Genomic DNA, 72,089 nt, shown 5'->3' on the forward strand with positions numbered 1-72,089 from the left:
TAAGTCCCTAAAGGTGTTGTTCCAACCCCTAAAAGAACAAGGTCAACTGATTACAGCATCTCCCAGAAGTTCTCCATGAAAAACTACTCAGAACTGGTCAAAATTGGACCATTTCACATGCTCCATAGGCAAAGTGCATTGCATCCCACCTAAATACACACAGTAGGTGCGTTGCATTTCAAAAATCCCTTCTATGGGGTGCGACGGGCGAGAAGGGACAAATGGCGGGGTGATTTCGCAAGGTGGAGAAGCATGGAATATTCCAGAAACTTCTCCAGTGACACTTGCCTATCTGAATTCGACCAGGGATGAGTAAGAGATCATCAATCTCCAAGTGGAATCAAGAACTATCAGAGGGAAGAAACTAATCAAATCACAAGCTGACTCATCTCCCTTGCAGACATCTATATATGGATCCCTCATCCCAGAGATCCAGAGGTTGGAATTTTGCATCTTGTAAGGAATTGCTGTTGGTTTCTTGAGGCAACATCATAGTGTTGGGTGATCTAAGCTTTTCATGAGGTGAAGAAGGGCTTACTTGCTGAGAGGATGATGCTGGGTCAGAACAATTGGTTGTAATTCTCTTGGCTCTTTCTTGATTATCAATAAAACTATTCTAGTTTTCCTCCATACACTTGTGTGATTGATGTTTTATGCATTTGTGTGGTTAATATACATCTGATCCTATATTGCTTATGATAATAGATCCATGTTCTCGTATAGTGTTATGCTGCTTTGATTCTACAGGTACTCTGTGAAGCTGGGTATACAAGAAAGCAAGTAGCAAAGGACTATCAGAAGAGAGAGGAATCGAACAAAGAACCAAGCGCAAGACAGAGGTTGGTCTCTTTTATTCTTCTCTCATCTATCTTTCATAAAGGAAAACGAAAGTAGTTTTACTTTGTTTGTTTCTAAGGTAGCTACCAGCCTTAGTGGGATTAGCAGTTCTGCATAGACACTATTCCTGGTAACAAAATGGCGACTCCGCTGGGGAGCGAGTAGATTGTTTGTTCATCTACATTTGTTTACTTTATAAACTTACAGACGGAGCCTGAAGTCAAGCCAGCTAGCCTTCGAACTGCATTTGCTATGCAAGTGAAAAGTAGATCAACGTTGCTTCAGTCAATCTCTGGGTTTTGTTTATGATTTAAACAACTGATTTACAAGCTCTCTAATTGCCCTTGTGGTGGCTCTAGTAACCTCCTTAGATCTACCCCTGTGATTGATTTACTGATTACCACTTGCTCGGCCAAAATCCCTGAACTGAACTGCAAACTGTGACCCGGAACCCAATCAAAGTCTCGTCCCTAGTCCAGCGCACTGTCTGTTCTGTGAATCTCAAATTCAGCGCACTTCCCGAGTGTAGTAGGTGCGTTGCATTTCAGTTTCACTGTGTTATAGGTGCGCTGATCAGACTAGGCATTGTTCCTAAATTTTGGTTTCTGTGTTCACTCTTTTCAGATCTATTCAAGAGTTTTGCTGCCTGTAGTCAGCACACCTCTGTTTGAAACCCCTTTCCTTGTTGTTATTCCGCCTCCATTGTGCAAAGAATTGTAAATGTTTTTATGTTTTTTTTGAGTCATTTTCAGTTCTCCTTTATAAAGAAGTAACATAATTGTACTGTCGTTTCTTGATTTGAGAGCGTCGCAAGTGTCATTTTCAGTCATAGAAGAGAGTCTGATTGCTCTTGATAGTTGATTACCCTGTTACTATTGTATTTGATCTGAATTTGTAGTTTTTCTAGTGTCGAAAGCAAGTTTTCAATTCCAAATCGCAAAGTGTTGTCATTGTCCTCATTTTGTTTTGAAAAGAAACTTATTAGTAATTGTCATTTTGAAAATAATTCAGATTTGCGCATTAGCTTTCTTTTTATCATTTACACATTAAGAAGGCTAAAAACAAATACATGCATGTGCATTTGCATTTAGACTGTTTGTTGGTTTGATTTAGGACAGTGCATATAGTGTGTGCTCTTTGCTCTTTGTTGAAAGAACACCATCTCTCTTTCCTTAGTAGCTAGGATTTTCATTGCACAAAGAAGATAAAACGATTGTTTATCATCTTAGATTTCATTTTAGGAATTGTACATCTACATCACGCGGTGAACCTGAAAGGCAAATTTCTTAAGCAAGATCAACTATAAAATAAATTTAATGAATCTAACAACGCTTTGGAACCTAACGCACAACATCTAGAAGTCTAGGCTAGAGACGTATTCTGACGTCGTAAAGCCTGGTAACTGTTGTTTTCACTGTTGGTTGGGTGATTCCTCCACTTTGAGACGATAAGTGCCAGTACAGACTTGTGCTCCCATGTACCGTCGAGTATATTTTGGGATACCACAATAGGCTTAATCCTTTATCCATAGGAAGCTGTGTCTACCGCCCTATCGATCGCAATGCACTGAACACAACATTCGGGAAGATTGACTGCCGTACCGTAAAAAGTATTCTGCAGTTTTGCGATTGGTTTGGTAATCCCTCTGCCTATATTTCCAGAGCAGTCCCTTTCGTTCCTTTTCAGACTCCTTAACGGAAAAGGTCCATCTGAGCACTTGTCACTTCAGGCTCATTAAAAATCGAAGGCAACTAGAGTCATATTTTGTTTTTTCTCGACTCTTTAAAATTGAAAAAACAAGTTGTGTCAAAGCATCTAAAATTTATTTTAAACGGAATAATTATCACCTTTCCTACGTTGGTCTTAGGTTGAAGAAAAATGGAGTCCACCAACCAAGGAGTTCCCCTTGGAGGAAATCCTAGTCCCTTCTCCTCTTGGGGAGATGTTGGTGCGCCCCATATGGCCACATTGTCTCTTCTAGGATTGACAATAGGCTTGCCCGTATGGCTTTTCTCAACCTCTGTCGTTCAGAACATCGGGATTCCTGAACAATCGAGTCAGCAACTAAACGATTCCAGAGTTACCCCACAACCCTCTACTTCGTCCAATTCTTCCTCTCCTCCTTCCTCTTCGCTTGATGAAGCTGGTAAAGCCAAAAATCAGGTACCTGAGAAGAAGAAGGAAAAGAAGAAGAAAGAGAAGAAGAAGAAGGAGCCAAAGGCGAAAAGGGGCAACCAAGTGTTGTCTAGCGAAAATCCACACACTGCACTGACCAGGCCTAAATCGCCATGTGTCATTTGCAAATGAGACCACTATCATAGAGATTGTCCTTGCATCCCTCGGATCTTAAGGGATTGGTATCCTCGTTTGCACAACCCGGTGTCGTCAACCTCTGATGATCATGTTGAAAATACACCGTCAACTAGTGAAAGTGAAGCCCCTAGACAAAAAGGAAAATGCAAATTTCCTTGTAAACTGTGTGAAGGCGATCACGCTGTCCACCGTTGTCCCTTCTTAGACGAGGCTAAAAGAGATTTGGACGACCGTCCGGTTTCACCGTTATGGCTCCCTCCTAGATATAAGAAACTCTTCCCAAGTCCATCACTAGTTGAAAATCCGGCTGACACGCACTTGCGGTCGGCCGAAGTATCTATCACTGAAGAAAAACCATCTGAATCCACGCCAGACGAAAGTCAAAAGGTCGAGGCGGCAATTGACCCGGTCTTGCCTTCAGAGGTTCCACCTTCAGATGATACAGTCACCGAAGAGAACAAGGATGACACCGTCCAAATTCTTTTCGTAAGCACAGACTCCGATGAACATGGGGGCAGTTTACCCATTCCTTTACCGCAGGAAGGAAGTTCGTCAGAGTCGTACCCGGCCGTCTATTCGGTCCCACCTCCAAGCAACCTAGTTGTTTCCTTTGACTGGAATCTACTAGGCAGACCCCGCTTACCGGCTAGTGTACCATTCCGAATCATTGCTCAAATATATAGAATGGTTATGGCTGGTACCATCATAGATGAAGGGGCTTCTGTGAGTATCCTTTCCTCGACTGCTTGGAAAGCACTTGGTTCGCCATCGCTTTTGCCTGAGATGAGGAATCTAACAGGCTTTGACAAAGGAACCAGTCGACCGTTAGGGATCCTTCCCAATGTGCCCATAACATTGAGAGGGAAAATCGTTCACATGAACGTAATGGTAGTCCAAGGACCCCTGGATTATAATCTACTCCTTGGGCGACACTATATTTATTGCATGGAGGCCATTGTCTCCTCACTCTTTAGAGTAATGTGTTTTCCGCATGAAGGAAGAGTGGTCAAGCTCGTAGACCAGCTTTCATTCCTCGGTTCACGCATAGAAAATAGTCATATGCCATCCCTGAATGGTCTTTTCACGCAAGGAATGTCTCATCAATCCCCAGTCCATCCGCCTGATGAGCGCGAGTGATTCGGGGGACATGACTGAAACCCAGGGGGCATGCACCCTGGTCTGCTTTGGCAGGAAAACTTCAGGTATAGGATAGGTTTCCGCGAAGGATATCTGACTAGTCTGACACTCTCGTCCATCTAGGAAAAGGGGGTTAGACTGGAATAAGATTCCCTCGTCAAAGTTATGTGAGTGGAGGCGTCTGCACCACTCGCCTTTGTTTATTTCGGTAGACATCGCCGAAGAAGTGTTTTGTTTGCGGTGCGAATAGAACAATCTTTGGTAACCTGAAAGAGGTAGGCCTTTCCCGATAAAACAAATGTTTTGTCTGCAAATTGCGGGGTAACCTTGAAACTCTATGTCTCTATACCTGGGGGCATGCAAACCTTTTGGCATGCAAGCGAAGAGCGACTATTTTTTTTTTTTTTTTTTAAATTTGTAGGTCCTCTAACCCTTTAAACTCGTAGGATTGGTCATTTCCTAACTTGCATAAAGAAAGAACGTTGGGGAAAAGCTTTGAAAAAATGCCGTTTTTAGATGAGACATTCTTATTATACGACTGGATTAATCGAGCTGTTTTAACGCGGACTTCATGCTCGTTAAAAAATAAACATAAGCAATGAGCAAATGTTTCCCCCAGCGTTTAAGCTCATTAAAAAATGAACCAATTTCCGGTAAATAACCATCATGAATGTAGTACTTCAGCCTTTGAAGCCTTGGTCGTGTTCTCATCATCACCTCCACTCTGTATTGGCCGATCATTCACCTCCACTTGATTGTTTACCCCTTTTGAGGAACAGCTGCGAAGAGTGATCTTGTTAGCCATCCTTGTGACACTGCCGTGATTGGAAAATTCCAAACCTTACCTGGAATCAACTGCTACCCGAATTTATCACTCGTTCCTCAAAGACAAGTCTCCTTTAAGCTCTTTTCAACTGACTCGTAAAATATGAAAAGATTACCGAGCCATTGGCCTCTCCAGCTCGTTAAAGTGACCGAAAGTGCTATCCCTCCTTTAGATTTTAATCTTTTTGGACCCGAGGGATTATTACACAAAAAGATCGAGCGCTTGTTTTGTTCAGCTCATTAAAAGTACCGAAAATTCATCCCTTCTGTTTTGTTTTATACTTTTTCAGACCTAAGGGATTAGATGACGAAAAAGGATTTTTGGAGTTTCCTTTACGTCCCTTTTCAGACTCTCTAAAATTGAAAAGGACCGAGTCATCTTTGTCGTTAAACTCATTAAAACCTAATAGCGACAAGCTTGTCCATAACAGACAAGAACGAGTTTCACTATCGCTAGGCTCGTTAAAACATAGCGATGGGTTTGCCCGAAGGGAAAATTATAGAACAAGCATATGTTATCCTCCTCAAGCTTGAAAAAAATAAAGAGGTACTGGTCAGCAATGACTGGGGAAAAATTGGGAAGAAAACTTGAAAAACTTTGTTGGTAGCAAGTCGCTCTTGAACATGGCACTTTCACTCCACATCCAAGTCGGGTTGGGTTGTTTCATTCACTGGTCACATCGCCATGGTTCCATCACACCATCCATATTTGGGGTTAATGATACCGATCCATCATGTCAGTGTCGCCGATATGTTCAAGAGAAGTCACTCAGAGAATTCACCTGTGTCTCACCCATTGCAATACATTTACGCTTCATTCTTTCATGACCGCCACCCTGAACCTTATATCCCCAGATCGTTTTCACCTCCATTAAAATCATTTGCTCCGTTCCGTGTCATTGATGTGGGATTCATTAATGCCCTCCTATGATGGATCGCTTCTTGTCGACATCAGCTCATTATCCAAGAAGGCGATCTAGGAACAACCCTTTCAGTACTTTGAAGCTTGCATGCCTCAATGGCGAGTTTCTCACTTCCGGCGACAGGTTTACATCAATGGCCTTCCACTGAAAGATTTTACGTGGTGTTCGACGCCAAGTCCCTTATTCACACCACGTGAATTGTACTGCAGTACCTTGAGGATCATTATCATTATCGGTGATTCCTCTCACGCCTGTTAACAACTTACATCATTGGTTGGTAATCAGGCGATGTCTTTCCATGTTCGACTCCAGAACATCTCTCACATGGATCGACTTGTACTTTGAGTGAAGATTGAACGAGATTGAAGACCCCAGATCTAGTTTCATCCATCCGGGCTGCGATATATATTCAGGAAAATAAAGACATCAAATGTACATCATTGCTGCACAGATAATCGTCCAATCTAAGGGATGATGGCTCTACCAAAATCATCAGTCTACACTCAGACGATTGTCTGTCTCATGTACATGAAAAATGAATTTATAAAGCTGAGCATGGGGATGCCTGCCTCAGCTAGATCATGAAAGAATTATGAAGATAATGTATTGTATTGTATCTTATTACAGGTCTCCTTCCAGATTGAAAGAACTTCGGATCCTCATGATAAAGCATTTCACCCAACATCAAAAGATTAACGACCTCATGCTTTAGGGGGCAACTGTTATAGACATTTTTGGGCACTGCAACCCCAAGCATAAAATGTCCATAAACCAAGGGCTCCTAAGTTGCTAAAGGTGTTGTTCCAACCCCTAAAAGAACAAGGTCAACTGATTACAGCATCTCCCAGAAGTTCTGCATGAAAAACTACTCAGAACTGGTCAAAACTGGACCATTTCACCTGCTCCATAGGCAAAGTGCGTTGCATCCCACCTAAATACACACAGTAGGTGCATTGCATTTCAAAAAGCCCTTCTATGGGGTGCGATGGGCGAGAAGGGACAAATGGCAGGGTCAATCCGCAAGGTGGAGAAGCATGGAATCTTCCAGAAACTTCTCCAGTGACACTTGCCTATCTGAATTCGACCAGGGATGAGTAAGAGATCACCAATCTGCAAGTGGAATCAAGAACTATAAGAGGGAAGACACTAATCAAATCACAAGCTGACTCATCTCCCTTGCAGACATCTATATATGGATCCCTCATCCCAGAGATCCAGAGGCTGGAATTTTTCATCTTGTAAGGAATTTCTGTTGGTTTCTTGAGGCAACATCATAGTGTTGGGTGATCTAAGCTTTTCATGAGGTGAAGAAGGGTTTACTTGCTGAGAGGATGATGCTGGGTCAGAACAATTGGTTGTAATTCTCTTGGCTCTTTCTTGACTATCAATAAAACTATTCTAGTTTTCCTCCATACACTTGTGTGATTGATGTTTTATGCATGTGTGGTTAATATACATCTGATCCTATATTGCTTATGATAATAGATCCATGTTCTCGTATAGTGTTATGCTGCTTTGATTCTACAGGTACTCTGTGAAGCTGGGTATACAAGAAAGCAAGTAGCAAAGGACTTGTTAGCGCTTGAAATTTCACCTCAGGCTGAGAAAGGTAAACTTCAAGGCAACATCAAACCATTTAGCCTTGTAGCTAGCCCTACGGGGCAGGAGAAGGCTCTCTCCGGTCTATCTCGTAAAATATTCAATAGATGAGATGACCAATAAGGTAACACTGATATTAGGCTAGTAAACTGATCAAAGAGTTTGGTTTTGGTTTTTTGGGGTTTTTGGTGGCAAATTGAGGAATTGCAATTTTGGGTGCGAGGATTTGACACAGTTTCTGCAGGGGGTTCTTTGGGGCGAGGTAGGAGACCGTATTGATGCCTTTGATTGAGGTGAGTGGATGGAAAAGACCAGTGAGGAGCTAAGGAGAGCAAATAATACTTTGAATTCTCCTTAAACAGTAGAAAACATAGAAATTAAACAAATTTAAAAGTAGAGCATGGCAAGCATGAATTCTTACTTTAACACTTCATTTGTTTAATGTGCAGCAGTAAAGGAAAGGAAATGATTCACATAAACACACTTACAAGAACTTTGAGAAACACACCATCAAGACATGTAACCACAAGAATCCCAAAGAGGACTGCAAAACCCTGGTCTTCCTTAGCCAAAAATTGCAGAGATACAGTGAATAATACAATGATAGCTTCTCCCTCAAGAGTCCAACCTTCCAACCCTTGAAAATGATTAAGAAAATACATAATATAGGCAAGCCAACCTCTTCCCTTGCCTCTAGGGGTCGAGCTCATCCTTCTAGGAGCTGTTTCAACTAATTCTAAACTGAGCACTAAAATCTAGGCAGTCAAAACAACTTGCCTCTATAAGCTAGGAAACCAATTCATTCATTTAATTTTCACCTTTTTCATGAATGAATCTTCTAGAAGAGGTACATAAGTGTAAAAGTGTCATAAAAGTACATTAATTACATCAAAGAGCATAATAATCCACCCCAAAAAGTCAAATAGGGTCAAACTGCGTTTTTCTGAGCTGTACAGTGAAATTTGGAGAAATTTGCCTGACGGGTCGCGTGCCTCTGCCTGACGGGTCGCGCGCCTTTGGGACCACTTTTGGGGCACTTCCAGGTGTCCAAATTGAGCAAGAGTAGGCTTGTTGGAAAGGTCTGTGAGTCTACTTTCCAACCCAACTAGAATTTCTGAATTTGGTGGTCATTTGCCCTGTCAAGAATCAAATCTCCCAAGACTGCTTTCTGCAGTTCAAAAAAGTGGCAGAAAGTCAATTTTTGCTAGTTTTTTGACTTTCTGGAGGCCCAAAACTTCACCAAATCTCAAGTCCATCCATGAGCATGTGTAACTTTGCATGAAAAATCTGGAAATGCTGAGTTTTTGCCAAATGGAGTTGCCATGATGAAGGGTCGCGCGGGGGGTGAGACCCGTTAATGGGAAAAACCTGCAAATTGCCTGAAAAAACCAAAATTTACCCAAAATACTCAAAATTTCTTGGGATTTGTGCTGTGACTGAGCTATTTAGTGCCATGCTTAGTCAAATAGGCTTTGGCCAAAATTTGGAGTGGATCGGGCCTTTTCCGTCGTTTTAGTGCCTTGGCCAACCTCCTTGGATCCGGCGATTGTAATTTTGACATTTCTCTAAAACCATGACACCTGTACAAAAAGTGAAGGAGGTTTTTCTTATTTGGCATGTTATGGACAAAAACCTCTCTCAGTTTTCCAAAATTCATCTTTTATTGCTCTGGAACATCATTTGAGTGCGACTTGTCCCGATGTGTGAAACAAGGAATTTTGTCGAAATGGAGCGAAATGAAGGGGATAGGGGGCTTCTAAATTCTTGAGGAAATTTAGGGGAGTAGGGAGGGATGTTAGGAAGTAGGGGAAAGTGGAATCTCAGAGATTGAGTGAGGGGAAGGGGTCCAAAAGGGCAAAACACAGGCCCAACCTAGAAAATTGCCAGGTTGTAGCTAGAAACTAGGGTTTGTGCAAAAATGAGGATTTTGGGGGATCTCGGCAAGGGGACCAGGGTTTCATGATGTCTGCTGCAGTCTTTTGAAATTTCATCACTTTTTACAAAAATTTAAAAAAAAATGACCTTGGCTTTAAAAACAAAGTTTTTAAATCCAAGGTGAAAATTCACTGTACAAGATAAAAATATCGAAGAAACATGTTTACAATCCTCCCTCTGGCTTGCTGAGCACTCATGGACTTTCAGAGACATGACCTTGCAGAGATAAATGACCAAAACCCTAGACCTAGGACTTTGATCTCAAGACAAAACAAGACAAGCTTGAAAGAGCTTAATGACTGATATGACCTAATCCAGCAAAGCCAAGAGGGGTATAAATAGACCAGCTCCTCCATCAGGGTTATGGCATGCCTAACGGGATGCAAAACTTGACACTGATGAGACACCTACCTATGCAAATGCAAAGAGCTTTGATCGCTGATGGAGGGCTTCAAGACCGACACTAACAGGACTATCAGAAGAGAGAGGAATCGAACAAAGAACCAAGCGCAAGACAGAGGTTGGTCTCTTTTATTCTTCTCTCATCTATCTTTCATAAAGGAAAACGAAAGTAGTTTTACTTTGTTTGTTTCTAAGGTAGCTACCAGCCTTAGTGGGAATAACAGTTCTGCATAGACACTATTCCCGGTAACACCAAGGTTAGAATATTCTTTGTGGGCAAGTCCTTTTCCAAGTCTACTTCTACACAGATTTTGGCACATGCAAATTGAGAGCCTTTAGGTTTAGATTTGTCAAGATATTTTCCTAACCCATTACCAATAGCTCTGAAGCAATCATCACTCCAACAAGAGATGGGGATCCGAGGGAGCTTGAACCACACTGGAATAGCAGTGGGAATATCCTCGTCTGGATTGAAATCTAAAGTATATTTGTTCAAGTACATACCTCTAGAACCAAAGAAATAAGGCCCATTTCGAAACACTACATCTCGATCTTCTTTTATTTCGAATAAGAAAATGAAGAATCCATTGCCCACAACAGACAAAGGAATCTCCCCTTTCATCATGGGCTTCCAAGTCTTTCCTATCCATATTTCCATCGACCTTGGAGAGGGCCACATCCCAGTGAACTTCCCAATCAGAGCACGCTCTGCATAGGCAATAGAGGTTCGACGTGCTCCATCAGGCAGGGAGACATTGTTAACTTCTTCATTTCTCTTCACAAACTTTGACGGAGCCTCAGACGGACATGAGCGCTTGGGAAGGGAAGCCACCAGGGCTTGAAAGGCATCGTCAACAGAGTAGTCAGTGAGAGGTGGAAGGGGAGAAGCCCACTCTGTAGGGGCCATTGGAAGGGAGTAGAAAATGCAGAATGCAAAGGTGACAACATCAAAGCAACAACACACAACTATATATATATATATATAGATATAGATAAATTTTAAAATAATATTTATAATGTTTTTTTATACTATTTTATATGTAAGAAATATTAATTTATGTTGAAACTTGTACTTAAAAATTATTATTTTTTAATTATATTCTCATTAAAAAGTAAGCAAAATGTTACATACCATTAAAAAAAAAAGGAGAAGAAGGCTAGGAAAATAATCATTACATATTTTCAAATCATGTCTAAAAATTATTGCACGTAAGATATTAGAAAAAAAACACTAATCTCAAGATGATGATGATGATGATGATGATAGTGGTTACCATCCACTGAGACCAAATTGGTCTATCAGACCTATAATATTTTTAGTTTTTAATTGTTTGGCTCCTCGTCTTTCTTGGCGAGATTGGTGTTGTAGCTTTCTTTTTTTTCTCTACGGTCTTCCAACTTCCCTTATCTTGCATCTCCTTCATCTCTTCTGGTTCTTGGGACATTGGTGTCTTAGCTTCGCGATCTATTGTGTTCTTCCTTTTGAAGATAGTCAGAGAAGAAGTTTGGTCTAGGAGATCTGCTTTGCTGTTAAATGAAGATTTATTTTGTACGGTATTCGAATCCTCATAACTGTTGATGCTTGAGGGGTTGTCGAGTGCACTTTTTTGTTGTTGGGCAGGGCTTTCTCCATGCTTGTATTGAGAGTTGTTTATGTCTTGCGCAATTTCTTGTGATTCAGAGTTTTCTCTAGAGTATTCTTCTTTGATGATAGTGTAGTGTTATTTTTGTGCTCCTTCCCACCAAGTAGATCTGTGGTGGTTTTTTCTACCAGGATTTGGGAGGCTTTTGGGCAATTTTTGGCTAGATGGCCTGTCTCAAAGCAGGATCGACATTGGAAGAGGACACTTTCATAATCGAGTTTCTGGTTCCACACATAATCTTTACTTGTTAGGTTTATTTCCACTGGGAATCCGACACTGAAGTCCATTTCCACACAAATGCGCGAATAGGTGGTTCTGGCATATTCCTCTGTTTCTGGGCACCTGTAGTAAAATTTCCAATTGCATTTCCAATGGCTTTTAGTGAGGAGAGATTCCAGAGATGCAAGGGTAGGCTTGGCAATCTCACCCAAACTGGTGTTGAGGTTATCACTGCTGTTGAGGGATCGAATGATGGGTTCCATGGCTTCATGAATAGGCCTGATTTTTCCCAAAACCAAGGGCCGGAATCTAGAATACATTGTCTGCTTTCAGGATTTTCAAAATCTACTATAAAGAAACCCCTAGCACAGGGGTAGATATTAATTTCATCAGAAATGACAGGCTTCCATACCTCCGAGATCCAATTGTGGAGAGCTGTTAGCTGCGGCCAAAAACCATTGAACCGACAAATTAGGGCACTTTCAGAAAACTTCAAAGCCTCATCAAGTGAGGCCTGGACCACCTGGACAGTGGGCGCTGGGGCTTCACTGACGATATGGGCAGGAGATTGCCCTCCAGAAGCGGACGACACTGTTTCATTATGAATTGCTTTTCGAAATTCAATAGAAAATGCAATACATAATTCTAAGCCAAAAACTAATTACTTTGTAATTACTGTTCTAGCTATTTTAAACCGATGACTAATTACCTTGAGATGAATATTATAGCTATTTTAAAATTTAAATATAAAATACTACAAAACCCCATAACCACTTCACATTCTCTATAATCCTCTGTATTTTAAAATACTGCAAAAATTGCAAAACCCCGTGACTACTTCACATTATTTATAATCCTATGTTGTGATGACAATTGCAAGAAAGATGAATTCTTTTATGTGATGGATCCAGACAACAAATATATAAATACTTTTGGATGTTTATGTCTAAGTGATGGATTATGAATCCTTCATAAATATGAATGTTGGGGCATCCTATGAAATCTACTATGAGAAAAAAATATCACTTTTAGAAGAGCATAAAAAGTCAAAAGTTTTGACATGAATGATGTTTAGAGACATGAATGATATTTAGAGAAAAAATAAAGACGTAAAGGTTGCAATTTTGTTTTCTTAAAAAAAAAAGATTTTACAAAATATTCCAATTGCTAAGATATTTGAGAAGGTTCATGTAGTTAAATAAAATGAGATGGGATATGAAAATCTTGAAGTGTTGACAACCGCCAGCAAAAAATTAAAATAAAAGTATGAACACCCAATGAGAAACAAAAGAAAATCAAAACTCAAGGGTATTGCTAGAAGAAGGGGTCCCAATTCTGTGAACTTAAGGAATTTATGATAAACTCACAATTGCTAACACATTGATTAGAACCATGAATATTTCTATGTTAATTATTGAATTGGTAAGGAGCTTTGAGAGGAGCAGTGATAATTCCCTTTGTGCAAGTATTTGTATCTCAGCAGTTAGTCCCAACAAGAAATTGCCTAGGTTTGGAAATATTGCCTAGGTTCGAAGAAAGGATTAAGAACAATGTTGGTGCAAAAGGTAGAGTAATAGGTTATGCATCCAGAAAGTTGAAGGAACATGAAGAATTGTATGCTAGACGTGACTTGGAACTAGTAGCAATAATGCTAGCTTTGAAATTGTGTAGACACTACCTTGTCAAGAGAAGCCTTGAGTTAAGAATGGATCATGAGAGCCTGAAGCACCTCTTCATTAGGAGAGATATGAATGTTAGGAAAAGGTGATGGAGTGAATTCATGAATGAGTATGATTTTTAGATTTCTACATTATGGGAAAGGATAATTTGGTGGGAAATGCACCAAGCAAGAGGTCATTGACCTTCTCCCTAGTACCCTGGAGGGTCAATTCGAGGGAGTGTGTGTTGGAGAAACTCTTTGAAGATAATTGGTATCTAAAGGTTACATTAGTGTTCCCGAGTGGGAAGTAGGTAGAACCAAAGTTTGAGGGTTATATCCTTGAACCGGATGGACTATTGAGCTTTCAAGGGAGAATGTACATCCAAAAGGAAGGGAGTGTATGAAGAATCATTCTTGAAGATTCACATAGAGCACTCTACTGTGCACTTCCTAGCATAAAGAAGATGTATGCAAACATGAAAGAACTCTTATATTAGGAAGGAATGAAGTGCGAAATCATCTAGTTTGATGCCAAGTGTCTTCAATGTTAATGAGTGAAGGCTAATCATCGACACCCAGTAGGACTCCTGCAACTGCATAACATCCTTTTGTCTAAATGGGAGGTCATTTCTATGGATTTTTTTCTCGATTTTCCATTCACTTCACAAAGGCACAATGCCATATTGTTTTAGTTTATAAATTAACCAAAAGTGCCGATTTTATCCTAGTGAGAAACACTTACGATGTTACTAATGTGGCACGAGTTTTTATAAGAAAAGTTATTCGACTACATGGGTTACCCACAAAAATAATTTTTGATAGAGACTCTGACTTTACTTCTAGATTTCGAACAAGTTTGTGGTCAATGATGGGTACTCAATTGAACCTGAGCACTGCATATCATCCAAAAATAGATGGGTAGATCGAATGAGTAAATCAGGTTATGGAGATATGCTTAGAATGTATGTTATGGATAATCAAGCTTAGTGGGAAATGTACTTACCATTGATAGAGTTTGCCATAATCACAATTACAATAGTTCAATTAGGATGCCTCCTTCTCAACCTATATATGGGAGCCTATGCAGGATGCCACTGAGTTGGGAAAAGTTGGACGACAAATTAATAGTCGGGCCGAAATTGGTTCAAGAAATGGAGGAACATGTAAGAAATATTCAACAAAGGTTGAAGGAATCACAAGATATGCATAAGGGTTATGTTGATGCACATAGGACTGATCAAATTTATAAAGTTGGAGACTAAGTTTTTATTCATATCCAACCCAATAAAAGCACCATTTAGTTTGGGAAAAGGATAAAGTTATCACTTCGATTTATAGGACCTTTTAGAATCAAAGAGAAAATTGGACCAATTGCTTATCATCTTGTCTTTCCACCCCATTTGAACAAAACTCATGATATTTTTCATGTATATGTTCTATGACACTATGTTTATGACAAATATCACAAACTCGATTGGAGGGAATTGTAGGTCTTAGACATAGGAACTATAATGGTTGAATGGTTACACATATTGGACTATAGAGTTTGGCAATTCCAACGTCACATGGTGGACAAAGTTAAGGTCTAGTGGGACAAGTATAGCCTAGGATCTACTACCTAGGAGGATGTGGAGACTATACGTTGTGACTACCCCCCACTTTTTGAGCATTTTTTATGCCCATTTTGACTTATATAGTTACCTATGCCAAGGATCTATTTGTAGTTTCATGTTGTTTTATTTATGAACACCATATAATATTGATGCATTTCATTTGGACAAATGAAACTACTTATAAAACCATTTGATGGGTTAGGTATTGTTGATTAAAATATTTGATGTATGATTTATCTGCTGTAATATTTAATTCTAGTATACTGATATTAATTACAAAATGGGTACGTCGATACTAGACTTAATAAAAAGATGATTATGATCACTTTTCTATATATATTTTGTTGCATGGATGAGAACTAACCTGCATATTGGAAAGAACCATATGATAACCAAGATCTACGCTTGTGATTGGGGAATGTTGAGACATCCAATGAGGAATGGTATGATGTACATTGTTCTATTACTATTGTCACATGGGTAAAGTGTAAATAGCAGGTGACATGAATGTCTAACTAGATTATTCGATGATAAGTATCCAACCAGTGCCATAGTACAATCTGTATGGTCTGAATGAATGAGTTGAAGTCGAACATCACACAAAATATTCTGGTCAAAGGGCAATGATTAAATCTTTTTCCGAGACTGAGGAAAATTTCCATTGATGTATGCAAGCCCGAAGGTACTGAAGGGAGTTTCTAAGTCAACTTCCTAGATAATGAACCGATGTCAACAAGAAGCAAGCCATCATAGGAGGACCTTGATGTACCCCCCATCAACGACACGAAATGGGTATCAATATTTGAGACAGAATGATGCTGGAGTGGAACTGGTTCAAGGAAAACAAACATGAATGAAGGATTAAGAGTATTGTAGCAAATAATAATTAAAGGACTTCTCTTGAACATATCGGCGACACTTTATGGAGTTGGCAACATTGACCCAAAACCGGATGCGGAGGCTTTTGATATGATGTGATGAACCAAAGAGGCATGAAGATTTCCCAACCTAACAATCACAGACAGGAAGTGAAAGAGTGTCATGTTCAAGAGCGACTCACTGCCATTAATTGGTCGAATAGCCTATTTTCCAAATTTCCCCAACCATTTCTAGTCAATGCCTCTTTATTTTTGACAAGCTTGAGGAGGATAACATATGCTTGATTTGTAAGTTTATCCTTCAGATGAATCCCACTAAGAATTTTTAACGAACCCTGAGAAGGAGTGGTTTGGTCCCATCATGTTCAACGAGTCCATTGTTGTTTAACGTTTTTATGAGTCCAGTGAAAGTGTAACTCGACTCCTTTTTCATGTTTAGAGAATTTGAAAAAGAGGCAAAAAAGAAAACTCCAGAGGTTCCTTTTCGTAAATTCGTCTCCTGAGTTCAAAAAGGTAGAAAACGATACTAGGAGAACCTCTTAGCCATGCTCGACAAAGGTATTACTTTTTCATAAATAGTCTATCCTAGTCCAGAAAAGGGTTAAACTTATACCGAGTAGATGTCTTTTCATTTATTTTAATGAGTTCAAAAAGACAAGTTATTTGCAATCCTTTCATGTTTAGGGAGTCTATAAAGATGTAACATCCCTGGTGAAAATTCCATGTAAAAATATATAAATACGATGGATGATGGGACACATATTCCAAGTTGAATGTTGGGTAAGACATCCTAGGGGGTGTTCATTTGGTTGTTTATGGCTAAGGAAATTGGCAAAGGCAACAACAAAGGCATTAAAGAGGCAAAAAGGCATTTTCAGCACATTTATTTATGAAAATAAAGGAAATTAGGAGAAACGTAAGGTGAAAGGTCACAGGTTGCATGTGAGGAGGAAAATGAAGAAAAAATAGAGCCCTCATTCATAAAAAGGCTTCTGAGGATAAGTGGAAAAAGCTTGGTCAGTTTAGATTAGGAGCTCTTTCAATATTCTCTCTCTCTCTCATACTATTGGACACCTAGATTTTTTCTTGGAGCACTTTGGCATTGGAGAAAGAAAGGAAAAAAAAGAAAGAGGAAGCAAAGATCAAGCATGGAAAGGCAGGATCAAGTAGCTATAACAGGCTTCATTGCAGGTATCAACTTGCATTGGTATTTTCCTTGCTAGATTTGGAATGCATGGGATTGCATGTGTTTCTTCTCTACCATGGCATGGGTTTTGCCAGGTGTGACAATATTTTTAGCCTATCCTTTCCATTTCCCAATAGCTTTGATGAGATGGGTTCTCTCATTCGGTTTGTGTGGGATGGCTGGATTGGATTTGAAGTTGAGTGGGGTGGATATCTGGATTTACAAACACATGGTGTAGTGGTCCCTGAACCAGACTAAGGATGCACGAAGCCACTGGCCTAGTAACCCATGAACCAAACTGTGGGTTACAGTAAAGCTAGATTGTGTGCCTCGGTGGGTCTAGGAATCCTTGCCGGTGAATGGCAGGATATAGGGTAAAGCCAAGAGGTGGATTTTCTCTCCGTTGGGCCTAGTGATTTTGGGATGGAATGCACGGTAAAGAAAAAAGAGTATGTTTCGATGTAGGTGCTAGTGATTCTAGGATGGAATGCACGGTAAAGCCAAAAGAGTATGTTTCAGTGTAGGTCCTAGTGATTCTGGGATGGAATACACGGTAAAGCCTGAAGAGTATGTTTTAGTGCAGGTCCTATTGATCCCTGTATCGGACTGCGGATGAATGGTAAAGCCTGAAGAGTATGTTTTAGTGTAGGCCCTAGTGATCCCTGTATCGAACTGCGGATACATGGTAAATCCTGAGAGACTAGGAGGCACTCAAATTCATCACGGTGTAGGCAGAGAAATCCGGTGGCATCCACATTGACTGGTGTCTTTGATGTGTTCTATGAGTCCCACATTCATGCTTGGAATATGGCACAAGGGTGATTGGATGAAGAGAGACTTGGCTCAACCAATCTATGGTCGGGTGGAACGTGGTAGTCCCATCACCAGTTGGTTCATTGCATTGATTAATGAGAAATTCATTCCATTGATTTTCATGTGTAAATGTACTGGTGTATATATGGATTTTGATTGTTGATATGTTTATTGTATTTATGTTCCTATTATGTTGGTTATATGTACATTTTATGCCAACAACTATGTTTGGCTCTTAGCATGTTTTTACTTGTATTTGAATGGATATTGTGTCTATGACCTAATAAATGATAAGGCAATAAAAGACATGGGGAAACAATGGTTCATGGTGATTCTGAGATAAGTATGGGATCCCTACATTTAATTATGTTGTTTACACCTGTAAGTTACATGTTGATGATATGTTTGACGAAATGCCTATCATGACTAATAGGGGTTTGGTTAAGGTCTTGATCAACTATTTACTTTTGCATCATTGCTTCCCTATACTTTACTTAATTTTGAGCTTTCATTCCATTTTGGGTAGTGGCCCGGGCTCTGGGCCTGAAAAAGTGTTTTAATTCTCGGGTTCGTTGGCACAAAACTGGCAAGTATGGTCCATAGTCGCTGGAAAATAGGCCTGTGAGAGCGAATTTAGGTCTCTAGTCACCCTCTTGCCCATAGCATGAGAGCGACTATGGCCTTAGAGGTCCAGAACAATAGTGGGACCCAGAGATAGGTTATTTGAGTGAATGACTTGTTTCCTGAGGTTTGTGCTGATGATGTTGGATGACTATGTGTGATGTTCTGTCGATTCCACTTCCTCAAGGTCACATAGAAGGTTGAATCTGATCATAGTAGCCTCTCGTCTCATGTTTACCCTGGTTGGTATAATTACTTGGGTGGATGTGGGAGGAGGGTGTTACAGAGTGGTATCAGAGCATGGTTCAACTCTCAGACTAGATGGGTTGAATGTGTTAGTCATGCATGCATGTCAGTTTCATGTGTGTCTCCTATGCTTGCATTTCATGTGATTTTTGCATTTGCTTGATGATTTATTAGGGTTGTAGTATGGTTATCATGGAGAATTTGATATTGATTTCGTGAAATGTATTTGTCATGAGTACGTGACTGGTTGCATATGGTTATATGTCGCTTATATGTTGATTTTATGTCGCCTACTTACATCCTTGTATGTTAGGTTACATTCTTGAATATTTTGATTACATGTATCAATCTTGTAGGTTGATTACAAGAATTGATCGCTTATGTTTGACTACATGCGTCTATGCATATGTGTGGTTGATTTGGCATTGCTTATGCACACTGTTGGTTGCATGTGGCAATGTGTACAATGGAGTAATGGTTGTTGTCATGCATGAGGTCATGGTTTGTGTACTTGATATGGTCACGCATTGATGACTGGACTCTAGCTAGAATGATGTGTGTATGGTTTGGTACTCATTTGTTATATGTCTATATACAGTTGTTATGCATGTATAGTTTTGGTTATAGTTATGCATGAATAGTAGGTCAAACATGCCTTGTAAAGTCACGATATGCAATTTAGGTCATCATGGTGCTATTGGTTGTTATGATGCTAATGTGTTAGCCGAGATAGGGCAGGAGATGCAGATCATCATAATGAGGTTGTAGCATTAGACTTTGGGGTAAGTGCAGATCGTCATACAAGTATTGTATGTTTGGCATGCAGGTATGTAAGTTAAGGTTATATGCATTAGGTTTATGTACATGTCTTTTGATGTTATGGTTACGTACATGATAGATGATAGTTGATTAGTATAGTCATAATCACATGTGTCAGGTAGTCACGAATGATAGTAACCTGTGGATGTATACATTGCTATTTTTGTTTTATGTTAGATAACTTGATGATTAGGTTATATGTTGTTGATGAGCATGATATATAGCTTATTGTTGTTATATATTATTAACTTGATGATTGGATTTATTTCATCGAGATATTGATGTTGTAATTTGGATTGGTCATATGTGTGATGGTTATGGACATTGCATTAAAGATATTCATGTTATATGTATTATGTTAACCTGGTTTGACCTATGCGGATGGTTATGGTTGCGATATTTAGGTATGAGCCGACATATTTGTGATATGGTGTCATACTAATCTAGACTGATCGTACATATGTGATTACTATGCATAAATGATGATTGTTTATGAGTTAGGACGTGAACATGTTAGTTAGTGATTGTTATGGATATCATGATCTTATTTATGTTATGCTGACGTGTTGAGAAGTTATATCGTGCTAACTAGCTTGATTGTGCAAACAAGATAGCCTCCCTTGAGATACATTAAGGTATGAGCTTCTTACGTCGTATATTTGGTGCTTGAATATTTGATTAGGTCATCTATTTGGTGTTTGAGTGTTTGGTGTCCGTTATGCTGTCTAGTTGATTTATCTAACATGGTACGTGTATAGTTGATGCATGTTTGATTTATTGCATGATATGAGTATGAGTCTATAGGATTGCATGAAGAAATGATTTTTGTTTTAAGATGGTTTTACTAACATATACGTGTTGAGACAATTGATATGTACTTGAGTGTAATAGGTGATAGTTGGAGCATTATGTATAATGACTATGAGTTGACTATGGATTATGACATGATTGTTTGTAATAGTTGATCTCAAATTGATAGATATGATTGTCTTAATATTTGGAACATGTGGTTGACATGTGTGAGCAGTTGCAGGAAACATGCTTGGTATTAGCGTGACGAGGTAATAATTGATGTGTTTATATAACTAACAGTTGGGTGATGTGACAATATATAGTAAGACTTAGTTGTAGCAGGGTAAAGGTAAAAGAAAGGAATCAGACAAGAATTCCTTTGGCTATGTTTGGAAACCATAATTCCAAACGAATGAGTGCTTTGCATACATGAAGTCTTCTTAACCTTGATTTTGTCTGACATTATGTGGATATGTGCTAGATTCATGAATATGTACTTGACAGGTATATTAGCTACTCTCTAGTTATAGGTGGATCTATCAAGATAATTGGAGTCCCTTGAGAGATGGCGTGGACGTGTTCAGTTCCAAGGCAGTAAGCTTGGCACAACAAGATAAGGTAACAGATGTATTGTTATGTTTGTTTATGCATTGGCATTATGTGTTTATGGCAGTATAATGCGGGGAGTTGCATGACAAGAGAGATTTCCTTGAATCCTTAAGAAGGCTCAGGTTGAGATTTCCTTTGGAAGCACTATGGATTAAGTGATGGTGTCTGTTGTTAGTCTTGTGCTTTTGGTATTTTGCGATTGTTGTGCTTGATTTGTGATTTTGCGTGTGTCTAGTGCATAGCTATGCCACTTTGTTGCGGTGTCGTATTGTTGTAATTCACTGTCTAACAGGGTTGTCAGGGAACGTTCTTGCGGAGGAATGATTGCTTATACAATTGAAAGGCATGAAGAGATTCCTGATTCATGAGAAATTGAGTGGGAAGAGTAGTCACGACAAATATACGAGGTTAGTATCATGTTGATATGAATTGATATTGTATACTTGTATTATGCCTATGTTTATGACAAGTAATGTGGAAGGATACATCAACGAAATGAAAGTAGTGTGGTTTGTGACATGCTAGGACAAGCATGGATAAGACACTGGAAGCAAGGTTGCTTGGTAAAGATAGCATGGTTTTGGGGACGTGTGGTACTATTGTTGTGCATATGTCGTATATGTTGTACTTTTTGCACCTGTGATGTTGGATATGTACTGCTATGTACATATTGGATATGAAATTCTATGTACAAGTGGTGTTGCATGCATGTTGTACATGTGGTGCTATGTACATATGGTGTGGTGTGCATGATTGTACAAGTGGTGCTATGTTCATGTGGTGTTGTGTACATGTTGTACAAGTGGCACTATGTGTAGGTGGTGTTGTGTACCTGTGGTGTCGTGTACATGTCATGCATGTAGTACTGTGTACATGTGGTATTGTGTACATGTAGTATAGTGGTGCAATGTACATATGGTGTTGTGTACACGTTGTGCAGGTGGTTCCGTGTACATGTGATGCTATGCAAACTTTGTGTAGGTGGTGCTTGGTACATGTGGTATTGGTGTACGTGTGGGATTGAGTGCATGTCGTACATGCTATGTTGCGAGCATGCAATATTATGTATGTGCATTGTGTAGTCATGGTATCGTGACATATGCATTCATTGTGTTGCACTCTAGGAAAATATTTTTGTTGTGTTGTACATCAGGTATAAGTGTATGAGTTGTGTTGTATACCGGGTGTACGGGTATGCATTTTGTGGTGTCACACGTTGTGTGCATATGAATGTCTTATGATGTAAATTGTGTAGGGATACGTACGTACACTTGGTGTAGGTGTATGTGTTGTATGTCAGGTATAGGTGCATGTGTTGCATGGTGTTGTATGGCGTGTGTGGTTGTATGTGTGTGATGCACACTATGCATATGTGCACTTGGTGGAGGAGAAGGCACTAGGTGTTTGTTGGTTGTGGAAACTGATCCACTGTGTGTACAAAAGAGCAAAGGCATAAGTAAGGATTGATGAAAGGATAAGTATCAATATTTTATTGCAGTTTTATTATGCATGTGATTTATGAGTATGGTTTATGATGATTGTATGTGATATATGATTCTGGTTTATGATGATTATATGTCATCTATGGTTTTGGTTTATGATGGTTACATTTGATTTATGATTTTGATGGTTATTTTTTGTGCTAAACTAATGTGATATTTTTATACATGTTGATTTGGTCAAATATGCTAGTTTGAATTGTTGTGACAGAAAGCAAACATGATTGCAAATGTACCTTATTGATGAGCTACCAATGAGGTATGATGTGAATTTATTTCAATTTATTTTAAATCTAATGGAAGTTATGTGCTTGGTATAGGAATGCATGAACATGCCCAGTTGGGTGGTTGAAATCAACTGCAAGAACCAATAACAATAGTAAAAAGAATTGGAATATGCAGCGGTATGTTGGTAAAGCACTTCAAGAATAGGCCCATTGTGGGACACTGGTACCCAATTGTGTCCATTGATTTCCATGAGCATGCTATGAATGGTATGATGCTTTTAAGGTATGGATATGCCTTGGTTTTTGTATATTGCGATGCAAGGAAGCCTTGCCAAGGGATCGAATTCCCGGGATGGGGGTGCTAGTGAAAATTGGAAGGTGAGTGATTGCATGGAAGGGTTGACCGGATTGCCCGAGGGATTGTGTAACAAAGAAGGGAAGACCAAGGATGGATTTGTTTTGGTCATAAGCATTGCCAGATGGGACCAAATGCACATTGTGGGTGCACCCTGGAAAAATGATCCGATAACTATTCACTGAGATGACAAGTGGCAAGGGATTGCATCACTAGACATTAGATGCATCTTTGACTGTGGCAGTGGATTTTGGACTTCCTGGGAAGGAGGTGAATCCTGGTATTACTTTGAGGGTGGAGGTGTGAGCCTCTAGATTCCCTTGTTGTGGATGCAGGCATCATATTCTTTTATTTGCTGGCCAAGAAAATGTGCATATGTGTATATGTGGTTATTGTAAATATCATAATGAGATGTGTTATAAATCTCCACTATGCAGTATGTTGTCATGATGTTTTGTTTTAGCATATTGTCATTGTAAATACTACAACGAGCTATGTTATAAAGCTCCATGGGCGGTATGTTTTGTTTTCAACAGTCTTGTTGGTTACAAGTGTCATTTAACACCGAGGACGGTGTTCCCCCAAGGGAGAGGGTTTTGTAACAACCCTGGTGAAAATTCCATGTAAAAATATATAAATACCACAGATGATGGGACACGTATTCCAAGCTAAATGTTGGGCAAGACATCTTAGGGGGTGTTCATTTGGTTGTTTATGGCTAAGGAAATTGCCAAAGGTAATGGCTAAGGCATTAAAGAGGCAAAAATGCATTTTTGGCACATTTATTTATGGAAATAAAGGAAATTAGGAGAAAAGTAAGGTGAATGGTCACAGGTTGCATGTGGGGAGGAAAATGAAGAAAATAGAGGCCTCATTCATAAAAAGGATTATGAGGATCAATAGGAAAAGCTTGGTCAGTGTAACCTTTTGTCAGTTTAGTTTTGGGGCTCTTTCATTATTCTCTCTCTCTCTCATACTCTTGGGCACCTAGAGTTTTTCTTGGAGTAGTTTGGAATTGGAGCAAGAAAGGGAAAGAAGGCCAGAGGAAGCAAAGATCAAGTAGGGAAAGGCAGGATCAAGCAGCTATAACAGGCTTGATTGCAGGTATTGACTTGCATGTGTATTTTCCTTGCTAGATTTGGCATGCATGGGATTGAATGTGTTTCTTGTCTACCGTGGCATGGGTTTTTCCAGGTGTGACAATATTTTCAGCCTAGCCTTTCCATTTCCTAGTAGCTTTGATGAGATGGGTTCTCTCAATCGATTTGTGTGGGATGGCCAGATTGGATTTGAAGCTAAGTGGGGTGGATCTCTGAATTGACAAACACATGGTGTAGTGGTCCCTGAACCGGACTGAGGATGCACGAAGCCACTGGCCTAGTAACCCATGAATCAGACAGTGGGTTGCAGTAAAGCCATATTGTGTGCCTCGGTGGGCCTAGGAATTGTTGTTGGTGAATGAAGGGATATAAGGTAAAGCAAAGAGGTGGATTTTCTATCCGTTGGGCCTAGTGATTCGGGGATGGAATGCACGGTAAAGATTGGAGAGTATGTCTTGGTGTAGGGCCTAGTGATCCCTGGGTCAGACTATGGATGCACAATAAAGCCTAAGAGACTAGGAGGCACTCAAATTCTTCACGGTGTAAACAGAGAAGTCTGATGGCATCCACATTGATTGGTGTTTTTGATGTGTTATATGAGTCCCACATTCATGCTTGGAATATGGCACGGGGGTGATTGGCTAAAGAGAGACATGGCTCAGCCAATCTATGGTCGGGTGGAACATGGTAGTCCCATCACCGGTTGGTTTATTGCATTGATTAATGATAATTTCATTCCATTTATTTTCATGTGTAAATCTGCTAGTGTATATATGGATTTTGATGGCTAGTATGTTTATTTTATTTCTGTTTCTATTATGCTAGTTATATGTACATTTTATGGTAGTAGCTATGTTTGGCTCTCAACATGTTTTTACTTGTGTTCGAATGGATATTGTATCTAAGACCTAATAAGTGATAAGTTAGCAAAAGACATGAAGAAACAATGGTTCATGGTGATTCTCAGATAAGTATGGGATCCCTACATTTAATTTTGTTGTTTACACCTGTATGTTACATGTTAATGATATGTTTGACGAAATGCATGTCATGGCTAGTAGGGGTCTGGTTAAGGTCTTGATAAACTATTTGCTTTTGCATCATTGTTTCCCTGTACTTCACTTAATTTTGAGCTTTGATTCCATTTTGGGCAGTCGCCTGGGCTTTGGGCCTGAAAAGGTGGCTTAATTTCCAGGGTCATTGGCACAAAACTGGCAAGTTTGGTCCATATTCGCTGGTAGGTAGGCCTATGAGAGTGACTTTAGGTCTCTAGTCACCCTCTTGCCCATAGCATGAGAGCGACTATGGCCTTAGCGGTCCAGAACAACAGTGGGACCCAGGGATAGGCTGTGAGTGGCTGACTTGTCTCCTGAGGGTTTTGGTGATGATGTTGGATGAATGTGTGATGTTACTTCGATTCCACTTCCTTAAGGTCACATAGGAGGTTGAATCTGATCATAGTATCCTATCGTCTCATGTTTACCTCAGTTGGTATAGTTACTTGGATGGATGTGGGAGGAGGGTGTCACAAAAGAGTGTAAAGAGGACTCCTCCTAGAGGAACAGGTGGTATAAAGGGTTGAAATTGGTTCCAGTCATGATGGAACTACTAAAAACATGTAGACGTCAAGAGGGTAGATAATAAGACCACTCATCGTAGCAGTTCCTTAAGAAAGGGTAAAAAAACCAAGTGAAAGCATATAATCAACCAAGCAGATGGTGATGATGGAATGAGAAAACCAAGGCTTATATGGCAGAAACATGATGATAAAAATGGAAATCACAAAGGATAGGATGAGAACGTTTCATTTTTACAAAATCTTAAAACTTGGGAAACTATGCTTGAGCTTGGTTTCATTTTACACAAGCTTGAAACAAGGAAAAACTATGCTTTAAAGTGGTTTCATTTTTACACAAACTTGAAACAAAGGAAAACTATGCTTGATATAAGTTTCCACCCCAAAGCTAATTATCCTCAAACATTTAATGATTTCTGGCCTATCTCACTCTGCAACTACATATACAAGATTATAACTAAGATCATTGCAAATCGCCTTAAGCCCATCTTATCTGAGTTCATATCTCCGGAACAATTTGCTTTTCTTGACCACAGGCAGATCCATGAAGCAGTTGGCACTGCACAGGAGGTCCTTCACTCCATCAAAACAAAGAGGCTTAAAGGTATGATCCTCAAGATTGATCTAGCTAAGACATTTGACCGCACTAGTTGGCTTTATTTGAGGATGATATTAACTCATCTATGCTTTCCTTTCCCATTCATTCAATGGATTATGTGTTGTATTACTAATGTCTCGTACAATGTTCTTATCAATGGATCTACATCATCCTTCTTCCATGCTGAGAGAGGCCTCAGACAAGGTTGTCCACTCTCACCTCTCCTCTTCTTTCTTGTCATGGAAGGGCAAACTGATGGGTATCAAGATCACAAATAATTGCATCCTTACCCACCTCCTATTTGTTGATGATATTCTCATATTTCTAAATGGATCGATTGGGGATATTACTGCTTTCTCCTCTGTTTTCTGATCATTCTGTTTTGTCACAAGCATGGAATGCAATCACCTCAAATCTACATTGACTACTACGGGATGCACACAAAATGAAATCCTCTCTGCTCAACAACGTTTCCCATACACCTTTCTCCCCTTTGATGAAGGGCTCAAATATTTGGGATTTTGGCTAAAGCCTCCAATACACAAGATTTCAAATTGGTTTTGGCTTGTGGCTAATATTGAAAGGTGACTAAATAATTAGCACCATAGATGTCTTTCTAGGGCGGGCATACTTGTCCTCATCAAATCTATTTTGGAAGCTACTTCGGTATACTGGATGTCACTTGCTTGGATTCTGAAAGGTGTCCTTCGTAGAATACAATAGTTGTGTTGTAGATTCATATGGAAGGGAAAACAAGAAGGGCATATATTTGCTTGGGCTAGATGGGATAATCTTGCTCTCCCCAAAAAATGGGGTGGATGGGGCATGAAAAATCTAGATGTATTTTCAATTTCTCTAGCAGCCAAATTGGGATGGAATGTACTTACCTCCAGGAATATTTGGGAAGAGGTGGTCTCCTAGAAGTATATATCCCCACTCCATCCCCTTGATTGGATTCAAAAACCTAATTGGGACAAATCAATCATTTCAATGATTTGGAGGGTGATCCTTAACTCGCTTGCATATATCAGGGATGGACTGACATGGAAGATTGGCAATGGAAATCTTGTACGAATTGGGTTGGACCCATGGACTAGATGCGAGAACGCTCATCAACTACCCCAAGATCTGCTACACTATCTCTCAAATGCATGATTTACTATACTTTCCCATATTGCTGATCAGGGCAACACTTCTATCTTTAGACAAGACTGAAAATATTTTGGCGTATTGGGCATCCCTCCCATTTGGCATACCATCTGGAAATCTTATACAAATTCTCTTTTGGAATCCCATGTTTGGATCACTAAGGGGGGAGGATGAGCTTATATGGGCTCACTCACTTAATGGAAAATACTCCCCAAAGTATGGATATCTTCATATCTTTTCAGATCACAAGCCTCCTATCCCTGTTTGGTGGTGGAATGTTCTCTGGAAATTGAAGGCACCACCCAGAGAAAAAATATTCATGTGGTGCATTCTCTGGAATACGGTTCCTATTGGGGATAATCTACAAAAGCAATCCTATCATGGTCCATCTTGGTTTTTGCTTTGCAAACATGACTTGGAAACTGTTGATCATCTATTTCTTACATGCCCTATAACCATTGCTATCTGGCAAGAAGTACTTACACTTCTTCATCTTCAATCTAGATGGCAAGGGGTGGACATCCTGGAGGCATGGAAACCGTGGTGGTCGACTACACATACACACAGGATCTAGAATCTACCCATTCTGATCTGCTGAAGTATTTGGCTTCAAAGGAATAAAATCATTTTCAATGGCACCATTCCTCGATGGCCGCATGTCACTGCACACCTTATCTCTATATATCATTGCATCCCAGAGGAAGACCGAGCCCCCACAATTCACATCATCACTGCTGAGATTATTGACAAGAATACTCCATGGGAATAATTTGATGGCTCGGCTCAACATCATGGTCGTGGTGGGGGCATCCTTTTACACATCACTAGTAATCACTACTATAAGATTCAGATGGGTCTGGGGGATGGGATAAACAATTTTGCTGAACTTATTTCTCTTCGCCATTTATTATTTTTTGCACTTGAGAAAAGATGGCACTGCTTACAGATCTTTGGTGACTCTAAACTAATCATAAACTAGTTTAATCATCAAACTACATGTCACATTCACACACTTCGACATATTTTGGATGAAACTATGATGTTGAAAACTCATTTTGACTATATCTCTTGTCATCATATATACATGGAAAGCAATCAAATTTCTGATCAACTATCCAAAGAGGCATCGCACCAGCCATGGGGGATCTGGTTGTAAAGGAACAGTCTAATCAAGAATTATACAACTACTACCATCGACCATATGAGGAACAACAACAAAATGGGGCCAACAAGCCTTGATTATATTGTCATGTCTGGGATTTTTGATGTATTTAATCTTTTTGTCTCTGTACATTTTATGTTTATATATTTACAAGAACATATCATATGTAATTATTTAATAGTCTCCCAAGCTTGGGATAGATATATTTTTGGATAGAACATCATAGTCAGTGGCTTTTACCACTCATACAACATATGCTTCTTGCATCTACAACATGTAATTTTCAACAAATCAATGAAAATTACGATTTTTCCTTGGGGAAAAAAGTTTCCATACCCCCACAATAATAATGTGATTCTAGGGACATGCCCCCCAAGCTTTGTTTAATTCATCTAAATAGATACTAGTTACTAACAGGTGGATGGAATGAAGGTTCATTTACGAGATCAAGTGAAAGACTCGACTGTGAATTTACGAGATTCAATCAAAGACTCAAATTGGAAGGGGATATGTTTCATTTTTTAACGAGCTTGATATAAGAAAAGAAATATGCTCATAGGACCTTATTTCATTTTTTAACGAGCTTGACACAAGAAAATGAACTTTTCTCATACACCTTGTTTCATTTTTTAACAAGCTTGACACAAGAAAAGAAACTCTGCTCCGAACACCTTATTTCATTTTTGAAGGAGCTTGACATTAGAAAAGGAAATCCACTTTGGAATCCTTGGTTATATTAATCATGGTTCCCTAGAGACCATGGTTTCCAAGAAGATATCATCATATGGGATAACAATGCTCTAGAAGGGATCAAGGGATCCAATGGAAAGATCAGACTCCAATGCCCCCAGTAAATGTTTTACCATATCACGTGCTGGATCTAGGTCAAAAGAAGTTACACAAACAATGAAAAGCTCCTTTTCAATAGTAGCTAAGGTCATGGGATAGGTTTCCACATAATTAATTTGTGGCAGGGGAGATACCACTTTCATATAAGGACCATTTAGGGAAGTTGGTTGATTGGGATTCAAATTCAGACCAATGAATGAAAGCTAGTCAATGGTCACGATTATTCCTTCATGCGGGAAACACATCACACAAAAGGGAGAAGAGACAAGAGATCCCATTTCATAAACATAGTCATTCCTAAGGAGTAAATTAAAATCCAAAAGGCCTTGGACTACCATCAAATTAATATAGATATTCTTTCCTCCCAAAGTAATAGGCAACAAAGGATCCCTAACGGTTGACTGGTTCCTTTGTTAAAAGCCAACACATTCTAGGTAACGAGCATAAGCTGCAGAGAACCAAAAGCTTTCCAAGCAGTTGAGGACAAAATACTAACAAATACACCTTTGTCTATGGCTATGCCATATACAGGCACATTATAAGCCTGCACTATGATTTGGAAGGGCACATAGAGGAAGGCGATATCTTGCCAATTGACTCCAATCAAAGGAAGTGACGATCCTACTTGGAGGGGATGTCGTGGGAACGAGATAACTGCCACTTGTGCCATGGTAATGGGAGAACTGCTACCCTATGCCATAAAAATAGGAGGATGGCCCCCCTGTGTCGTTGGAATGAGAGGATTACCCCCCAGTTCATTGGAACCTGAAAAAGAAAGAAGAACTTGAGCGGTATGAGACTCACTCTCTACGAGAAAGGTACGATCAAATGAAGGCAGAATCGAGTCAACCATTTTCTCAACCAATGGTTAGTCAAGAACAGACTCATGGGATTCATATTCAGAGAGAGTGGGATTGACTAGAGATAGATAATGATCAATCACTTCATGAACTAGTGGAGGATTGGGAGAAATATTTCGATAATTAATCAGAAGATGAGGCTGAGAAGTTGTAAAGTTTTCCAACACTTTTGAGGCTTCATCCATATAAGTACAAAGGTGAATAAGATGATTCCATTCACATAACCTATATGGAAACTTAATTTTAACCTTCTTTCCATGAACCTTATGATCATAAGTTGATGGTTTGTCACTAGCATGATCTCTAGAAGCTGATGAAAAAGGACGATGTGAGCTTGTGGACCACACTTCTAGCACCTTGGGAATACCAGGACAATATCTAAGAAAGTGGTCACCCTTACATAACTTTGCAAGGGAATTTAACTTTGTGGGGCTAATTGAAAGGTTCCTCCATACTAGTTTCAAGTGTAGCAAGGGTTGCTTGGTTGCCCCCTGCTTATTTTGCTTCTTCTTCATCATCATTTTCTGTTGCTTGTTAGCTTCCTAATTAATAGAATCAAGAATTTCGCCAAGCGAGGAGGAATATAGGGATGAAGAAACAACAGGTGAAGAAGGAAAAGGGTCAAATTTAGGATCAACTTGAGGTTGATGTTTTTCAGGTGGAGGAGAACTTGGTTGAGAAGCAGTTTGGACATTCAGAACCCTATGGGTTGAAGACAACCAAACTAGAAAACTAATGGTAAATTTGGGAAGGGAAAACATTTCCATATCAAGTGCACCAATATTTCCAAAAGAAGGAAAGGGAACAAGATTCCCATCGGAGGGGTTTCCTTGATTGGTAGACTCGGGAACTATCACCATTAGTATCAACCTAAGATCTACTAAGGAGTTATTCCATGGTGGGGATGTTGTTCCACAATTAATTAATTGATTTTAGAAATTAAAGACACAAAATAAAAATAAAAGGGGTATACTAGGCAAAAAGGTTTACCAGGCCACTGTGAACTACAATACACCACTTTAATAAACCAAGGATTTACATAATTGTAGGAAATCTCCTCGAATGTTGTGTTCGATGTATCACAATGTACATGGTAGCAAACTCAGTTACCTATGGTGGGATAACAACCTATAGGGGACTTCCAAAATATACCTGGAGGTACGTGGAAGCGCAGTCCATAGTAATGTTGTCTAATGCATAACCATTCGATGAGAGCGTTCCCATATACTTATCGTGTGTGGAGCGCCATCCGATATACCCAAAGGTACTTGGAGAACGATTCTATACACTTATGTACGTGGAACATAATATCACCCCTGAAATGTAACGCTGACAAAGAACGACAACTCCTACGTTTAAAGACGCCAGAACATGTCTCTAGCCTAGACCTCTATGTGTGTCGTCAAGTTTCAAATGCTCCATAGATTAATTGAGTGAATTTTAGAGTTGATCTTGAATTATGTTTCGATTTCAAGGCTCAAAACTCAATGTCACCTAAACACACCTATGATGTAACTAATATGACAAAAAGAACTATTTTCATTTTCCTTTTAACAATGAAGTTCCTAACTAAGTAGGGGAAGAAAAAATCAATCAATCAATGCAACAAACAAGTGATGTAACAATCAATCTTCTCAACTTTACTATTCCAATAAAACTCAAAGCCCTAGATGCAATGCAAATAATTGTTTTTCTTTTCTTTTAATGTTTCAAATGCAAAGAAACATATAAATGTAACTTGATCGCTAACAAAAAGAAACCACGCAAACTTTAACTGTAATGTAAAAGTTACTTTTCAAATTCAATAATCAATCTATGCATACAGAGTAGAATTGAAAAGAAGAAAGAAATAATGAAACAAAATCTTATAAAAAAGGTGATCACACTCAAAGGTGATTAACACTCATACACAATTCAACCCCACCCCTGACGATTGAGGGGGTTTTTGTTGTTGTTGCAAAAATAAAAGTAAAAACACTAAAAAATTGTTAAGAAACTGAAGTAAACCTCTGAGAAATGAGCAAAGGAAAATTCACTCAATTTCATGAAAAATCAAGCGTTGTATTGGATTCAAAGAGACAATGGCACACTTAGAGTCGCAAGGAAAACTTGTTAGACCAAGGAAAATCAAAGAGCAAGGCAAAGTAATGTAATTTTTTGCATATGATAGGAATCGACGCAGGTGCAAAACGGACACTAGTGCACTTCAACACAAGTATAGAGAATGAGGAAGTGTGCTAAAGTGCTCTACCTCCAGACCAAGGGGTGTGTTGAGGCAGATTCAACCAAAACATGACACAAAAAACCAAATAAATCTCAAGGAAGGTGTTTTCCTAAGGTATTTCAATGTCTGAGTGAATCAATCAAGGAAACTTTAAGAGGTGAAAAGGGTGCTAAGGTCAAGGAAACCACTTCGGGAAGAATCGATCCCCAGTATGGTCACCAATTTTTCATGCATAATTACAATTGTGGACAAATGTGAATTCCCTAGACCTAGTCAACTGGTCTAGAAAAATAAAATACAAAGAATATATAGTTTTCCTTAGAGAAATTAGAGAATGGGTAAGAGGCCCTATGATCTGAATTGGATCCATAGAAAGACTGTCGAGAACCATGACTGAATTAGGTCAAACAAATCTCTAAGGAAATCCAAAACAGTATCAAAAACACCCTGAACCAGTGGCCATGGCAGCCAACGTGGAACGACGAGGACCTCGGTCAAAGCACGCTGACCGAGGCCCATGGAGACCACGCAGGAGGCCAAAGTAGCCCTTAATCACACATCGCTAGGCGAATAGGGCCCTGAAGAGGGAGACCAAGCACTCGGTCACATCGGGAGCCAGGAAACCGCGGGCGAAAAAAGCTAACGTACGAAGGCGGGACCCGCGCGTTGGAAAACCGACGGTATTGATCCGGGTGCCCTTAAACAGTAAGAGGTTTTGGACAAGAGCGGAGCGATTCCATACATCGATCGACGCATGGCAGGCAGAGGTGAGAGAAAACCGTTGTTGATCACGCGCTATCGGTCGAGCAAGTCAATCACGCGAAACGTGCGTATGGCATCGGATCTAGAGGGCCCAGATCGGACGGTTGAGATTGCATCCGATAGAAAGAAGTGGAATCGACAGGGAATTAAGCCGCGTTCTAAAGGGATTTGGAATCCGTTTGATCGCCACAGTGGAGGAAGAACACATCCATGGCGTAACTAAAGAAAAGAACCGACGAAGCATGCTGGCGCCATTTAGAGGAGGACAAGTGGCCACTCCCTAAGTGTTCATGATGACGCCGAACGCAGGGAACTCCAAGCGCAACTGCAGAAGGTGAATCGACAAAGGTGGAAGAGGAACAGAACAGGCATAGGGATCGAATGGCTAAAGCCATGAATAGAGACATTTGAATCAGTTAGAGTTGATTTTGGAATTAGAATTGAGAAGAGTCTAAGCGACTAAGAGAGACAGTGAACAATGAACCCTGAGAGGAGGACTAAACACAAAGAACAGTAAAGCTAAGTAGAAGAGGCAGAGGGTCGAGCTAACCAGAGGCAACATCGAGCACCAGAGAGCTTGAAGATTAAAGCCTTCCCATAGAGGAATCTGTCCGGACTGAGCATCACATTTGGCTCTTTCCACTGTAGACCAAGAGGTCACAAAGCTGGTAGGAAGAAGAAGAGTCTGTGTACTCCAAGTGGCTTGGGGAATCCAAGAACCACCCTTCCAAGCAAAATCTACTTCAGGAGAACTCATACTGAGTCCCTGTATTGTAATTTATCTGCTGAAAGACATAATAAAACAAGGCCACCACTGAAGCTGGACTGAAGACGTAGCCCTGGAGAATAGGGTGAACTCCTTATTAAAATTGTTTGTGTTTTTGTGTTGCTTACTGTATTTCTCTACTGTATTTCCATTTTATTGTCTGCGTATTGGCAATCCGATCGATCCGTTGTTTCAATAACACAGAACACACACTAGCACATGAGTCTGTAATACCCTAGTTTAATAAATCTTTAGCTGATGGCACTCATAGGGTGAATATCAGATCAAGTAGTATTGGAGCTCAAGGTTGTAAGGTTAGACAAGATTGTGTTGGTATAGCTGTGAATGCTCACAAGATCAAAGGTCAAATTAGGAGAAGGAGAGTTGGTGGAAACTAATCCTGAAATTGGAAGAGTCTATCCTCGAAAGACCATGTCAGAAGAAGGTTCTATGGGGCCAGACCCTCAATTCATAGAGAGTTTCCTAGCTATAAAGTCTATGGTTGAAGAAATGTACAGAGACTTTAGAAAGCAAAAGGTGGAAGATGTATCAGGCTCTAAGCAAGAGAAAGAAGAAGATGAGTCTCACTTCCATGACAACTCCAAAGGAAAGGGGAAAGAGGAAAACTTTCTCACACCTCCTTATAACCCTGAACATAATAAGAAAGCATCTTTGATTAAGTTAGATGTTAAATTCGATTTGCCTATATATGATGGAGAGCTAAACGCTGAAAAATTGGACAATTGGATTAGACAAATTGATGTGTATTGCAGGGTACAGAACATAAATTGATGTGTATTGCAGGATTCAGCTAGCAAGCCTACGCCTAGGAGGCACTGCCTTGGTTTGGTGGGAAGGTAGAACCCAAGCTGATATGAAAAGACATGGTAAGACCATCTCTGTCTGGAGTGACTTTGTTTCTGCAATCAAAAAGCAGTTCTATCCATTGGCCTACATGCAACAGGACATGATGAGTTGGCAAACTATTCGGCAATTAAAGGGGCAAAGTGTACAAGGGTATACTCAAGAGTTCAGAAAGAGAGCATTGACGTTGGGTCCAGACTCACCAGAGACTCTTTTGAAGTACATTGGTGGTCTACATAGCTACATGAGGCATACCATCATCATGTTTAATCCCACTAGTATAGATGAGGTATCTGTACAAGCTACTCATCTAGAGGCTAGAGGAAAGAATGGTAATCCAGAAGTTGGGGGACCATCCCAACCCACTGTAAGCAAGAGCAAGGAGAAAAGAAAACAGAAGTGGAAAGCAAGGAAGGCTAACACTGCACAGAAAGCCAAAGCTTCATGCACTCACTGTAAAAAGGAGGGGCATGATGATGAGCATTGTTGGATTCTGCATCTAGAGTTGAGACCTAAGAAGTCCGAGGGCAAGAAGAAGAAGACAGCTGCAGCTATTCAGAGAGATTTGGGGTCAGACTCGGGAGATGAAACAACTATAGCAGCCATAGGTATAAGAGGTAAGAATTCTGAAGCATCTACTAGTAATTTTGCTCAATCTGTTATTGATGAAGAAAATGAGAGAAAAAGACATGAGCTTTTCCATATTCGAGTTATTTCCAAAAATCAAAAGATTGATACTTTGTTTGATAGTGGCTCTCAAGTAAATTTGATTTCTGAAGCAATTGTAAAGAAATTGGGATTAGCAACTACACCTCACCAAAAACCATACCCATTAGGATGGTTGAATGATAAAGCACAACTACAAGACAGTGCAAACTCAAGTTTTCTTTTGGGTCAGCATTTGTAGATGAGGTTGAGTTAGACATAATTCCTTTAGATATATGTGGAATTGTTTTAGGAAGTCCTTACTTTTATGATAGAAAGGCTATTTTCTATAGAGCTGAGAACAAGTATCTATTGGTTAAAGATGGGATCGAATACTTTGTAAGAGCTCATAAGCTCAAGAATAATTATACTCTCATAAACTCAGGACAGATGAAAAGAATGATTAATTCATGCAAACAATTCTAACTGATGGTTGTAAAGGAAAAGAAACCTGATAAAACCAATGCATTTGAGGGCTGTAATGCTGAACAACAAGCTGATATAGAAAAGGTTGTTTCAGAGTATGATGTCTTGTTTCAAGAACCTAAAGGTCTGCCACCTAAAAAGGGAATAGTACATGATATTATTTTGCAGCAAGATGTTCCATTGCCTAACATTGGGATGTACAAGTTGTCTGCTTTAGAGAATGCTGAAATCAAGAAGCAGGTGCAGGAGTTGCTCGAGAAGGGCTTCATTAGGCCTAGCACATCACCATGTGGGTCACCAATCGTTTTGGTGAGAAAGAAAGATGGCTCGTGGAGAATGTGCATAGATTACCGAGCACTGAATAAGATAACGATAAAAAATCGTTATCCCCTTCCTCACATAGATGATCTTTTAGATCAATTGAAAGAAGTTGTTTATTTCACCAAGCTGGATTTGCATAATGGATACCATCAAGTCAGAGTTGCAGAGCAAGATGCATGGATGACTACTTTCAAAACAAAGCAGGGATTGTATGAATGGCTGGTTATGCCTTTTGGCTTAAGTAATGCTCCTGCTACTTTCATGAGATTAATGAATGATGTACTCAGACCTTTTCTTGATGATTTTTTTATTGTGTATCTGGATGACATTCTGATTTTTAGTAAAACGTGGGAAGAACATTTAAAGCATGTTAAGCATACATTAGATGTTTTGAAAAGAGAAAAAATTTATGTTAAATTCTCAAAATGTGAATTTGGCAAAACATCTCTAAACTACTTGGGTCATATAGTAGGGGGAGGTGAATTGAAAATAGATCCCTCTAAAGTGGTAGTCATCGTGAACTGGCCTAAACCCAGGTCTGCTACAGAAGTGAGAAGCTTCCTAGGAGTAGCACAATATTGGAGGAAGTTCATTTCTAACTTTTCCTCGATTGCAACTCCCTTACATGCTTTACCAGTATTGAATAAGGTGTTTCAGTGAGGAGGCAAACATCAGAAAGCCTTCGACACCTTGAAAGAGAAAATAAGTACAACACCTATACTAGCACTGCCAGATTTACAAAGACCATTTGAGATCCAAACTGATGCCAGTGACTATGCCATGGGAGCAGTGTTGACACAACACGACAAACCCATATGTTATCATTCTGAGACTTTTAATCTTGCAGTAGTTAACTATCCTACATATGATAAAGAATTGTATGCATTAGTTCAGAGTGTGAAAAAGTGGAAACATTATTTAATGGGCAAAGAGACAGTAATACATACTAATCATCAACCACTTCAATATATACACTCCCAAACTAAGTTGCAACAATCAAGACATTACAGATGGATGGGTTTTCTACAACAGTTTCACTTAGTCATCAGATATAAAAAGGACATACCTAACAAGGTTGCAGACATGTTATCTAGACCCGTTATAAATGCATCTACCATACTTAAGCATAACTCTGTGCTACATGAAAGCTACATAGAACAATATGCTCAGGATATGGATTTTAAAGATGTATATGCAACTTTGAGTCAAGGCAAAAGAGTAAAAGAATTGGACTATCATATAAAGGACCGACTCTTATACCATTGTGGGAAACTATGCATTCCACAAATGGAGAGGATAAAGATAATTAGGGAAGCACACACTTCTTTGATATCAAGTCACTTTGGGGTAAGCAAAACAGTTGCACAGCTACAAAGATTCTGCTATTGGCCGAAAATGAATGAGACAGTTTCTAGATATGTAAGAGTGTGTGCCATGTGTGCTAAAAGCAAGCCTAGCAATAGAAAACTAGGCTTGTACACTCCATTTCTAGTCCCTTCTCACCCTTGGGAAAGTGTTTCCATGGATTTTGTTGGAGGGCTGCCTAAATCTAGGAAAGGTCATGATTATCTATATGTTGTTGTGGATAGGTTCAACAAAATGTGTCTTTTGATACCTTGTAGTAAACAGATCACAGCTAAACAGACTGCAAAATTGTTCTTTGAACATGTATGGGTTCATTTTGGATTACCCACTTCCATTGTATCTGATCGAGACACCTGATTTGTGGGGAAGTTTTGGTCTAGTCTATGGGAACTGATGGACACCAAATTAAAGAAAAGCATAGATTTTCATCCACAAACAGATGGCCAGATAGAAGTAGTAAATAGGACTATGATCCAGTTACTGAGAGGATATTGCAGTAAACATCCTAAGCTCTGGGATGAACACTTGTGTTATGTGCAGCATGCTTACAATAGAGCCAAACACTCTTCTACATAGAGATCTTCTTTTGAGACCTGCTTTGGTATAACACCAAGGTCTCCTTTGGATGTTGTCTTTGGTAAAGATACCATGGTTGATGGACACAGTGATGTGGACAAGGCAACCAGGTTCATTGAACAGATCCAGGAGATCCATCAGGCAGTACAGGAACAACTGGAAAAGAGCCAGGCCAAGTATAAGGCTAGGCATGATAAGCATCGGATGGAGCATAGTTTTCAAGTTGGAGACCAAGTCTGGCTGTATATCAGCAAGGACAGGATGCAAGGTGAAGGTAAAAAGCTAAAGCCTGTCAGGTATGGACCTTTTAGGATACTGAGAACATTGGTGAAAATGCGTTTCGCCTTGATCTACAGTTTACATGCACATCTACTTAGTCGTAAATGCAAATTGCTTGAGATTGTTTGAACCTTCAATGATTGAGGACCCTGAAGAGCAAAGTCAATTGCCTTCTATTGATGACCTGCTACCTGAATACCTCAATGAGTTGCAGGAAGACACAGTGCTGGACAGGAAGGTGAGGACAACACCTAGGAGAGAAGTTGAGTACCTCAGGATTGGGCTCAAAGGTTCAAAGCCGAGTAGCGCAAAGTGGATTGAGATTGGACAAGTGAAGGAACAATATCCTCACTTAGTCGATGCTTGAAAACCAACTTTGGTGGTCCAAAAGCTTTTCAGTAGGGAGGCCGTGATCCGAATTGGATCCATAGAAAGACTGTCGAGAATCATGACGGAATCAAGTCGAACAAATCTCTAAGGAAATCCAAAACAGTATAAAAAACACCTTAAACCAGTGGCCATGGCAGCTGACGTGGAACGACGAGGACCTCGATCAAAGCGCGCTGACCGAGGTCCATGGAGACCGCGCAGGAGGCCAAAATAGCCCCTAGGAGCCCTGGAATGGGAAAAGGATGAGGTTTTTGATGCGCGAACAGGGCCCTGAAGGGGGAGCCCGAGCACTTGGTCACATCGGGAGCCAGGAAACCACGGGCAAAAAAAGCGAAAAATGCTAACGTACGAAGGCAGGAATCTTGCGCTGGAAAACCGATGGTATTGATCGGGGTACCCTTAAACGGTAAGAGGTTTTGGACAGGAGCGGAGCGATTCCATACACTGATTGACGCATGGCAGGCGGAGGTGAGAGAAAATCACCGTTGATCGCGCGCTATCAGTCGAGCAAGTCAACCACGCGAAACGTGCGTATGGCGTCGGATTTGGAGGGCCCAGATCGGACGGTTGAGATTGCACCTGATGGAAAGAAGCGGAATCGACAGGGAATTAAGCCGCGTTCTAAAGGGATTTGGAATCCGTTTGACTGCCACGGTGGAGGAAGAATGCATCCACGACGTAACTGAAGAAACAAACCAAGGAAGCATGCTGGCGCGATTTAGAGGAGGAAAAGTGGCCACTCCCTGAGCATTCATGATGACGCCGAACGCAGGGAACTCCAAGCGCAGCTGCTGAAGGTGAATCGACACAGGTGGAAGAGGAACCGAACAAGTGTATGGATCGAATGGATAAAGCCATGAACAAAGACAGTCGAATCAGTTAGAGTTGATTTTGGAATCAGTATTGAGAAGAGTCTAAGCGACCAAGAGAGACAATGAACAGTGAACCCTGAGAGGAGGACTGAACACAGAGAACAGTAAAGCTAAGCAGAAGAGACAGAGGGCCGAGCTGACCAGAGGCAGCATTGAGCACCAGAGAGCTTGAAGATTCAAGCCTTCCCATATAGGAATCTGTCCAGACTGTTGGAAATAATACTGAGAGGGGGGGTGAATCAGTATTATCTAATCAATTATTTTTCATTTCACAATCAGATTTGTATACGCTACTTCAACTATGGGAAACTGCGTATATACACTACTATGTCTAAAGAAACCAACGTATATCAGAAAGCTTAAGATTCATTAATTGTTGATCTTTAATCAATGCATCAGGACTTCATTAATCATAAGAACAGTAAACATGAACAGTGAAATAGAACAGATCATCACACACATGGACACAAAGATATAAGGTGGAAACCCAATGTGGGTGAAAACCACCTGCTGCAATTCGTCTCTATCTTCTTTTAATTAGAAACTTCCTTTTACAATGATTCTGTACTGGTGCAGTCTTATACCAGTATGCAGGCTACTACCTGCAGAAGGCTACAACCTTCTCTCGTTCTCCAGCTTCTTCTGGAAGGGAGCTACAACCCCCTTAGCTCTTGTACTAGCTGAGGTACTAGTACGTAGGTGTTGACCTACAAAAGGCTACAACCTTCTCTTTTCTTTCAGGGACCACGTTTCATAAATTTTCAGACTGGATCCATGGATAACATCAAACAAATATCAAGTATATCTGCATCAACCAATCTCCTTTGCACCAAACAAAAACTGAATCAAATAGTCACTTCTCTGAATGCTGTACCCATAAAAACAGTAACAGTAACCAGATACCAATTCTGAATCTAGAACACTGCTGCAATAACCAGAAGTAGCTAAAACATATTTCAAGAGATGTACACTACTTCAATGTGTACAACATGCGTGCATACGTTGCTGAATTAAGGCCAACCTGCATATACACTATTTTGATTTACGTAACCAACGTGTATACGTGCCTTTGCTTCGATGAACCTGCGTACAGATCTATAAAAGATAATTTATCCTTTTCACTTATTCAGACATCAATTATACCCAAATTATCAGATTTATAGATCAAGTCATGCGCCAAAAATAACAGATCAAAATCACTCAAAGATACTACTATTCAAGCCTTAAGATCTTGATCCATCAATAGTACTTATCCTTCTTCTTGCACTCAGGTTCCTCCTTGATTCAGATCCAGCTATGCACCATAACCCAATGACCTGTATTCTAGATCTAGTTCTTCATAAGATATTCAGTCCTTGTGTCAATGCCTTTGCCTAATGATCTCCTTCACCTTTTATAGTTTTAGGTCTTACATAATACCATGGTCCAAAACCATAAAGAATTAATACCTTGGACCAAATACCTGGGTTCAACACTTCAGACGAGATACCATGGTCCAAAACCATAGGTCCAAATACCAAGGACTAAATACCATGGACCAAAAATAAGTTTTCCCACACGTACACTCTTTTTCATGCATGAAAGTGCGTGCATACGCATACGCGACTTTTGATCAGCAATCCCGCGTGTGTACGCGACTTCGTCAAAGGGAACCTACGTATACCTCTTTTATTTCATTCTGAGAGCCTGAGCAGTGATCTGCCATCTGAGTGAGTTGCCATCAAGGACAACACCTGTGTCATAGTGCCAAACCTGTGTCATAATGCCAACAATATCCCCCCTTGGACTTGATGGCAACCCCAAGTCACTCAATGTCATTCTCCCCCTTTAACATCAGGGGCAAAGGTTTATGATCCCCCTGAGATCATGCTGAAATCTCTGCCCTGCTGTGCTGTCCATGCTCCCCCTGACTGTAGGCAAGGTCTGCAAGAAGATACATAACTTTATACATCATAAATGACCTTCCTACCACCAAAGACTCATACATACATCCATCTCCCAACCAAGTTGGGATACACCAAAAGTTTACACAACATAAAACAAGAACATTACATTATCCATCCCAGGCATAGTGGGGAAACCAAAATAGGCCGTTACATGACCTTGATAAGAAAAGAATTACATGACATAGAGATGAAATATCTACAACCAGACTATGATAGTTATCAACAACTATCATCAACAACATCTGTCAATCATCATTCAGACCAACAACCATGTTCTTCTTCTACACCTGTTCCCCCTGAAACCAAAACACTGTGAACTTGAACCAAGATCTTCTAGGATAATGCCAACAATGCATTATTAGAAGAATATATATGCTCCCCCTGAACCTGTGCCAGATGGTCTCTGTCAGACCCATATCAGACTCCTTTCATCCTGAGCCTGGCCCACTGTTTGTCTTCAAACCAACATATACGTGACTGTATCCACATAAATCAGCGTATGTACGCAGATTCTCCTCATTAAACTCGCGTACAACCACTTTTCTCTGAAACAGACAAGTTTCAACAGCAAGATGATGCATCAACTACTCCCAACTTTTGTCTGAGGTATTCAAATGTCTCCCTGGGCAGTGGTTTGGTGAGTATATCAGCAACCTGTTCCTTGGAGGGAACATACTCCAATTTGACCTTTTGTTCAAGCACTTGTTCTCGGAGAAAATGATATTTGATAAGTATGTGCTTGGTCTTTGAATGAATCACTGGATTTTTTGAAACACTGGTTGCACTTGTATTATCACATAAAATGGAGATAGGTGGAGTACAAGTGATTTGAAAATCTTGCAAAATTTGCATCATCCGAAGGAGTTGTGTGCAGCAAGATGCAGCAGCCACATATTTTGCTTTAGCTGTAGATAAAGCAATTGAACTTTGTTTCTTGCTGAACCAAGACACTAATCTAGAACCATAAAGAATGCGCCAACACTAGTGCTTTTTCTGTCATCCATGCTTTCTGCCCAATCTGCATCTGTATATGCATGAAGTGTGAGATCTATATCTCTAGGATACCATAGGCCATAGTTTTGTGTCCCTTGAAGATATTTGAAAATTCTTTTAACCGCCTGAAGGTGTGCTTCTTTTGGATTTGCCTGGAATCTTCCAACTATTCCCACTGCATGCATGATGTCTGGTCGGGTACCAGTCAGATAGAGCAGACTACCAATCATGGATCTATAGGTTGGTTGATGAACTGCTACTGAATCATCATTTGTGCTGAGGCTGCATCCTGTTACCATAGGGGTACATACTGGTTTCGAATCTTCCATGCCATATTTCTTCAAGATCTCCTTGAGGTACTTGGTTTGTGATAAAAAGATACCGTCTTTATTTTGTTTGACTTGTAAACCAAGAAAATATGTCAACTCACCAAGCAAGAACATTTCAAATTCTTTCTGCATCACTAAAGCAAAGTTTTGACTCATGGCTTCTTCATTGCTACCAAAGATGATATCATCAACATACACGACAAGTATTAGAAATTTATCATTATCAATTTTTACATATAGATTGCTATCTGTTGATCCTTTTGAAAAACCTTGTTGATGGAGGTATTTTTCCAGACGATAATACCAAGCCCTTGGAGCCTGTTTAAGACCATAGAGTGCCTTCTTAAGTCTGCATACAAGTTTTGGATCATTTCCAAGGATGAATCCATCTGGTTGCTCAATATACACTTCTTCTTCCAAGTCTCCATTTAAAAAGGCAGATTTCACATCCATTTGAAAAACTTTGAACTTCTGAAAGCTAGAAAGAGCAAGGAACATTCTTATGGCTTCAAGTCTAGCAACCGGTGCAAAAATTTCTTCAAAGTCAATTCCTTCTTGTTGAGCATACCCTTTACAAACAAGTCTGGCCTTGTTTTTAATAACATCTCCATTTTCATTCAGCTTGTTTTTGAATATCCATTTTGTCCCTATGACATTCTTATCGTTTGGTCTAGGAACAAACTCCCAAGTGTTATTATTTTCAATCTGCTCAAGTTCTTCATTCATGGCCTTGACCTAGCATTCATCTTTGCATGCTTCTCTTACATTTTGTGGTTTAGTGGAGGAGAGCAATGCTAGATAGCTTGAAGCTTCTGAAATAGTTCTTCTTGTTTGTCCACCCGCCTCTTTCTACCCCAAAATTTAAGTTTCTGGATGATTCTTCTGAACGTACCTGGATGGAGTCTTTTCTTCTATCCTTATCTGTTATTTTGGTGCCTCATGGGTTTCTTCTTCATCATAAGTTTGATTTGATGTTGAAGGATAGTCCTCATCATCTTTGAAATCTTCTGATTTTACCTGGCTGGGAATGTTTCCTTCTTCATCAATCACTACATCAATACTTTCAACAATTTTTCCAAGTCTTTTATTGTAACACTTATATCCTTTGCTGTGGGGAGAGTAACCAAGGAGGATGCCTTCATCTGCTCTAGGTTCAAACTTGCCAAGGTTTTCATCAGTTCTTTTGATATAAAATTTGCTTCCAGAAACTTTGAAGTATTTTACCGTAGGAGTCTTACCATACCAGAGTTTATGAGGAGTCTGAGTGCTGTTTACCTGGACATTTGTCTTGTTGAGAATAGTAACGACAGCAAATGCAACTTCACCCCAGAAGTTTGCTGGAGTTCCAAACTCATCAAGCATAGCACGAGCCATTTGTTGAACTGTTCTGTTCATCCTTTCAACTACTCCATTTTGCTGAGGAGTCCTTGCAGTAGAGAATTCCCTTCTTATTCCATGTTCTTCACAAAAATAAAAAAATTCATCCGAGGTAAATTCCCCTCCTCGATCAGCCCTGAGGCATTTGATTTTGCGATCTGATTCGTTTTCAACCAAGGCTTTAAATGCTTTGAATTTTTCGAAAGCTTCGTCTTTATGCTTCAAAAGTCCTATCCAACACATCCTTGAAAAGTCGTTAATGAACAATATGAGGTATTCTTCTCCTCGAGGTGACCTCTTCCTAGTTGGACCACATACATCAGTATGGACAAGTTCAAGTGGCCTACTAGCTGATCCTTCCTTCTCAAGGAAATTAGCTCTGGTTTGTTTACCAAACTGACATGATTTGCATATTGTATTGTCAGGAATTCTTATGTCAGGGAGATCACGAACTGCCTGATATTTGCATGCTTTCCTTATCTGAGAGAAGCTTAGATGCCCCAATCTTCTGTGCCATAGCCAGTGTTCATCATTCTTGCCTAGATAGCATTGTTGTTGTCCTCCCTTGAGTATGTATAAATTATTTGGAGTTCTTATGCCTTTGATCACTGTTTCTCTATATCAAGCTTACGAACAATACATCCATTTGATCGAAATGTTACCTCATTTCCTTGATCACACATTTGACTGACACTCAATAGATTATGTTTTAAGCCATCAACATACATAACATTTCCAACTCTGACTTTTTCTTTTAAAATAACAGAACCTTCACCTTTTATGAATGCAGGGGTGTCATTTCCAAATGAGACCTTCCTTTCCTTTTCAAAGGCACTATATGACTGAAGTTTTTCTTTATCACCTGTCATATGTTTTGAGCAACCACTGTCGATGTACCACTAATTTTCTTGTCCTTCCACATATAAGGCTATACCACATCTTTCTGGTTGCGGTTCTTTCTTCCTCCATGTTTTGGGACTCAATGAAGCTTGCTCCTTCTGAGTTGTTTGCCGAAACCTACTCCTGCATTTAGAATCTCCATGACCGAAGTTGTTACAAATAGAACATTCTATTTCATTTTCAAGAGCAGAAAAGTTATTGTAGGTTCTTTTCATGATTCCAGTCACACTCCTTTGATTTTGTGCTTCTCTGGTCATGATGGTCTTGTAGGAAACACATTGAGCTGCTTTGTGTCCAAAGTTATGATAGGAGAAACATTGGCCATTGAAGAAATTCTTGCGATTATCAAACCTTCCGTCCAGGTGATTGTAATTTCCATAGCCATTCGTTCTTGAGGAAAATTGTGAATGATTTACCTGCAGTTGATTGTAGCTTCTATTCATCCTTGAAGTAGATTTCCCTTGATTTGCTTGGTGATCTTTGTTCATTCTTGAAGTAAATTGTCCCTGATTTACCTGGTGATCTACATTGTGCCTTTGCTGTCGATTGTCAACCTGTTCACTTCTCCTTGTTGCTTCAAGATAACTTTTGGAGGTAAATGGCTTCTGTGCTTGAGATGCTTCTTCAGTATACCCAAGACCTGTCTTGATTAGAGGAGAACGCTGCACTTTGATAATATCATCTAAATTTTCATATCCTTTAGCAAATATAAGATTAAGAGCTTTTGTTTTCTCAATATCTTTTCTAAGTCCCACAATTTCACATTCTAACTTTTCATTGTGTTTTTCCCTTTCAGCAAGTGGGAATGTCAGAGTATCTATAATCATATTTTTTTCTTATAAACAAATTTTAAGTTTAGAAATTTCTTCATAAAGACCTTCTTCATCTATAGCATCCAAGAAACCATCATCCTCAAAAGCCATCAAAAGTCTATAATCATTACCTTGTTCATCTTCATCACTATTTGAAAATCCATCACTGTCTTCATGTGTATAATAACTCTTCTTACTTACATTCTGTTTTCTGTTCCATCTAACTGGTTCCTTACCTTTGTCAACCTTATCTTTATGTGGACACTTGGCTGCATAGTGACCGACTCTTCCGCAAGCAAAGCATTTAAAAGGTAGCTTACCTCTGAATCTTCTAGAACCCCGTTGAAGGTTCTTGACAAAGTTTGATTCTTCCTCTCCTTCTGACATATGTCCTGACTCATTGTATTCTCCTTTTCCTGAGGCTTTGAATGCAGATTCTCTCATGTTTGATGGTCCCCCTTTTCTCATTTTGAAAGCAGTTAGAATTCCGTGCAGCTGTGACATGGTAATGCTTTGAAGATTCTGCTTTTCTTCTATGGCCGAAACTTTTGATTCAAACTTAGAAGACAAAGATCTTAGAACCTTTTCAACCAAAGTAACTTCTTTTATCTCTTCACCCAAGTTTTTCATACAATTAACAATCTCATCTATACGTAAGAAATAATTAGCCACACTTTCATCATTGTGCATTATGAGATTTTCATATTGAATTCTGAGAGTTTGTAGTTTTGCACATTTTACCTAATCATCTCCTTCATAGCTCAGAACGATCTTGTCCCATATTTCTTTTGTGGTTTTGAGCTGCATAACCTTGACGAATTCTGATTGAGATAAACTCCCTAATAGAGTATTGACATCCTTTGCATTTGTTTCATACTACTTCTTACCAGCCATATCTATAGGAGTTGCTGATGGAAATGGTATCCTGTTTCCACGACATCCAAAACTTCTGTACCAAGAGATTGAAGATAGGCTGTGATTCTTACCTTCCAATAGACGAAGTTGCTTCCATCAAAAAATGGTGACCTGATAGATGCCTCCTTTTCGTAGTTTCTCATGATGATAGATCTTCCTTCAAGCGATCAAGCTTCTTCTGAAGGACCTACTCTGATACCAATTGTTGGAAATAATAGTGAGAGGGGGGGGGGGGTGAATCAGTATTATCTAATCAATTATTTTTCATTTCACAATCAGATTTGTATACGCTACTTCAGCTATGGGAAACTGCGTATATACGCTACTGTGTCTAAAGAAACCAGCGTATATCAGAAAGCTTAAGATTCATTAATTGTTGATCTTTAATCAGTGCATCAGGACTTCATTAATCATAAGAATAGTAAACAAGAACAGTAAAATAGAACAGATCATCACACACATGGACAAAAAGATATAAGGTGGAAACCCAATGTGGGTGAAAACCACCTGCTGCAATTCGTCTCTATCTTCTTTTAATTAGAAACTTATTTTTACAATGATTCTGTACTGGTGCAGTCTTATACTAGTACGCAGGCTGCTACCTACAGAAGGCTGCTACTTGTAGAAGGCTGCAACCTTCTCTCGTTCTCCAAATTCTTCTGTAAGGGAGCTACAACCCCCTTAGCTCTTGTACTAGCTGAGGTACTAGTATGTAGGTGCTGATCTACAGAAGGCTACAACCTTCTCTTTTCTTTCAGGGACCACGTCTCATAAATTTTCAAACTGGATCCATGGATAACATCAAACAAATATCAAGTATATCTGCATCAACCAATCTCCTTTGCACTAAACAAAAACTGAATCAAATAGTCACTTCTTTGAATGTTGTACCCAGAAAAACAGTAACAGTAACCAGCCACCAATTTTGAACCCAGAACATTGCAGCAATAACCAGAAGTAGCTAAAACATATTTCAAGAGACGTACGCTACTTCAATGTGTACAACATGCGTGCATACGTTGCTGAATTAAGGCCAACCTGCGTATACGCTATTTTGATTTACATAAACAATGTGTATACGTGCCTTTGCTTCGCTAAACCTGTGTACAGATATATAAAAGATAATTTATCCTTTTCACTTATTCAGACATCAGTTATACCCAGATTATTAGATTTATAGATCAAGTCATGCGCCAAAAATAACAGATCAAAATCACTCAAAGATACTACTATTCAAGCCTTAAGATCTTGATCCATCAATAGTACTTATCCTTCTTCTTGTGCTCAGGTTCCTCCCTGATTCAGTTCCAGCTATGCACCATAACCCAATGACCTGTATTCCAGATCTAGTTCTTCATAAGATATTCAGTCCTTGTGTCAATGCCTTTGCCTAATGATCTCCTTCCCCTTTTATAGTTTTAGGCCTTACACAATACCATGGTCCAAAACCATAAAGAATCAATACCTTGGACCAAATACCTGGGTTCAACACTTCAGACGAGATACCATGGTCCAAATACCAAGGACTAAATACCATGGACCAAAAATAAGTTTTCCCACACGTACGCGCTTTTTCGTGCATGAAAGTGCTTGCATACACATACGCGACTTTTGATTAGAAATCCCGCGTGTGTACACGACTTCGTCAAAGGGAACCTGCGTATACCTCTTTTCTTTCATTCTGAGAGCCTGAACAATGATCTACCATCTGAGTGAGTTGCCATCAAGGACAACACCTATGTCATAGTGCCAAACTTGTGTCATAATGCCAACACGGACTGAGCATCATATTTGGCTCTTTCCACTGTAGACCAAGAGGTCAAAAAGCTGGTAGGAAGAAGAAGAGTCTGTGTACTCCAAGTGGCTTGGGGAATCCAAGAACCACCCTGCCAACCAAAATCTGCTTCAGGAGAACTCATATTGAGTCCTTGTATTGTAATTTCTTTGCTGAAAGACACAAAAAACAAGGCCAACATTGAAGCTGGATTGGAGACGTAGCCTTGGAGAATAGGGTGAACTCCTTATTAAAATTGTTTGTGTCTTTGTGTTGCTTACTATATTTCTCTGCTGTCTTTCCATTTTATTGTCTGTGTATTGGCAATCTGATCGATCCGTTGTTTCAATAACACATAACACACACCAGCACATGAGTCTGTAATACCTTAGTTTAATAAATCTTTAACTGATGGCACTCATAGGGTGAATATCATATCACCCTACCTCAAATCTGTAGAAAGCTTCTCGTTCCTCCTCTCTTGTAAGCTCCAATTGTAGTTCCAAGTGTTATAATTAGAACTTGCACACACAAGTGAAACAAACAAAGGATCTACAAAAACCAAGTAGCATAATCTAACATCTCTATTCAATGAATCAACAAGGAATTGAAATACATGAGCAAAAACATGACACAACACATATAGGGAAACAAGATACTCTTTGTAATAATAGAAATAGGAGAGAGTTTACAACCATAAATAGTAGTCGATCTTGTAGAAATATCCCCAAGTTGACTTATCCTTCCTTGCCACCAAGAACACCTCAATATCAAACCTAACACATGAGGATGATGACTCCTTTAAGTTCAAGGAAACACCATAAGGGCATAATCAATCTCCAAAAGCCAACCCCGATGCTATGGATGGCAGTAAATTTATTGAAGAAGGATGGTATTTTAGGATTTACCATTATGGGTTTGATATCCACATGTGATGGGAGGATGAGCTCAAGGGATAAGAAGTGAAGTATCAAATATAGGATCAGATAGGATTCAAGATTATTATCCATGGTAAATTGTTAAAACAACCCTAGGAAGATTTTAGAAGAGGAAACTTCAAATTTATTTTTAGTTGTCCCGAATTTCTAGAATCAACGCACCTGCTGAAAGACGCAATTAGTGCTAACTAGTGTTGGTGCAAAAGGGAGAAACTAGCACTGAACATAGGTGGCTAAATGGAGATGGTATGCTGGGGCTAAAAACATTCATTTTGAGCAATTAATCCTAGAAACTCATACTTTTTGGAAAGGTCATACTTAGGGCTTTGTGAAGGGATGATGACAACATGTTCATGGATGCTGATTGATATGGTTTTTAGGCCTATTGACTAGATGTCACAAAAATGGCCTATAACTATAGTGTGGCCAAAGTCCAAATACCAACATAGAGTTGAGTAAAAGCCCGTGAGCCTTTTTATTTTCCAAATTATGGGATTTTTGCAAAGTTCAAAGTGTTAAATTTGTTTGGTAGTGAGTGTGGTGTTTATTAATTTGAAGTATTCTTTTGAAGTGGGGTCAATAGATCCATAGCATATTTAGAATGGTTTCTTGGAAGCATGGTTGATGGGCCATATTGAATTTTGGCTCAATGTCCTTTATATGTTTTATTTATTTGAAGTTTAGGGAGATATCTGAAGAAGGCTTGATGACTATTGAACAATTCTTTGGAAAGTTTTTGATGGCCATATTTTGAGAGAGCCTAAATGGCATGTTTGGTAGTTCTTTTAAAATTGGTTAAAGGTCATATTTTAAAAGGATTTAATGGTCTATTGAGCTAATCTTTTAAAATTTCTCAATGGAATTTTTCAAAGAGGCATGATGGCTTATCATGCCTATCTTTCAAAATTTGGTGATGACATCTTTTGAAGAGGCACAATGGTCTATTGAACCTATTTTTCAAAATTGTCTTATGACATCATTCAAAATAGCTCGATGAGTTTGAAAGGGCGTGTTTTTTGAAATGGGAGGGATATTTTGATTATTGTTGATGGCATAGTGTTGAATGATGTTAACAGGAGCACTGATTATCCATAAAAGGATCATTCGAATGATTGATAGAGATCAAAAGGGGTGTTTCATGTACTCTATGACCCATGAAATGAGCATCCATTTGAATGTAAATGTATTGAAAAACCATAAGGGTTTAAGGATAATGGAAAAGGGAAAAAAATATCCAACTCCCTTAATAAGGCTGAAAAGGGGGATATGTACATTACATGTAACATAATAGGAAAGAATTATAGGATAAACCACTCGACTGATCTCATCAACTTGTAGATTGGTACATGCAATGGTAATTCTCATTGGAAGAAGTTAATCGATGCTAAAAAGATTATTAGAATATATGTATCTCTTTAGACTTACTTCATTAGACATACAAGATGAGGCTACCACAAATAATATATATATTGCCTAAACAAAAAGGGGCTAAATATGAATGCTTTATGCGAGGCAAGGAGGAATGTCCATTTCAAATAATCATAGGGTTTTTCAAAGTCAATTTTGATGAATAGGGCACTTGAGCCTTGGATTTTGTCCAATTCCATGGATACCCAAAGATATATAACATGATCTAAAATCTACCTCCTTATAATAAATATCATTTCCTCTAGCCCTATGATTTCAACATGATAAGTTTTAACATGAGGGTGAGTTTTCCCTAGAATTTTGTAAGAGACATTAACCTAATTACCAAGGGACAATTCATGATTACTTATGTGTTCCTATTAACGGTGTTTTATTCCACCATCATACAAGGGGTATCCCCAATGTGAAGTCCCAATTAGACCTCACACCATTTGGGGTAGGATCTCCATCCATAGTGTCGGCTCGACTACCATAGCTTTAAGGTTTTCCTTGGTTTCAAAAGATAAAATTAGATATTATACACATAAAATTCGAATAAACATTAGTAAGTTGACATTGTGAAGCACCAATTTCAATGTGTAAAAGGAGGCTTTCACAAGAGGGGAGATGAGTGAATCTATGGAAGGAAAGTGATAGTACTATCCTAGGAGAGGCACATAAGAGCAAGGAAAGATTCATTAGTTATCTAGCGAAATAGTTCACATATACACAATGATAATTAAAACGAATACAACACATTCAACAATATAAGTACCAAATCAAATGAAGTAGTTCGATTTCCTTAGTACATATGGACATAACATATATCGTAAACATCTAAAGAATAATCTTACAACATTCATGATGCATGCATGAAAATGTGTTTGCTCAATGAGCTTCTGATTATTAAGTGAAATATCTAAGTACATAGTTACAATGGTGAGGCGCTATTTCTAAGGGTGGAACATTAAGTCACTTCCTTCTTCTCCAAGGAATGATCTTCTCTCCTATGTCAAGTTAGAGAAGCCAAGGATGGATCTCCAAAGCCTAAGCCTCCAAAAATCCTATTGCTTGAGTTATGAGGTTGTATTTATAATAAGAGGAATGATCTTTCATATCCCTTATGACTCTTGATTTACCCTCATGACTCTTGGACTCTTAAATGACCTTTGAAATTCTATTGTCCACATGTGACTTTACATATTCCACATATGACACTTTGACTTCCACCTCCTTTACATTTTATCATTTTTTTAGAATACAATAATTACATCCCAGATCATGTGGCAAGACACATTGACACCATTGGAATATGTGATGACACTTGTACAAGCCATGACTTGGTATCCATGACATGAAACTTCATGATGATGTGGCAATGCCAAGTTGCTTGTCTTGCTACCGTGTCTTATATTCTTGATGGTAGATCTAATAAACAATTCATCTTCACCCTCCAGAGGATTTTGGATCATCATCAAGACCTTCTGAGTAATCATGAAATGGATTCAATCTGTGTTTGTCCAAGATCTGCTTCATGTATTCATGATGGTTCTTCTTTGTTCTCCTTCTCTATAAGTGCTTCTTTGTCTTTTCTCCTTGAAATATTCCTTGAACATCACATTTCCTATTGAGGAGGTACACCTACCAATGAAGTTCACTCATGAAAAGGCAAGATCAGTCTTAAAAACCATCTATTATATCCATACTTTTCTCATGGAAGAAGTTGCTTGAGATAGGCCTGTATAAGGACTGAAAAGGAAAGGCTTGTTGACAATCGCACAATTGAGCTCAATAGTGGCTAAGGAGAGCACCACTTCTCACTAGAACTTCTCCATGCGCCATGATGAGGGGATCTTTAGGGTCTAGCGTAGTGGGAAAGTGCAAGGGACAACATGACGAGCTTGCTAACTAAAACTGCGCCATGCGCTAGGCTCAAGGGAGTAGGAGACAGTGCTAGTGCAATTGAGCTTAACAATGAGCAAGGGATGACCCCATTTCTCACTAGAACTGTGCCATATATTAAGGAGGCAAGGAAAGACAAGTCTTGGTGCAGTGAGGAAGTTTAGTTGACAAGGCTTGAGAGCTTGCTGACTAAAACTATGCCATGAAATATGAATGAGAGATAGGCTTAAGGGAGAGCACAATTTTCTTTAGTAGTGGTTGATTGTTCACTAGAAATGTGCCTTGAGCCCTATGCTAGCACAATTTTCTTCAAAAGTGGTTGACTGTCCACTAGAAATGTGACCTACACCAAGGGAGGCAGGCAAAGAAAGTCTTGGGCACAGTGAGGGGTTGCAGTGAATAGTGAAGGCAGAACTAGGCACTGTAATTCTGACATACAATATACTTTAGAGGGAGGATTCCAGGCTGACACAATTTGCTTCAACAATGGCTAACTGTTCACTAGAAATTCACCTTGTGCTCAGGAAGACTCACTAAAAGAGGAAATTGAGTAGTTCATTAAGGCAAGCAGGAGAAGGATAGGTCACTTTACCTTGAAGCTGTTCATTGCATTGTGAGGGGGTAAAGGCATTGTGGTACAATTTACTTTTACAGGGGACCACTAGAAATGCTTCATGCACTATACAAGGAAGAATTGCTCAAATCTCAATGCAGTGAGTCAGTACAAGCAATAAGGGTCAGGTGACTATGCTTTGAAGGAGTTTACCTTGAAGAGGACTTAGTGAACAAGTCTAGGAGGGATATATTTCATCAATAAGGCTCATGAATAGGCATTTATCATCACTTGGTGAAGTATTGAAGCTTTCATAACCTGCACTAGGCAAGAGAACCAAAAAGAGCTCCAAAATGGTTAAGTGTGGGACCAATAGAGTAAGAGAAGGAAAAGCATCCAAACAAGACTCAAACATGGATCACACACATGAATTCCATCAAAAAAATCTACAGGGATGCACAAGACTCATGAACAAAAATCACACCTTGAAATGACGGTAAAGCGACACTTATTATTAAGTGAGACAGTTGAAATGCCACATTGTGACACTTGGAATACAAGTTGTGACAAAAGGATCAACTATGATTAGAAAGTGCACTATGTTTCTAGTGCAAATTCTCATGATACATAGGACCATCTATTGCAAAAGAGTGCACTAGAGCTGCCTCTAGTGATGTGCAAAGGTGTGGCACATATAGGAGTGAAAATGATTAGAAGCGACACCTGTGACTATAAGAAAAAGTGAAAATGACACTTGAAAAAGATAAAGAAATATAAGGGGACACATGCCAGAGAAAATATAACATGAAAACGACACTTATTAAAGTGAAAGAAAGAAAAAATGACAATCGCGGAAGTGAAAGCAACACTTGTGAAAGAAAAGCTACACAAAAGCAATAATTGGGAAAAATCACTGGAATAAAAGTACAATTGTAACCAAAGTGTGGGAGACTGTCAATGGAAAGTGCACACCAACTGTCAACATGGGTTAAACGTTGCGCAAGCACTGTCTTGATGGACTATGCTATGCCTGTTCAAGCTTTCATAAAGTAATTTAACTTATGAATTCATCAAGCACTAAGCATGTGTGAGCAAGCGATATTGACACTTAGAACTTGAGAAGAAGACTTAAACACTAGTATAACATCAATTGAATTTGATGTGACCAAAGAGAAACAGATCATAAGACAGGCTCCAAAATTCAAGTGTAGGGAAACTTTTGGAGGCTGTTGATCACAACGTCAACACTTGGCGACACACTGGTATAACTCTAGCTTCTCTATTTAGGTTTCACCTTTAAGTGCAAGGTCTCAGTATTTCAGGAAGTATTGAATCATCATGTGGATCACCTTGGCTTCCCCATTTAACCCTGTTATGGATATAGTCTCCTCCATTCCCTTAATTGGTTAAATGCATTCACAAATCTTACCAAATCACAATTGTTTCAATCTAGGAGAAGGGTAATATATAATTATGAGTTTAAGATAATCAGAGTATGAGTTTTCATCTTTGGTGTTGCTTTGCTACCAGCGAGCCTGAACAATATCCCAACAGAGTCACTACAGGAGCATAAACATTGCTTCGCTACCAGTGAGCCTGGACAATACCTCAGCGAAGTTACTTGCTTCACCTCTCAGTGCAGGAATCCTTTCTCTTCTTTCAACCTTTATTTATTTTATTTATAGAATTGTGCTTAAGCACTTATTATTTCACTGGGGTGGAAGAGGGATCTTGACTTATTGAGAGCAGAAGAGGTTGTTCCTTTAGAGAAGGTTATATATACCTATGATATTTATTTTATCACTATTTCTTTTCCCCTTTTCATTCTCTACTTGATTGGATTAGGAAGAAAACACTATCAATTACAATATCGAGTTAACAAATGAAGATGCTAGAATAAATACGGGCTTTATAGTTTGACCAAAGGATTTTTGTTCGCATGTATCATATTTTCCATTTAGACATCACTAAATTTAAAGATATGTAAACCCAAATAAAGAAGAGGGGAAAAATAGCCAAGCATTGGTCGTCATCACAATTTCCCTTTTCAAGCTTTGCCACATTGTCTTTTGAGCCAAACATGAGAATATTTCATGCAAAGTCAAAACAAAAAAGAGCCAAACATGAGAATATTTCATGAAAAGTAAAAAAAAATAATAATAATATTAATAAATGACAAAACAACGAAACAAAACCTAAAGGATGTAGGTTTTAACCCTGTACATAAATTACCTGCATACGAATTCTAAAACACAGAAAATAAACAATGCGAGAGCATAACACATAAAACACATATACACAGAGAGTTTCCCCTGGATCCCAAAATCGGGACTACCAGCTTGATTTTTCATTATATTCCTTTCAATGTTACAATACATATTTATACATGCCGAAGCATCCAATACCATGGACCAAAAACCATCGCGTCCAAAACCATGGACCGAAAACCATAGGTAGGTTCGCCCAACCTAATATAGGGTCCAAATTTTTTTTTCCCGGGGCGCTGCCCTGGACCCCGTAGAGGGGGGGCTGCTCGCCCCCCTCAAACCCCCCGCTACGCAATCAACGCAATGAAGGGGGGGCTCCACCCCCCCTCTAACCCCCCGGTTCACTATGTAGGTTAGTCGTGGAAAGAATATAACACAACCCAACAATCTCCCACTTGTTGTTTTCTTTCCACAGGGGGCCACAGGAGAGCTTAGTCATTTTTCCAGCCCTAAAATGCCCATTGTTTCTCTACACCAAGGGAACTTCTCAAAGCTCACAGATTTTTCAATGCATCTACAGTATTCTTCAAAGTGTCCACCTTTACCAGCAACACCTTTTTGTCTTCTATCATATCCCTCACAAAGTGATACTGAACATCAATGTGCTTTATCTTTGAATGATAAGCAGGGTTCTTTGCCAAGAAAATTGCACTTTGGCTGTCACAGTCTATTCTTATAGCTTCCTGTACTAACCCCATACTTGAACACAATCTCTGCAACCAAACTGCTTCCTTGCTTGCTTGAGTGGCTGCCATGTATTCTGCCTCTGTAGTTGATAGTGCCACTACAGATTGTTTCTTACTCATCCAACTGATTGCACCTCCAAATAGGTTAAACACATACCCACTTGTAGATCTTCTCTGATCCATATCTCCAGCCCAGTCTGCATCGACAAAGCCATGAATATCCAACACTCTGTCCAATCCTGGTCTTCCTTGGTAGCACAAACCATAATCACTAGTGCCACGCAAATACCTGAAAACCCGCTTCACTGCTGTCCAGTGCTCCTTCCCTGGTTTTGACATAAACCTGCTCAATACTCCCACTGCATGTGTAATGTCTGGTCTAGTACAGACCATTGCATACATCAGGCTACTGACTACACTCGCATATGGAACACGGGACATGTCCTCTTCCTCTTCTTGTGTCTTGGGACACTGTTCAGCAGATAACCTCACACCTACAGGAATAGGAACCTTCACCGGTTTATTATCCTGCGTATTAAACCTCTGCAGTATTGTCTCGACATACTTCCTCTGGTTTAACCAGAGCTTCCTCTTTGCCCGGTCTCTTTTAATTTCCATGCCCAAAATATTGTTAGCAGCACTAAGATCTTTCATGTCGAATTTGGAGGACAATTGGGTCTTCAAATCCTGGATAATTTCTTTGTCATTTCCAACCAGCAACATATCATCCACATACAAGACCAGATAAATAACACGGTCACCAATTAATTTAAAATACACACAATGATCTGCTTTGCTTCTAGTGAAGCCAAGTCCTCGTATAAATGTATCAAATTTCTGATACCACATCCTTGGTGACTATTTTAAACCATACAGAGACTTCTTTAACTTGCATACCAGTTCTTTCTTACCCTTCACCGCAAAGCCTTTAGGTTTCTTCATGTAGATTTCCTCTTCCAAATCCCCGTGAAGAAATGTTGTCTTCACATCCATCTGTTCTACCTCAAAATCAAAAGCAGCAACAACAGATAAAAGTAATCTAATAGAAGTTACCTTGGCAACAGGAGAAAAAATATCACCAAAATAAATTCCCGACACTTGGGAATATCCTTTTGCTACCAACCAAGCTTTGTATTTCTCCACCTTCCCTTCTGCATTTGTCTTATTTTTAAACACCCATTTGCTGCCAATGGGTTTCCTTCTAGCCGGCAACTCCACCAGATCCCAAGCCTCATTTTTGTGCAAAGATGCCATTTCATCAACCATGGCCTCTTTCCAGAGTTTTCGATCCTCTGAATCTACTGCTTCCTTCACAGTTCTGGGATCATCATCAGTAACAGACAAAGCAAAATTTGAACAGAAAGCAGGACTATACCTTTCTGGCTGCCTTCTTTCTCAAACTGATCTTCTCACAGCCGGAGTTTGTGGTTCTTCATCATCTGATTCCTCCTCTGTTGCAGAGTCTGATTCTTCATCCTTGAGCTCAAACTCTAACTTCTCAGGTTCCTTTGGTTGGACTTCATGTTTAATAACATCTTTTACCTCTCTGAACACCACATCTCGACTGTACACAACCTTCCGTGTGACTGGGTTCCAAAGCTTATAACCCTTTAAACCATCCTTATACCCAATAAAGATGCACTTTTCAGATTTACTATCCAACTTGGTTCGTTTCTCCTTTGGAACATGTACATATGCATCACATCCAAATACCCTCAGATGTGAAAGAGAGGGTTTCTTACCAGTCCATACTTCTTGTGGAGTCTTATCCTCCAACGCTGATGAAGGTGACCTGTTGACCAAGTAACATGCAGTATCCACCGCCTCTGCCCAGAATTCCTGTCCTAACCCAGCACCACTGAGCATGCTTCTTGCCCTTTCCATCAACGTCTTGTTCATTCTTCCTGCGACTCCATTTTGCTAAGGTGTATATGGAGTAGTCTTTTGCCGTGCTATACCACACTTCTTACAGAATTCTTCAAGTTCCTTGCTGCAAAACTCTCCACCATTATCTGTCCTCAGCACCTTTATCTTCTCCTCTGTCTGGTTTTCCACCAGAGCCTTAAATTCTTTAAACCTGTCAAAGACTTCAAATTTCTTTTTAAGGAAATATATCCATGTATTCCTTGAGAAGTCATCTATAAATGATACATAGTACACAGACTTACCCAGTGATGGAACCTTCACAGGTCCAAACACATCACTGTGCACAAGCTCTAATATCTGTTTCACCCTCTTAGCACCAGAGGGGAAACTCACCCGATTCTGCTTCCCATATACACAATTTTCACAGAAATCAAAATCCAGAGAGCTATTACTCATACCTTCTACCATACCTTTACCATGAAGTATTCAAAGGCCCTTCTCTCCAATATGTCCAAGCCTTTGATGCCACATCATGGTCTTCTCTCCAGAGACCACTAGATTTTCAGCTCCACTTTCAGGAACCACAGAACTGTTGTACCCATCAACAACAGTGCTACCTTGCAGCTTGTACAGAGTTCCAATCCGAACTCCCTGCATCAATACCAGTGCTCCCCGAACCATCTTGCAGGTATCCTTCTCGAACACTGTTTTTACACCAGCATCATCCAACTTGCTTACAGAAATCAGATTTCTGGCTAATGCAGGAATATGCAGAACACCCGGAAGTGTTCTAACCCTTCCACCTTGCAACTTCAACTTTAATTTTCCGCGACCAATGATTCTAGCCTTCCTATCATCTCCTAAGAAGACGTCCCACCATCGTATTTCTCATACTCGCAGAACCACTCTCTATGGGGAGTGAAGTGAAAGGATGCACCTGAGTCAATCAACCATGCCTCATGATCTACATGTGTACTTGAAGAAGCCAAGTACACATCCCCACCTTCATCTGAGGTGGTTTTCGCCTCTGCAGAAGGAGCATCATCCATTCCCTTTCCTTTATTAGGAGCTTTAGATTTACAGTCCCTTTTGAAGTGTCCTTCCTTTTCGCATTTCCAGCACACCACCTTTACAGGTTTTCCTGGAGATTTAGATCTCCCTCTAGATTTAGATCTCCCACTCGATGACTTATTTTTGTTTCTATTCTGGGACCGTCCTTGTACAAACAAGGCATCACCATTCTGGCTCTCCATATTTTTCCGTCTCATCTTCTCCATGAGCAAGGCTGAGACTATTTCATCAAACTGCAAAGCAGTTGCATTGCTACCTATTGCAATAACCAGACTATCCCACGAATTTGGTAGAGAACACAAAAAACTGATGCACTTATCTTCATCTAAAATTTTAATATCAACAGACGCTAACTGACTTACCACAGTATTAAATGCGTTGAGATGCTCTGTCACCGAGTCTCCATATTTCATCCTCAGGTTATACAGCTTTTTCCGCAGGAACAGTTTATTCACCAAAGACTTAGATTGGTACAAAGTCCCTAACTTGTCCCACAAAGCCTTCGCCGTAACTTCCCCTGATACATTCAGCAATACTGAATCTGAGACACACAATCGTATTGTGCTCTTTGCCTTCCGATCCAACTTCTTCCATTCTTCATTGGTCACTCCCGTTGGTTTAGTACCTGGATCTATCATGATCCACTGATCTTTATCCACCAACAGATCCTCCATCTTGAGTTTCCACAACTCAAAACTCTGACCATTGAATTTCTCGATCTCTATCTTTCCGCTGCTCACCATCGTCTTTCAGCACCAGAACCGATCTCGTAGATCTCCCACTGAACAGGGTCTACCACAGGCCCGAGCGAAACCCCTCAGCAACAAAGGCGTCCCCTTGAAGCCAAAAAAGCTCTGATACCAAATGTAGGTTTTAACCCTGTACAGAAATTACCTGCATACGAATTCTAAAACACAGAAAATAAACAATGTGAGAGCATAACACATAAAACACATATACACAGAGATTTCCCCTAGATCCCAAAACCGGGACTACCAGCTTGATTTTTCATTATATTCCTTTCAATGTTACAATACATATTTATACATGCCGAAGCATCCAATACCATGGACCGAAAACCATCGCGTCCAAAACCATGGACTGAAAACCATAGGTAGGTTCGCCCAACCTAATATAGGGTCCAAAATTTTTTTTCCTGGGGCGCTACCCCGGACCCCGTAGAGGGGGGCTACCCGCCCCCCTCAAACCCCCGGTTCACTACGTAGGTTAGTCGTGGAAAGAATATAACACAACCCAACAAAGGACACAACAAATGGAGACTGAACTAAAAGCAACATGTGAGACAACAATAAGAAAACAAAAGAAAAAAATAAAGGAGAGAAAGTGCAGGATGAGTGTGCAAGGGAAACTAACATGCAGCTAGACCTACTCCTATCCTAACTGGCTAGAAGGTTATGGCTAAGTGTAATGGAATTTCCAATGTAGCCACTGTAGTTCCCAACCTGCAATCACAAAGATATGAGCAATTAAAACTGATATGACACAATGTGCAACATAAAAGATAACAACTTGATAAGATTGCACAATGAACTCAAGGTCTTGGCTAATGCCAGGAATATGTGTCATAACAAATAATTCTAACGATTTTGCAAATTTACCTTTTCTCTTAAAAATAAAAAAACCACGAAAGCTTGTTCTGGATGTACCTGCATTTGTGCTATCCTGCTTAGAAAAAATCATAAAATATCGAAGATTATTATTAGCATAGGATCTTGCCAATTAGGATTTCTCAAACCATTTGACGATTCGATCTCGATATTCAGAACAACAAATTTGAAAACCCTGAGACTCATGGGAAAATGAATTTTCAATTAACGTATTCGAATCACAAATAGAATCTTCGATATAATGATCAGATTGGTCGATTAACCTAAAAGGTTCTCGATTCTCTATTGGCTCCCTTTGTATCCAATTACATGCAAAACCAACAATATGAAACCTTAGGGCATTAAAAAAATTTGTTGACACCGTAAATCTAGGAAACCAATTAGTATATTGAGTGAAACATGTACCAAATCAAACCCTGTATTTGTGTCAATATAAGGGTTTTGGTCCACCAAATGACTCAAGCATTTGTTAGCACTCCAGAAGAGAAATTGTGTCAGGAATATGATTAACTTCAAAACATGCACAAAAGAGATAAAATGATGATCAATCTCAGAAGAGTTGGATAGGGAAAAATACTCGAACCTAAAATGACCTTTACCTTGACAATCAAAATGACAGGCTTTGAAACTACAAGGGTCCGCAAGAGATTTGTTCTCCAATACTTGGTCTAATGCAAGGGAATCACATGAACATGGACTATCCAAACAAGAATCCTTTACATGATCAAAAAATTATCTTGAGGATCGGGAAGATTAACTTGGAAACATTGAAAGTCCTTTAAAAGTGCACTTACAACCAGTGGATAGATGTTAGGGAAAGATCTCTGCGTGAAAATATGGATCCAACTTAGTTCAGGGATCTCATTAGGATTATTGAAGTGTCTCGACCTCCTGACAGTTCTATGAACTTTCTCACGGTGGATCATCGGATCTAGGTGGCTTAGAAAAATCGACAAGTAGACATGCACCACTATCATCATATGTATTAATGAAGATATTGTTATTGCCACTAGTTTGGTCAGATTTAAGATTAGGAATATTAGACTCTTGATGGATAGAACTATTTAAATGCATCGATCAGAAAACTCCCTTTATCATATGGAATCAGAACATCTTCCTCCTGAATTATACAATATTTGTAGGTTAAGAGATCATGAATAATGAATTCAAACTTTTCATCCTTTGATTGCAAGATCACACCATCCTTTACCTGATTGAAACCACAACCAACCATATAAATATGTAAAGGATTTAAAGAAATTTCTAGTATAACAAACTTATCAAACATATCTAGGTACAATGAATAATGTGCTAGAGGTGAGGAAGGATGAAAATACTCAAGAGGAGGAGCACTAGTTGTAACTAAATTAGATTGAGCTTGTAAGAACAATGGATCAATATCATTGTCATCAGTATAATGGTGAAATAAAGGCATACCAATGTGACATTTAGATTGACCTGGCTTTCATCCAACAAGTTATACCAAAGGTTCTAAATCCTGACAACTTACCTCTTCAGGTTTTTAATCTGAAGATGTATGAATTAGAGGAATTTCAGGATCATTCTAAATTGAAAGAGTATCCCAACCCATAAATGGAGATTGTACACTATGAGAAGCAGGTTCTAAATCGATACCTTGAAAATCCAAGTCCTATAAAGAAGGAAAGATATCATCTGATTTACTTAGGCACTCATCACCATATGTATTAATGGAAACATGGATGTCGAGGTGATGCTTGTCTAAGGTCTCAACTTAAATGCAGGGCCTAGAATCATTTGACCAGTTATCAAGACTACAATATTGGTGATCAACTAGAGATGCAAAATTATCATCTTAAAAGAGGGAAGAAAGATAAGACATATCTCCAACACTTTTCTCCTCTACATGTGAAATAAAACTTCCTTGTTCCTGATTACTACTTGAAACAATAAGTTAAGAATCCATAAAGTTTGAAGTGGGTGGATTAAGTGGATCATGAAACAAGGAATCTTGAGACAAAGATGGTAGAGGTTTTGGGGTAACCCTAGAGGCAACCACGTTCTCAATTGGGTTATATTCAATATTAGGCTTATGTACATTGATATGATCTTGAAAAACCAAGGGATCAACTTTCACTCTAAGCTCCATGCAATTACTGAACCATTCCAAGTTCTCCTCAATAGGATCTAGATCATGGGAAGTGGATGGAGGTTGAATGGATGGATCAACAATTTGATTTTCAGATTTCCCAACTTCAACATCATCACTAGGAGGCACCCAAATTGGTAGTGAAAAAGGAGGAGGACAAGGAACAAAATGAATATTAGGTTCCTCCTCTAAAATTAGAGTTGTCTCATGGTTTACAAAAGTTGGGAGATTAGAATTATCTGGGGGTTGAAATTCAAAAGATTTCAAGGTGAGTAGAACCAAACTTTGAAATTTTTTCCTTAACGAAATTTGAATCAATCACTCCCTCAGGAAATTCATAACAAAGGTGAAGAAATAAATGAAGAAAACCCTCTGCAGATTCACCAGGTTTCATTCTAAGAAAATAAATTCTATCACATGCATCTTGATAATCATACTTGTCAAAGGCTTCACGAAGCTCCTTAACAAGTTTCTCAAATGAATGGATAAAAGCAGCAGGTAATGTATGACACCATTTCTTGACTCGACCTTCAAACGTGTGGGTGAACAGTCTAGCCATGACATCCTTACAATGTATTCTATTAGAAAGACAAAAATGAGAAAATTGAAACACATCTTCAATGACAGTTAGTCCACCCTTTCCATCAAACCTAAATTGAGACAAGTTATGAACAATTTCTACAGGAAAGTTAAGATCAAGCTTCTTGGAAAAACATCCCGGTATTATGATTTGGGAAAGAGACATTTAAGATAAGAGATTCAAAACAGACTTAATGGGCACAACTTGTCATCTAACCCTCCTTCTAGCACCAAAATGTTGACGGTGTTGGATGTTGCTAACATACAAGGGGGTCTCCCTGATGTGAAGTCCCAATTAGACCTCACACCATTTGGTGTAGGAGCCCCATCCGGAGTGTCAACCCAACCAACATAACTATAAGGTTTTCCTTGGTTTTAATGGATACCATAATATATTATACACATAACCTTCGAATAAACAAGTAAGTTGACATTGTGAAACACCAATTGCAATGTGTAAAAGGAGGCCTTCAAAAGAGGGTAGACAAGAGTGAGTCCATGGAAGGAAAGTAATAGTACTATCCTAAGAGAGGCACACAAGAGAGATGAAATATTCATTAGTTATCTAGGGAAATAGTTCACATAGACATAATGATAATTAAGTAAAATACGACAATGAATTAGTTCGATTTCCTTAGTACATATGAACATAATATATACCATTGTTAGGGTCCCACCCTAACTCCCTTATTTATGTCATGGGATCACGTCATAGTCAAGAGTCAATAAAGCCCATATTAATATTTGTAAGTGGTTAACCCGCAATTAATGACGGGACCACAGTTAGTTGCAAATGGGCCGTAGTATTAGATAGATGGTATTAATAAAACCCACGGTATTGGCCCGTGGTATTGCATGTATGAGTCATATATAAAGGATAGAGACTCCCTGCGAGGAGCATCGTGTCTTATTTTGTAATCGAGCTCTGCTCTATTGGAGGTTTCCCCCTCGAAGAGGCATGTGAACATTGCTCTTTGAATAATAAAATCATTGCTATTCTGTGTTCTGGGTATCTTTTCTTCGCATATTCTGTATCTGGGTATTATTTTGCAGGTTAAGAGCATAACAAGTGGTATCAGAGCACTTTCCAGGGCTCGGTGGGATCTCCAATTTTTAGCAAATTTTTTTTTGGCTAGAGACGTGTTTCGGCGTCTTTAAACCACGGGATCTGTCGTTGAGCGCATAAACCTGCGGATTTGGGGAGGCATGCACGCAGGAAATACAAGAGGTGGTCACGTCTGTTGGACTCCCTTGTAACCCCTGTGGGTACCCCTTCGAGTAGTAGCGCATTAGACAGAACCGCGCACGGACTGTCTTCCACGTACCCTCTAGGTATATAGGAAGCCCCCTAGGCTCCCTTGAAACCTCACCATAGATAAACCTTCGGCCGTCTTGTGGCTACAGTACACTGAGAACAGCACTCGGAGAGATTACTTGCCCGTACGATAGGGTAGTCGGGTTGTACGGCTAAGGGTACGGTCGATCCTCCTTAGTTAGAGCCCTGAAACATTGGGCCGAGTACTACTGTCAGACCCTTATGTATATTGCGATCTGTAGCACCTGACACTCCTCAAGACCATAGTTCCCTTTTCTATTGGGGGATCACAAATCATCTATTCCAGATCCGCGTGTGCAAAGAAGTGCCGCAGCAGCAGACATCAGGCCCGCCACTCCATCAGATCCGCAGCAGCAGTTGTTCCACCATTCAGATCTCTCAGATCCACCAGATTGGAGTTGTTGTGAAGGGTTCCTGTACCGAGGTATACTTTTCGTAGGACTTTTGGCAGCATTGACATTTTGAGGATTTGGCGACTGCAGTATTGATCAAGAAGGAGTAAAACTCCGTTAGGAGTTTTCCAAAAAAAAAAAAAAAACGAGTCTGAGATCTTCCGAGGCGCTTATTGGTGATCTAGCCCATCAGCATCAGGACGACAAGCTGAGCAAGGTGGTACCATTCAATTTATTAGAAAAAAAATAATTTTGGCGGTCCCAATTTTTCATCAAGTTGGTGTATGGTAGAAACTAGAGCTCAAGCGATGGCCAATGAAAGGCTAGACAAAATTGAAGAAGATCTGAACTCCCTCAACCGTCTGATTGGCGGACTAAGTATCCAGGTACAGAAAGTACTCGAGAAGGGCAAGGAGCCAGCCCAAGAAGAGGCGTCTAATGGCCATGAATACCATGAGGGTGAGTCTAGCCATTCTCCTCATGTCTGGCACACCCATCCACCACCCAGTCAGCGACCTCCCAAGTTGGATATGCATAAATTTGACGGTTCTCACACGTCCGCATGGCTAGCACAAATGGAGCAGTATTTCAAATTGAATCGTATCCTAGATGATGGGACTAAGCTTATGGTGGGAACCATGTACTTGGACAATGAACGATGGCAATGGGGGGAATGACATCAACGTTGCAATGGACCTTTTCAGAATTGGGCCCAATTTACCAAAGCTCTTCGAGATCGCTTTGAACAGGAAGACTCTTTTTTGGGGCATCTCACTAAGCTCCGACAGACAGGTACAGTGGATGAATATATTACCGCTTTTGAAGCCTTAGCCTTCCGCACTAAGGGTCTCACAGATGAGTTCTACACGGAATGTTTTATCAGCGGTCTTAAAGAAGCCATCAAAGCTCAAGTTCTACTCCACCACCCTCCCATGTGGACGGAGGCTTGCCAGGTAGCTTGTAAGGTGGAACGTGCAATAGCAGCCCAATACAGCCGCCCCAATTTCCCCGCTAAAGTTCGTTCCCCACAAGCTCACAACACGACTCAGACACTTAAGATCCAAAAGGTGTCACCTGCGGAAATGGCCGAAAGAAGGAAGCAAGGACTATGTTACTACTGTGATGAAAAATATTCCCCGGGTCATAAATGCAAGGAGCCCAAGTTTTTTCAAATAGATGCCACTGACTACAGCTCAACCGAGGAAGATCCACCACTTGAGGAACCTGAGGCGATAGAAGAGGACAACCAAAAGGAGATTGTATCTGACGAACCCGTTATTTCGCTAAATGCGTTGGCAGGAATTTCTTCCCCTCAAACTCTCAAAATCAGGGGTTTTCTTAAACATCGCCCAGTAGTAGTCTTGATTGATAGTGGAAGTACCCATAACTTCATCCATCAAAAAGTCGCAGACGCATTGCATTGTTTTGTACATGCAGTTTCTAACTTCCAAGTCCAAATCGCGGATGGGGGCACCATGAAATGTGAAGGCCGCTGTGAAAATGTCAAACTTCAAAAGGGGGATTATCAGTTGAAAACACACATGTTTGCCATCCACATGGGGGGATGCGACATTGTCCTCGGTGCAGAATGGCTCCGCACTCTTGGGCCAATCACAATGGATTTCCAGGAGTTATATATGAGTTTTAAACAAAACAACTGCACACATACCCTTCGTGGACTCCAGGCGGGAGCCCCCTCGATCATCAGCTCACATAGGATGGAAAAATTGTTAAAAAAGGGCAATCATGGAGTGGTAGCTCAATTTAATGCTATCCAGGTCGTTGAAACCCAGTCCCCGCAAATTCATCCTGAGATGCAACAAATTTTAAATAAACATCGGCAGGTCTTTGACAAGCATAAGGAGCTCCCACCCTCATGAGGGGAACATGATCATAGCATCACATTGGTTCCAGGGGCCCAACCCCCAAATGTGCGGCCATACAGATATCCATTCACCCAAAAGAATGAAATAGAAAAGATAATCAAGGAACTTTTGGAAGCAGGTGTCATTCGTCCCAGCATTAGTCCTTATTCATCCCCAGTCGTCATGGTGCTCAAGAAAGACGGAGAGTGGCGGATGTGTCCCGACTTCAGGGCCCTCAATAAGTTGACAGTCAAAGATAAATTTCCCATCCCGGTGGTTGACGATTTGCTGGACGAACTCAATGGGGCTCAATTCTTCACTAAGCTGGATCTTCGCTCAGGCTACCACCAAATTCGCATGAAGGAAGTCGACATTCCCAAGACTGCTTTCCGAACTCATGAAGGCCATTATGAGTTCCTGGTCATGCCATTTGGTCTTTGTAATGCCCCTTCTACTTTTCAGAGCCTTATGAATCACATTCTTAAACCATATCTCAGAAAATTTGTCCTGGTCTTCTTCGATGACATCCTCATCTATAGAGGCACTTGGGCTGCACATCTTCAGCATGTAGATCTACTCTTACATCTGCTCCGCCAACATAAATTATTTATCAAGATGTCCAAGTGTTCGTTTGGCATGGAAGAAGTTGAGTATTTGGGCCACATTGTGGGGCGGGAAGGTGTCAAGGTGGACCCCAAAAAGATCCAGGCAATGCAAGAATGGCCTCAACCTAAGACCTTGAAGAGCTTGAGAGGATTTTTGGGACTCACCGACTATTATCGTAAATTTGTCCGCAACTATGGCCGCATAGCGAAGCCCCTCACTCAACTCCTAAAGAAAAATTCCTTCTTCTTGAATGAGGAAGCCCAACAGGCATTTACAACTCTCAAAAATGCCATGTGTTCCACTCCAGTCTTAGCACTACCTGACTTCACCAAATCTTTTGTCATTGAATGTGATGCTTCAGGGACAGGTATTGGGGCAGTCTTAATACAGGAAGGGCGAACCTTGGCCTTCACAAGCCAACAACTAAGTGGGAGGAATCTGGGCCAATCTACCTATGAAAAAGAAATGATGGCCATCTTACATGCAGTCGACACCTGGCGACCTTACTTATTGGGGCAACGTTTCCAAATCCGCACAGATCATCACAGTCTTAAATATTTTCTGGAGCAACGCCTATCTTCCCCACAACAAAATAAATGGCTCGCCAAAATGCTGGGATATGATTATGAGATCATTTACAAGAAAGGGAAAGACAATAGGGTAGCAGATGCATTATCTCGCCAATTTGAGGAAGAAAGTACTCTGCTAGAAATTTCCCTCCCCATTCCAGAATGGATTGAAGAAGCTCGCAGAGAATGGTTTTCACACCCAGGGCTATCCCAAATCATTTCTCAATTGCAGGTAGATCCAAATTCCATCAAGGGCTACTCCTGGCAGGATGATATTCTTCGCTACAGGGACAGAGTCGTAATATCACCAACATCAACCCTCAAAAGTCGCATATTGGCCGAATTGCACTCATCTCCCATTGCAGGACATTCGGGCTTTCAGAAAACTTATGCTCGCACCAGAAGATCATTTTTTGGATCGGCATGAAAAAGGACATCCTTACTTTTGTAGCAGAATGTGATGTCTGTCAACGCCACAAAGGGGAAACGGTCAACACACCAGGCACATTACAACCATTTCCCATTCCGACATCAATTTGGACGGAGGTTTCTATGGATTTCATTACAGGTCTTCCAAAATCAGGGAACAAGTCAGTCATCATGGTGGTGGTGGACCGCCTGTTGAAGTATGCTCATTTTTGTGCCCTACCCCACCCGTTCACACCAACTTTGGTTGCTCAATATTTCATGGATCAGATATTTAAACTGCATGGCATGCCCACTTCTATTGTGTCTGATCGCGACCCGATCTTCACCAGTAACTTTTGGCAGGAACTCTTCAGAATACAAGGCACTCAACTCAAACTCAATACTTCATATCATCCGCAAACAGATGGTCAAACCGAAGCCGTCAACAAATGTCTAGAAACTTACCTTAGGTGTTTCACCTCAGAAAAGCAACACCTTTGGGTACAGTGGTTACCTCTGGCTGAATGGTGGTATAACACCAACTATCATGCCACCACCAAAATGACTCCCTATGAAGCCGTATATGGTCAGCTTCCGCCTTCCCCTACTTCTTATCTTAAGGGGTGCTCCAAAGTACAAGCAGTGGATCAACTCCTACAACACCGAGCAACCATGCTCGCCCATCTTAGAGAGAATCTTCATCAAGCTCAGAACCGCATGAAGCAACAGGCCGACCAACATCGCTCAGAGCGCCAATTTCAAGAAGGGGATCAGGTCTTTTTGAAGCTGCAACCATATAAGCAAACATCACTCAAAGACAAGGGTTGTCAAAAGCTCTCTCCAAAATTCTACGGACCATACCAAGTACTTCAGCGCATTGGAGAAGTGGCTTACAAGCTGGCTTTGCCACCGACGGCAAAAATCCATCCAATTTTCCATGTATCCTGCCTCAAGAAAGTGATTGGGAACAATTGCCGAGTTCAAACCAGTCTACCTGAATTGGACGAAGAAGGGTCAATCTGGCTTCAACCCGAACAGGTTCTAGACACACGAGACAAGCACCTGTGCGGCCGCATGATTAAGGAAGTCCTCATCAAATGGAAAGACACCTCTCCGGAAGATGCAACTTGAGAACTAGCCACTATTCTTCAGCAGTTTCCGCAGCTTCAGCCTTGAGGACAAGGCTAGTCTTAAGGGGGAGGGCATGTTAGGGTCCCACCCTAACCCCCTTATTTATGTCATGGGATCACGTCATAGTCAAGAGTCAATAAAGCCCATATTAATATTTGTAAGTGGTTAACCCGCAATTAATGACGGGACCACAGTTAGTTGCAAATGGGCCGTAGTATTAGATAGATGGTATTAATAAAACCCACGGTATTGGCCCGTGGTATTGCATGTCTGAGTCATATATAAAGGATAGAGACTCCCTGCGAGGAGAATCGTGTCTTATTTTGTAATCGAGCTCTGCTCTATTGGAGGTTGCCCCCTCGAAGAGGCATGTGAACATTGCTCTTTGAATAATAAAATCATTGCTATTCTGTGTTCTGGGTATCTTTTCTTCGCATATTCTGTGTTCTGGGTATCTTTTCTTCGCATATTCTGTATCTGGGTATTATTTTGCAGGTTAAGAGCATAACAACCATAAACATATAAATAATAGTTTTACAACTTTCACGATACATGCATGAAAATGTGTTGGCTCAATGAGCTTCTGATTATTAAGTGAAAAATCCAAGTACACAATTATAATGGTGAGGCACTAATTCCAATAATGGAACATTAAGTCACTTCTTGCTTGTCCAAGGAATGATCTTCTCTCCTATGTCAAGTTAGAGAAGCCAAGGCTAGCTCTCCAAGGCTTAATACCCCAAAAATCCTTTTGCTTGAGTTATGAGGTTGTATTTATGATAAGAGGAATGACCTTTCATATCCCTTATGACTCTTGAGTTACCCTCATGACTCTCAGACTCCTAAATGAACTTTGAACTTCTATTTTCCACATACGACTTTACATATTCCACATATGACTCTTGGACTTCCACATCTTTTACATTTTGTCATTTTTTGAGAATACAATAATTACATCCCACATCATGTGGCAAGACACATTGAAGCCATTGGACTATGTGATGCCACTTGCACAAGCCATGATTTGGCATTGATGACATGAAACTTAATGATGATGTGGCAATGCCAAGATGCTCTTCTTGCTCCTATGTCTTGTATTCTTGATGGTAGATATGATCAACACTTCATCTTCACCCTCCAAAGGATCTTGGATCATCAATGGGAACTTTTGATTCATCTTGAAATGTCTTCAATCTATCTTGGTCCAAGATCTGCTTCATGTCTTCATGATGGTTCTTCTTTGTGATCCTTCTCTAAAAGTTCTTCTTTGTATTTTCTCCTTAATATCTTCCTTGAGCATCACCTTTCCTTATTGAGGAGGTACACCTACCAATGATTTTCATTGATGACAAGTCAAAATCAGTCTGAAAAACCATCTATTCTATCCCTACTTTACTCATGGAAGAAGCTGCTTGAGATAGACTTGTATAAGGGCTGAAAAGGAAGGGCTTATTGAGGATGGTGCAATTGAGCTCAACAGTGGCTGAGGAGAGCACCACTACTCACTAGAACTGCGCCATGTTCTATGAGGAGGGGCTCTTCAGGGTCCAACACAATTCACTAAGGGAAGCAGGAGAAGGCTAAATCACTTTGCCTTGAAGGTGTTCACTGCATTGTGAGGGGGGAAATGCCTTGTAAAATAGTATACTTTTGCAGAGGACCATTAGAAATGCTTCATGTGCTATACAAGATAAAATTTCTCAAATCTCAGTGCAG

The sequence above is a fragment of the Pinus tabuliformis genome, chromosome X (genome assembly GCF_031772625.1).
Source record: "Pinus tabuliformis cultivar Carrire ecotype Pingquan chromosome X, CPIR1, whole genome shotgun sequence".
Taxonomy (NCBI): Eukaryota; Viridiplantae; Streptophyta; class Pinopsida; order Pinales; family Pinaceae; genus Pinus; species Pinus tabuliformis.